Here is a 72,089-nt window from a genome sequence, read left to right as displayed (position 1 = left end):
CTTTTTATTTATTTGTTTTCATTTTTCAGATTTTTTAATGTGTATGTATATTTAATAAACATAAAGTTGTCATGTGGTGCTATATAAATAGCTATTAGATTTTTTTTTAACGTTGGTAAAAAATTAGACTATAAAATATATCGGGAGCATATTTTAGGTATCAAATTGAAAAATGATTGATACTAAAAAGTATCAAAATGAAATGAAAACGTGTTTTAGATGCTAAATTGGGAAAATGTGTGTACTTCAAAAATTAAGTCATGAATAAAGCTTTTTGTGTAAATAATGGATTTAGTACTGTTATACATTACTCATAAAAAAATCAGTTAAATCACGTTACTCAAAAATTAGTTAATAGATTTGAAAAATATAATTAAGAATGATTGAGTTGAAGAATATGAATGAAAATTTTAAATTTAATGATAAGATTAATAGCATAATTTAATGAAACAAATTTAATTATTATCATTTAGTCATAATTATTTTTTAAATTTAAAAAATATAAAAATTAGATTGATGAAAGTATATGTATTAAATTCATAATTTATACAAAGGTGTAAAGTACTTGTGAGCTTGACTTCGTACGGGTTGGACTTTTGAAGAAATCAAATGATTTATTATTGACTTATTGTATAAGAAACTTTTCAAAATTAATTAAAAATAGTTTTTAATCTAATTTAAATAATTAATTCTATCGTAAATTTAATTTAAGTAATTAAATTTTTGGCGCCGTTAATTTTGTCATGTGGTATAAAAGAAATTAGAATTTTTAAATTTATTAAATAACTAAAAATATTAAAAGAAAGACTAAATCTAGAAAATATTAAAACTGTAAATTAAGGTTGGAATTAAATCAAAGTTTAAAATGAATGGACCTAAATAAAAAATATCCCAAAATACAAAATAGTTGCTGCCCTTTCCACCCACATGAAAAGCAAAGCTCTGCATTGTTTGGGCGACACCAACCTTTTCGTTTCTTTTATTATTTGATAATATTAGGATAATGTCGCTCATGACATGTTGGATACTCAAAATTACTGTAGTTTTCATAAATAATTTATTTTAATTAAAAACCCTGAGTTTTAGATGAGCATCGTTTTTCCTTGTTTTTAATATTTCGCTTTTGTTGTTTATAGCATAATATTCCTATAAAAATCATACTATAATTTATGTATATAGAAAGACGGAGATTGTGGTTGGAACAGGAAAAAAATTTATGATACCATTGCTGAAATGGAATACATATGAAAAATTATGTTTTTAAAATTGAATCGATAGTCAAATCACTAAAATTATTGATTTTTGATCTGATTAATTTAATTGATTTAATATTAAAAAAATGAAAATAATAAAAATAAGGTTAATGATAATATAATTTGAAATATAAAAAAAACCCCATTTCTATCTGTTTGAGCTTGATGATAACTTCTTTCAAAAAAAAATTGATGATAAGGTTTTTTAACCTAATATAATATGGTTCACTTTAAATATACCAATTTTATTCGTATTTTCCCTGTGGTTGTTGTCACACAAGATCAAATCTTTTTTTCATTTGTGTGCTCTCTCATTCTTTCCCTAATCACTTTCATCTATCATTCTTTCACTCTTCACTTCTATTCGGTGGAGACGAAGACGATCGGCGGAAACAAAGGTTCACCTTCAGTCCCAATCTTTGAAAGTACTTTATATTATTTAAGGCATATTGATATTTAGACCTGATCATGGGTTAAATCATCTGTCTAGGTCTAAAGGCTCGTTCGAAAAGTGTTGATAAAAAATATAGGCCTAAAAATTGAACTGATATATGATGATAGTATGTTATTGTGGAATGTTTGAAATTAATTACTATATAGATTAGGAATTGACTCAAGTCAAGGATAACCAGGGAAAAGGGAAAATTGTTGATTAGTCTCTTATGTTTTGAATCTTATATATATGTTATAATGTGAATATCTATAAAATTAGTGAGCTTTTATTTATTTACAATTTAGTAAAAAAAAAGATGAGATTTGGGTTAAATTGAAAATAGATAACTATGAACTTGTACGATAGAAATTGCCCTGATGAAACTTCGTAAACGTATCTTGCACATGGTTACTGGTTGATTTTTTATTATACCAAGCTCCACCATTTGTTGCTCGAAGATACATGTGATACAAATTTAGTCTGGACTAATAACCTTACATGTATTTATAGCTCTAGCCAAGCTATTTGATGTGTCGATATAAGGTTTATCTTGGATGGGTAACCTAACACGATTGTATGCTTAGCTCATATGAGCCTCTGATGAAATTAATACCTGTGTAATTGAGTTGTTTACTAAGCTTCATCGGGTAATATAGTTAATATGAAAGGTGAAAACAAAATGTGTTGTGCAAAATGCTCAAAGATAATTTAATGAAGGATCCTAATGTCAAGTTTGAATATATGTATATCTATGAATGAAAATAGCTCACCTTGTTGTATTGTGCTTTGATGAATTAGGTAAACTTGATTATTCATGTTAGCTTTACATGTGTACTTGTTATTTGAGGTAAGTTAATTGTTAACTACATGTGAGCTCACTAAGCATTTCATAATCCTTACCCCTTCTTTTCTTTTCTTGTAGATTTTGACTTTTGGAACGTGTCAATTGAACCTTCGAGGAGCTCGCACTATTCATCTCCTGATTTGATAGATTTTTAATCGTTTGAACTCGATTATATGTGGCATGTACTTAGAAGTGTCGTATTATTTGTAATGTTAAGTATGCTTGAATCATAGTTGATTATGAGCATCTAAGAAAATGACACTTGATCTTATTAAGCTAGTGCTATATTATGTTAAAATACATATGGGATATCATGTTATATGGAATGGTTGAAATGGTATAACTTGATGGAATGATTTGCATATAATCTTGTTGTGAAATGGTGGCAAGTGATGGCCTATTGGTTAGTGAAATTTTAGGATCTTTTGATGATTGATTGTATTGTGTTAAATGGTTTTTGTGCAAGGCTTGATTGTGCGCCTAAGGCACCAATTTAGATAACATTTGGTTTGAGTATGAATAAGTAACAAAATGTGATGATTTTGACCTTTTTGGCATTAAGTATCAATACCTTGAATAAGAGTATCGGTACTTTACCAAATGAATAGTGTTTTAAAACGGCAGAATACAAATTTGGTATTGATACCAGTATAAAATATCGATCATTGAGTATGGGTATTGATAATTATATATTGGTATCAATACAAAGTGACTTCTTTTAGATTTTAAAAATTTGCAGAATGCCAAAACGGTATCGATACTGAATTTTGGTATCGATACCTAAACTCAAATTTTGAAAAGTTTTCAATATGGTCCTTTGTCATGTTCAGGTCTACTTTGGGGCTTTCTTGTAACACTCCTTACCCTTATCCGTTGCCGGAATAGGGTGCGAGGCATTACCATAACACATACACTTTGTAAACATATTTAACCGTATTATAAAATTTCATCTAAATTAAAACTTTCAAATTTTTAACATGCTTTTATAATTATTCACAATATATCCTCTAAATATTATATCCAGAATAAATAGGGCCTACGAGACCCGATTTATATTCATGCAATTCAAAAGTCTTAACAATTCAATGCTTCATTTTTATTTCATTCAATTCATAATTTCTCATGTTCACAATTCAAATCAATTTCTCAATCCAATATACATTTCAATATCACAATAATTATTTTAATTCAAATTATATCACTAGCAATAGAAATTTCCATTTACTTCTCATACAATTCAATATCATTAAGTTCAATACTGATACGTATTTACCATTTAACTCAACGTTTATTGATTATGCCATTCATTAACACATTTATGAAATTCTTAATTTTGCAATGAAAACATCGCTTTAGCTTTTAATTTAGCTAAAATCAGATCATCATCAATCTCATAGTAACTATTTGAAATAAAACATTACATCATTTCTAATTCAACATTTATCGATTATGATCGAATATATGACCGATTTATACACAATTCATTCATATATTTTCCAATTTTCCTCCTCCTCCTCTCCATTCCACATCCTTAATGTATATAACACACTTAAATAACATTAACTATATTTTCACTATTTACTTATAAGTAAATTCAAAGTTGTCTATCCGAGTCAGAGTCACTAAATTATTTATATCTTGAGCTACGAAACTCAAAATTAAGATCCGTTAATTTTCCTAGAAACTAGACTTATATATATTTTTACCATAAAAGTTTTAGGATTTTTGGCTTAGCCAATAAGTAGAGTTTATTCTTTAAAGTCTCCCATGTTTCACTGTTAGACAGTTCCGACCCTTTTTCACTAAAAATTAATTATTTCCTCATACGGGATTCGGATGATGTTTTCGTTTGTTTCTCTTGAAAATAGACTCATTTAGGATTTTAAATATCTAAATTTAAGCCCCTAATTATTTTTCTTCAATTTTTGATGATTTTCCAAAGTCAAAACAGGGGAACCCAAAATCATTCTGACCTTGTCTCACAAAATTTATTATATCTCATAATTTACAATTCCATTACTTACACCGTTTCTTCTATGAGAAATTAGACTCAATAAGTTTTAATTTCATATTTTATTCATTCTCTAATTCGATTCCCATTTTTGGTGATTTTTCAAAGTTAAACTACTGTTGTTGTCCAAAATTGTTTTAGTGCAAAATGTTGATTTCCATTTTGCCCCAAATTTCACAGTTCATACAATTCAGTCATTGCTCAATTAACCCCTCAATTAAGCTAATTTTTCTCAATTAGTACTTTACCTAGACATTATAAGTTATTCATAACTATTGAAATTTAGAATTTTCTCATAAAACCCTAACTTCAAACTCTTTTACTATTAGGTCTCAAACATTCACTTTCTATTCAATTCTTTCAATAAAATCAGCATATAAACAATTTAAAGCTCTAATTCCATGCTAAATCATCATATACTTCCAGCACATATTCATAGCAACTTTCAACTTCTTTCATAGAATCAAAAACTAATGAATTCAACAAGTGGGCCTAGTTGTAAAGGTCACAAAAACACAAAAATTTCAAGAAATAATCAAGAATTGTACTTACTTGCAGTACAAATATGAAAAACCAGCTTAAAGAAACCCTTCTATGGTGTTTTAGCTGATGAGAATGCAGAAAAATAAAGAGAAATCTAGATAATTCCACTTTGATCCTAGCTTTATTAAGTAATTTTGCAATATTCCAATTTTGCCCTTAATTCTCCTTACTTTCTTGCTGATTTCATGCCTTTGCCGTCCAGCCCAAATAGAAATTGGGTCTATTTTCCTTTTAATCCCTCTTCCTTTTGTCATTTAAGCTATTTAATCATTTCCCATAATTTTGCATTTGTTACAATTTAGTCCTTTTTGTTCAATTAATTATCGTAACTTTAAAATTTCTTAACGAAACTTTAATGCTAACTTTTTAACACTCCATAAATATTTATAAAAATATTTATGGCTCGGTTTAAAATCTCCAAGGTCTCGATACCTGATTTTTTATTCTAATTATTTTAATATTTATTTCTAGTGCACTATTCACTATTTCAAAAATTTTCTTAACTTCACATTTAACTTATACTCACTAAATTAATAATATTTTCTACTCATTTGTCAGATTTAGTGATCTAGAATCACCATTTTGACACCCCTAAAAATTCAGGCCATTACATTTTTCCTCTTCGGATTTGTGGTCTCGAAACCACTATTCTGATTAGACCCAAAATCGGGCTATTACATTTCTTAAGCTCAATTTAGACTTGGCTTGTTTGTTTTTCACATTATACATGATATTATGACATGAATTAGTATGTAACTGTATTTTGAATCATGATTTGAATGTGATTTGTTCTGGTAACTTTAGTAGCATCTTGTAACTCGGGTTCGACGACCGGACTGAGCAAGGGGTGTTACATGACCTGTCCAATCCGATTTCAAAAATTATGATGAGAAATGAGCCTAATATTGTGGCTAAAATGTTATGCTAACAAATGGGATTAGTTGTTGGATAATGCTTAAACATAGAAAGGGAGTGGAGACTAGTTAGATGGGAAGTAACATCTATAAGGTAGCTTAAAATCAATACTGATGGAGTATATAAGAGCACAGAGGAAATGGTTGTTGTAGGAGGTCATTCGAGAACATAATAGGAATTGGATCTTGGGGTTTGCATGGAGAATCAACAAGTGTTCTGTTAATGAAGTAGAACTATGGGAAATTTTTGATGGGATAACACTGGCCTGGTCTTATGGTGTTAAGAAAATCATTTTGGAATTAGATAGCCTTGAGACTTTAAAGTTGTTAAGTAGCAGTTTTAAGGATACAACATGCAACATAATCATCTGTCCCAGTAGAAGATTGATTCGACAAGATTGGGAGGTTATAATTCTACGCACGTATAAAGAGGGGAATAGAATAGCAAATTCTTTAACGAGCTTAACGATAAGCAAAAGTTTGGGATTGCATACTTTTTGAGGGCCACAAGATGAAGTTCTTTTAGTCATGCATGAAGATGACGAGTAAAGAACCATACAGAGATTTGCTATAGTTTAGCTGATGCAAGCATTAATGCCCAAAAAGAAGATCGTAGACATGATGGGCCTTCTTTACCTCAAGATCCAATAACAAGTTTAAAAGCAAAACAGATCAAAGGCAAGACTGAATGAGACTGTCAAAGACTTTATTACAAAGGCATTAGAAGCTCATATGAGGAGAAAAAAATCAATATTCACTTTTTTATTTTCAAGAAAATCAAGAAACCAAATCTTGGTCAAATATTGTTGTTTTGGATGATTTCAAGAATTAAGAAAATCATCATTTCAAATCTTGGAATTATTGGTCCAAGAAACCAATTCTTGAAGTCGGTGAGCAATGGATCACACATACGAGCTTGAACGAGCCAATTTCGAGAGCAAATGGAGCACAAGTCTAAGTTCTTGAAAATTGGTCCATTAGGATGTCCACAAGTCCAATATGAAGTTTGGAGAATGATGTAGTTGAATATTTTGCCAAATTGTCAAAATTGCCAAATTTGTAAATCTTTTAATTTTCCTATTCAAGTTTTATTCAATAAGTGTATCAATGTGTAAAAAATCGGCCCAAAGAGCCTATTATGAGCCTTGATTGAATTTCCCATCAATTCCACACTTACCATATTTTTTCACATGTTAATTAGTTAGTTATTTGAGGGGCTATATATAGGGTCCCCCTTGTTATTCATACATCTTTTGCTGAAATAAATGTTCTTTGAGTTTTATCTCTTTAATAATTCTACAAGAAGTTTTAACAATGTTTTAGATTGTGGGCATCATCTTCAAATTTCTTGGAGGGGAGATTAGATTCTGTTAAGTATGACTCTCATTTTTAGTCAAATTTGAAAAATAATCTTTTAGTTAAACTTTGTTTATTTATTTCAGTCAAACACTGATTAGTTTAGATTATTTTATTATTATTTGACATATGAATTTAGCCTATAATAGGCTCTTTTACAACCTTAGAATAAACACCCATTAGATTAGAACTCATAACACATTTAGAGAATTTTGTGTTTACATTTTGAGGGTTATTTGTTTTCGGGTTTTCGGGGTTTTAGTTTTTATCTCCATCTTTTGTACTCTTCATTCTTTTGCCATTATAGTAAAATTATCTTTGCCCGTGGTTTTTTATCCTCTTTGGAGGAGTTTTTTCACGTTAAATTTGTGTGTTCAATTTCTCAATTTATTCCGTTATTTTTGTTACTTGTTGCTTAATCGGGACGATCCTAACAAGTGGTATCAGAGCTAGTTCAAAGATCAGCCCATTCAGATATGGCAACAACAAGGTTTGAAATTGAGAAGTTCAATGGTGAGACAAATTTCAAGCTGTGGCAAGTTCGGATGATGGCAATTCTAGTTCAATCCGGTTTGAAAAATATTGTTACCGGGAAAAAAGCCTGAGAATCTAAATAAAACACAATGGGAAGAGCTTGATGAAAAGGCCTTATTTGTAATCCAGTTGTGTCTCGCGAATACGGTATTGCAGGAGGTATTGATGGAAAAGACCTCATCCGCCTTGTGGAAAAGGTTAGCAACTCTTTATGCGACTAAGTCTTTGGCTAACCGTTTAGTGTTGAAACAACGTCTATTTACATTTTGCATGAACGACTGTGAGCTTCTTAGAGATCACATCAGTCAATTCATTACTCTTTTAAATGGTTTAAATAACGTTGAGGTTCATATTGATGATGAAGATCAAACTATGCTATTATTGTGCTCTTTACCCCCTTCATACAAGTCTTTCAGGGAGACCCTGATTTATGGCAGAGACAAAATCTCGTTCAAAGATGTGAAGGGTCATTTGTTGAGTAGAGACAAACTCAACAATGAGTTTCATTTGGATAGCAAGGCAGATAGGCAAGCTTCCGTTTTGGTAGCATCAAAGAAATGAGACAAAAGGTGTCGCTATTGTAAAAAGTTAGGTCACGTCAAAGCAGATTGTTATAAACTGCGAAATAAAAGAGCTGTTGAGAGTAACGAGGAAGATGTAGGTGGTGCTAATTTGGCCGATGAAAGCGGTGATGATTTCTTGTTAGTGTCAACGAGCGATAACTCCAAGCTCACGTCCGAGTGGATCCTAGATTCGGGATGTTCTTTCCACATGTGTCCCAATAGATAATGGTTCTCCACATATAGTTCGATTGAAGGTGGAGTTGTGCACACGAGAAACATTCATCTAGTAAGGTAATTCGTATTGGTACTGTTAAAATTAGGATACACGATGGGACGATTAGGACACTCTCAGATGTCAGATATGTACCTAATTTACGAAAGAATCTCATCTCCTTGAGTATTTTAGACTTGAAAGGATATAGAATCCACATTGAGTCAAGCGGCATTAAAGTATCTCGTGGAGCTCTCGTTTTGTTAAAAGGTAAAAGAACAGGCAGTCTTTATATTCTGGAAGGTTCTATAGTGACCGGTGAAATCGAACGTCCCCCGTCCATTACAGAGTCGAAGTCAACTCGTTTGGAGCGGAGGCAACTTGGTCATAGGAGGAAAAATGTATGACCGTTTCGTTGAAGAGAGGTTCTCTTTTGGATGCAGGTTTTGAAAAGTTAGGGCACTGTGTTCGTGAAAATCAGACCCGAGTTAGTTTTGATTTGGCATTGTACAAGTCGAAGGCTAGAAGTCTTCCAGTTTCTAAGCACAGATTCGACTTAGTTAATTCCCTGCATAGTTCAAGATAGGCTCGTGGCGGGCTTTGGCAAAGATGGCGTTGTAGAAATATGAGTCAAGGTGGAGATTTGTTAAGTATGACTCCTATTTTTAGTCAAATTTGAAAAATAATCTTTTAGTTAAACTCTGTTTATTTATTTCAGTCAAACACTGATTAGTTTAGATTATTTTATTATTATTTGACATATGAATTTAGCCTATAAATAGACTCTTTTACAACCTTAGAATAAACACCCATTAGATTAGAACTCATAACATATTTAGAGAATTTTGTGTTTACGTTTTGAGGGTTCTTTGTTTTCGGGGTTTTAGTTTTTATCTCCATCTTTTGTACTCTTCATTCTTTTGTCATTATAGTAAAATTATCTTTGCCCGTGGTTTTTTATCCTCTTTGGAGGAGTTTTTCCACGTTAAATTTGTGTGTTCAATTTCTCAATTTATTTCGCTATTTTTGTTACTTATTACTTAATCGGGACGATTCTAACAGATTCATTTGAAGGGGGTTGTAGATTCTTTGATTCTAAGGCTCCTTAGGACACTTTTTGTTGTTGTTGTTGTTCTGTTCTTGCTATTATTATTCTAATTTTTTGTTTGATTCAATTTCAGATCATAAACAACCAAGAAGAGACTTTCTCTCATAATTAGTCATCAATTAGTCATCAAGAAACCTTCAAAAATAGGAGATCTCCTCTTCTTTCATTGTGTGAATTCTTTTGATACAAAACAATTTTGTTTTGACTTAAAATTCATTATAATAAACTATTTTGATTTTTTTTATTCCAGATCTATTTGGAGGCTTTCTTAGGGTTCAAGAATGATTTCTTTTCTTTTAAGAAAACCTATTCATCCCCTTGTTGGACTCTTCCTTGGCTACCCTTCCCTTTCATTGTGCTTTGATTTCTTATTTTTTTCATTCTTTTAGTTTAATAATTAATCTTTTTTTTCGTTGTTCAAATCTGAATTGTTTACCTATTTTCTCATCAAGATTGGTCACAATATGCTTCAATTTAGTTGATCTTCGTTATTCTTGGCTGGTTGCAACTTCCTTACTCATTTCTTGAATTGTCTTTCAAAATTTTGTACTTTCTTATAAGGATCTATTATTATTAATTTATTTTCTCATCTTGGTAACTTTATTTCAATTGGAATCCATCAAGAACAAGTTCTCTCATAAACCAACTTGGACTTCTCTAAGATCCCTTAATCTTTTTCGGTTTTCTTGTTCTCTGTGTCATAATTGCTTGAGTTTATTTGATGTCTTCTAAGTCTTATATCTTACTCGATTTTTTGCATTTCAAGATGTTTCAAACATCAAGTTTCGGTCGATTTATCTAGAGCTCTAAGTTAAATATGCAACTTGGACAACTTTCGATCTTGTTCCTCACGCGCTTATGTCATTAGCATTTTGTTTTCTTTTCCTTCTCTATAAAAAAAGGTAGGGATTTAGGTGTAAATTCAATGAGAATATTAGAAAAAGTAACATCATTTGGAAAAAAAAAAGTCACTAATGTTCTTTTTTTTTTTAAATTCGTTAGAAGTTGTTTCTTTTTGAAACTTTTTTATTTTATTTTAAAAGTTCAGTAAACTATAATAGAAGTCATTAAACTATAATCAAGTTTCTTTATAATGTATAAGTTTTTTCCATCACCAACTATGAAAAGTTATAAAATTATCACCAAATTAATCAATTTTGTTTATTTTAGTAACTGGTCATTAACTCCTTACTGAAAGATCCTACATGGCTATTAACTCAAATGTTAATTTGCCACCTAATTTCCACATCATGCCCACATAATTTCCTTGTAATTTTATCAAACAAAATTTTATAAAGCTAATTATAATAAAACCCTTAAAATCTTGGTTAACCCCAAATCAAACATTTTAATGTTTCAAAATTATCCTATTCATAATCAAATCAAAATTTTTCAAAAAAAAAAAAAGAAACTACACCCCAATTGCCCTTTATCTTTGTTCACATATCCCTTGTCATCGAACAAGCCTCTTACCACCACAGTATTCTAGTCTCCTCTTTCTCTTTACATCCAACCCCTTTATTGTACTCAAGTTTTTAACAGACTAACTTGCCATTGCCAAATAAGCCTCTTACCACCACTCTATCTAGCCTCATTCATGCCTCCTTTTGTCTTCAAGTTTCAAACAAACTAAGAAATCAAATAAGGTAATTTTTTATACCCTAAACTAAAATTGAATATTCTGACCACCATTTTACCATGGTTGTTGTTTCCCAAGAATTTTTCAAAGAAATTTTTAATGAATATTTTCAATTTTTTCAAAATTATTTTATGCATATATGCAATATTGTGATTTAAGATCCTGTTAGTTTAAAAAGTTAGTTGTTGGTTTGTCTCATTCTAATATTTATTTTGTTCCATTCTGATAATTTTTCTCCCTTAGGTTTGTAGATGATTTCATTTTCAATGGAGTTAAGAAGTGAAGATGTGGGACTATAAAAAGGGATTGATTTTTTTTAGCCTATTTTACTAAAAATAGTTTTTTACTTAACAAGTGGACAAATTTTCATATAGAGGCCCGACCGAAATGTGGGAGGGTTTGGGCAAAAATATAGGCCCAAAAAAATGGGTTTGGACAAAAAAAAGGCTTGTTTAAAAAACGGGTCCGGCCTCGAGTAAGGCATGTTTGGCTCAAGCCAGGCCGTGTGATTTACACGACCAAAAGATATTCCATAGCAAAACATACTAAGCATATCATACATACATATATATAACACATAACCAAAATCACTTAAACCTAAGTGCCTTTCTGGATATTCCTCAATGTCCCGGCTATTCACGGAACGTGAGAAGCGGATGAATAATCATCTGCTTCCGGAAGAAATCGAAGAATTTCTTGGGAATCCTACAAGATCCATTCGTTCTTTTTTCTCTGATAGATGGTCAGAACTTCATCTGGGTTCGAACCCTACTGAGAGGTCCACTAGAGATCAGAAATTGTTGAAGAAAGAACAAGATGTTTCTTTTGTCCCTTCCAGGCGATCGGAAAATAAAGAAATAGTTAATATATTCAAGATAATTACGTATAACATTATTTATCTTACTAAAATTCATCAAACATACCTCATCTACCTTATTGTCGAAACACATGAACAAAACATCACCATATATATATATGCCATACCATGTGATTACTATCTATATAAGATTAAACCATGACCAAAATAAAGCCATAATTAAACCAAAACCAAACACAAGCCAGGAAAATTATGCCATTTTCGGATGGCTTTTATACAAACACTTTCGAATTAAACTAACTCCAAAGCTAGCCTATACATGCCATAGTTTTCAACGAAAAATTTCAGCTTATAAAATACCGAGATTAGTCGATAGTGTGATAGACTATGCTGACGATTCTTGAGCTCGTAACTTGACTTATTAATATAAAATCTCTAAAACAGAGGTAAACAAGAACACACCCAATAAGCTATTTGAGCTTAGTAAGTCATAAGCAAAAGAATCATGAATTCATATACACAATTTATTCTCATATTTTTTTTATAATTTTAATATCGAATCATGTATACTTTGTACCAACTTTCTTTTGATCAAATACTCATTTATGTATATTAACATATTTTGTCTTCACCTTATGCAATATATTAACATCACAAGGCCGGATTTGTATATAATCACATAAACTTGCACATAATTCACATTAACATGTATCATTATATCAATAATTCAATCATTCAACTTACCTTACTTTCATAACTTAGTATATGTACATACCTGAACCTTTTTATTTCATTTCAAATTTGATCTTCACTTAACTTTGCTCGTTGAACCGTTCGGAATTAAAAAGGATACGCGGATAGTCGGAAGGCTCATACAATGCCAACGTCCCGGACGTGGTCTTACATGTAATCACATATCAATGTCATTGTCCCAGAAAAGGTCTTACATGTAAACACAAGTCGATGCCAACGTCCCAGATGTGGTCTTACATGAAAACACATATCGGAATCCTATGTCATGACATATGTATCCTAACTATTCCTAGGGTTCGTATGGGGCTTTCGGACAATGTATCTCGATCGAATCGAATACGAAATAAAACTTCTTGGCTTATCACACATTCGGCCAATACACATATATATCCACAAAATTCAATTCAACAAATAACATTTATACATTTGCAAATTTAACAATATTTATATGCTTATAGACTTACCTCAGATATCGATGGACGGAATAATTGACTATTCGTTTATTTTTATTTTTCCCTGATCCAGTTCCGTTTTCTTTGGTTCTTGATCTAAACATATTCAAATTCAACCCTTTTATTCATCAAATCATTCAATTTAATTCAAAAACATATAAATGGGAAAATTATCATTTTGCCCTTGACATTTTATACTTTTTACAATTTAGTCCCTATTACATAAAACTCAAAATACACAAAATTTTCATATATCATGCTAGGGACGAATATTCATAGGCTCTATACAAGTCCATATATTTCATTTTTCACATTTTAGTCCCTAAAATATTATTTTTACAATTTAACCCTAATTACTGAAATTCACCAAAAATCCAAAGACAAAACATATTAATCTAACACATATATTTCATAATTCATCAACTATCATCATAAAACTCATAAACTCATCAATGGCATATTTCAAAATCTTCATAAAAATAAAAAATTCAAACATGGGTCTTGAAGTATTCGAAGCAACGATTACAAAAACGTAAAAATTATCAAAAACCAAACAAAAACTAACCTTAAATCAAGCTTCAAAGATGGCCGAATAACTAGGTTTTTCTTCTTTTCGTTTCTTTTCTTTTCTTTAGTTTCGGTTAGTAGATAAAGAAATAAAAGATGATAATGGCTTTTATTTGTTTTATTATAACATTATAATATAATATATATTATAACATTTATAAATAATATAAAAACCATATATTATAAACATAATGCTGTCCACTATCTTTTCAATGGTCAAATTGCAACATAAAACCTCCATATTAAAGGAACAACCACTATTCGACCCTTTTAGAAATAACCACTAAATTTTCATTTTACGCGATTTAATCCTTTTATTTAATCGGACACTCAAATGATGAAATTAAAGCACGAAATTTTCACACAGGTAAATTCACACATAATAAACACAAAAACTAATTTTAAAATATTTTTTAACTTGAATTCGTGGTCCCGAAACCACCGTTTCGATTAGGGTCAAAATCGGGCTGTTACAGTGTCACCTGGTTGTGTGTTACACATGACCGTGTCACCTGGCTATGAGTCATACATGGTTGAGACACACTCCCGTGTCTCTGCCCGTGTGGATGAAAATAGGTCATTTCCCAAGCCACATTTCTCACCTAATTTGACACCAACCTAACTCAACATTTTTGCACATCAACAAGCCATAACAAGGCATTCAAAACAAGCCAAAATCAAGTCTTAAACATGAAATATCACCACATACAACCAATATGCCTTTAGGCACCTCAAATGACAAACTTAAAGACATGTCAACCAAGTATCTCAACTTACCTAAATGACCAAATTCATATTTGCATATTCAAACCATATTTTACTTTATTTCATTCTACCATATCAATCACACATCAAACATGATATGGTCACTTATATACACTTCAAAATATACCAAACACAAGCCATATAAATGGTTGATCTCAACAAAATATTTATATGCCAACATTAGCTAAAATAACCTATAGATGCCATTATAACCAGAATTAATTTACTCAAAGTACCAAAAAGACTGTTGGATAGTGTGAAATAGCTCCGACCAGCTTCCAACCCGAACAAGCTTCTGAATTACTATAAAATATATATAATAACACAGAGTAAGCATTTAAGCTTTGTAAGTTCGTATAACATGAAATTTAACTTACCATATATCCATAAAATAATTAAGTAAACATAGCATATCTCAACCAATTTGGCCAAAAGCCTAAACACATGATCACCCACATATTAGCCATGAAAATCACATATAAGATCCAACACAATGGTTGAATTCATCAAATAATCATATTTCATGTATTTCATGTAAACACCAGTAATAGTTCATATCAAACTCATATGATCTCATAATAGAACTGTGCCCGTTGAACTATTTAGAATATCGTTGGATACACGGGTAGTACACACGAAATGTACTGAACTGTAATTCGTCAATTCATGTACATGTATGTTCATACGAGCTATACACAGTAAGCTCCTCCGAGCTGAATAACAAGAAGCTCATGTGAGCTGAACAATGGAAAGCTCATGCGAGCTGAACAATGGGAAGCTCATGCGAGCTGAGTATCAGGAAGCTCATAAGAGTTGAAATTGGTGACCCTAATGAAATGTCATTTGTATCTATGGATTCTTAAGGTTCAAACAGGGTTGGTAATTGTCGAATATACAACCGGTATTTATTCATGGCAATTATACAATTCACAAACAATAATTAAATTTAACACATATAAATATACAATTTAATTACACGAACTTACCTCGATAAGGGTACGTAGATACGAAAGCAACTAATCTGATATTTTCTCTTTACCTTGATCTAACTCTGTACGAGGTTTGACAGGATCTATACGAATGAATTTAACTCATTTAAATATAATTCTCATTCAATTTAATCCAACATGGTATTTTGGCAAAATTACCATTTTGCCCTATACTTTTAATTCATTTGTAATTTAGTCCCTAGGCTCAAAAAATGAAATTCATACAATCTAATCCTTACTCAAGCCTAGCCGATTTTATACATATTAATAGCATCCCATATATTTCACAAAATTCATAAATTGTACTATAAATTTATCATCTTTTTCAATTAAATCCCTAATTGATAATTTCATCAAAATTCTCTTTACAAAAGTTGTTTACCTAACAACAACCATTCATTTTCTATCATCAAACTTTAAAATTCAAGCATATTCATCAATGGAAAAACCCTAATACTTTAACAATTTTGCAAATTAATCCCTGAACTAACTAGATTAAGCTACTACGATCCTATAAATATAGAAATCATAAAAAACTGGACAAAGATTCATACCTACTTGTGAAAAATAAGCTTGCCTAAATTTTTAAGCTTCCATGGCTAGTTTTTTTTTTTTGGTGGATGATGGTGAGAATAGATGATAATAGTTTATTTAATTAATTTATTATAACTTCAATCACAAATTTTTAAAATTAACCTTAATATTTCAATAAATTTTTAATGATGACTATTCATACTTATCCACTAACCACTTTAATGGCCTATTTACTATATAAGGACCTAAAATTTAAAATTCTATAGTTATTTAATACTTTTAGCTATTAGAACTCAACATTTGCACTTAATGCAATTTAGTCCTTTTTATCAAATTAGGCATGTAAGCGGTAAAATTTCTTAACAAAATTTTTATACGATATCTCCAACATATTGTAGACCATAAAATAATATTAAACTAATTTTTTTAACTTCAGATTTGTGGTCCTAAAACCACTATTCTGATTTCACTGAAAACGAGCTGTTACAACTGCTGGTATGCGCGATTCATAGTGTTAATCGGGAGCTTAGGTTTAACCTAAACCCCTATCTTAAGTTTGGAGAATAAGTCTTTCCTATACTTTTTGCCTTGACGAAAATTCATGCCTAAGATGTGTTGTGATATAAGATGCTAATGCAACAATTATTATGTAAAAATACATTAGTATGATATGTGATTTGTTGATATTATATGCACACATATGAAGTCTAATATATGATCTCTCAATGAGCACTATTGTGGCACTTGAAGTGCAATGAAATCTGTATATGTTAAGCATGCATTGTGAATGAGATTATGTGCATTAAAACATTAAGTAAATATGTGCAATTATGGATATTTTGGCCTTGTAATATCTTGAAACCATTGAATATAGTTGGCATGCCATAGGATTGTGAGTACTGTAAACTTTAATTTATATAGAGTTTTTATAGTTGTTTTTGGCACCTTTTTACTTAAAAATAATATTAATTCCAAGTAATTGATCACTAATTGAGAGAATTTTGTTTATATTTCAATAATAGGAATGATTTAATGAAGAATGTTATTTTATGTTATTTTGCATTAAATTTGTGCATAATTTAATTATTTTATGCTACATATTAATCTTGATATTATTTAATGAAATTGGACCAAGGAAATTATGCATGATTTGTTTATAAAATAAAGTTACATGGACATGCCCAAAATCACTCTATGTGGACGAAAAACACATGCAAAATGAGTCATGAAGAAGTTGATTTGATCCAATTAAAGATGGATCAATTGATGGACAAGTATGGTAAATAATTGGTTCACCAAACCATCCAAACAAGGGAGAACAAGTCCAATTCGGCAAAGCATTGTGAGCATCCCAAAAATCAATTTTGGTGGATTTATTGGAGGTTCCTACACTAGCAAATAAATAAAAAAATAGCCCACAAGATTTGCCTTTGATACCGTCCACACCCTTGCTTAATTCAAGCATGATTTCATTCTTGAATCCAGTAACCAACAAACCACTTCCTTCCGCAATGTGTGGATGACCAAGAAAGTGAGTAAATTGGGGGATTCTACACGCCATTTTTAGTAAACTCACCTACCAACCTTCACTATAAATACCCACTCCTATGCCTCATATCCATCATCTTCCATCTCTCAAACATCATTCATCCCTCATTCAACATTCATTCTTCATTTCTCATTCTTTCCTCTCATCATATTTTATCTCCCTTTCATGCATAGCCATCCCTATTTTCCCTCACCATTAGCTATCAAATATTTGATAAAATACTCTCTTGGTCGGCCACCTTGAGGAGCACTTTGCTAAGAGGCAAACAAGAGGATTGGATTAAGCCACTACAATTGATTCCCAGAGAACTGTCGAACCATTTAGAGTTTATTCTTCCCTATCTTTATTTTATTTTGGATATTAATCATGTTCGTAATTTGTTTTGTTATTTTTTCATCAACAATGGTAACTTAATTTTGTTTAGCTAGAATAATCGCATCAATTAAATAAAGTTCATTTAAATCATGTTTATGATGTTCTATGCCTCAGTTGTTCATGCTTTCAATTAAAATCATGCATGTATTTCATTCATGAAAATGTGATTGAATGCATTATAATTAGTTGATCAATCCTAACCAGATGGCGATTAGTGGACGCAGTAATTGAAAGGTGCATGTTTAATTTAGATCCTAACCCGATTAAATTAAAGGTTCGTAATAACTCGAAAGAGCTCTATTACATTGCATAGCTTTTAGATTTATGTGATTAAACTATTTCAAACCTAACTCGTCCCTGTTACTTCACATGAATTCTAATAAACCCTTTGTTAAATATAATCATGGTAGTATGCATGTTTTTCTAAGTGAAAAATTCTGAAAGGACATAAAATTGGTTTCAAGCTCATGAAAGATCAAGTTGCCATGGAATATTTTCCAAAACATTATTAAGCATGATATAAATGAATTAAGTTGAATGATGTGATTATTCTAGCCTATTCATGTTATTGATTGTTGAAGCTTGTGAATTTGCTGTTAAACTCAACCCATTCATTCCATTGCATACATTGCATTTAGGTTAATTTGCATTAGGGATCACTTTGTATCTAGCTTATTTAATTTAATTTCATCATCAATCACCTCAAAAAGATTGTGTTTTTCTTACCAAATTGTTAATATTAATTTTTTAATTAATTGATTAAAATACATAATCCCTATAGAGACGATAACTCTTTTACTTACTTATTACTTGATAACGATTGTGTACACTTGCACAAACCACGCATTACAAGTACTCATCTTTGTGTTTTGTGATTTAGGCGTTGAGGCCATGAGACAAGTTAGAGAGATAAGAGAATATCAAACTAAGCTCCATTCATTGGGACATGCTAGTGTGTTGGAAAGTGTTTAGCTTAATGCTACACTTTTGGGACATGTTAGACTCTTTGAGTCATTGGTGTGATGGAGATCCGTTTATCTAGTTTGTGGTGATTAAGACCATTTATATGTTTCATATTCCAAAGTTGTCAAATTTATCATTATTTGAAATATATATAAGTTTTCTTGCATGAGAATATATCAATACTCAGGATCAAAATATCGATACCTTGTCAAATGGAAAGTTTTTAAAAATCGACAGTAACCAAGTTTGGTATCAATACCCAAACACTAGTATCGATACTCGTGATAAAAATATTGATACCTCTACAAGGAATAGATAAAACATTTTGAACCAAATTTGGCAAAGAGCTAAAATGGTATCTATACGTACTTTAGTATCAATACCTAACACATAAATAACCATACCTACTTGTTTAGTATCGATACTTACGCTGGGTTTCAATTTTTTTTTCTGAATGGTTCTTATTTCTCGAATAAATCTATTTCTATTATCACTTAAAAGTTTAATTAGTCATGATTTCATCTTTAACAGTATAGTTGTGATAAATGCATCTGTATAAGTTTCAAAATTTGTTGTAGCATCCTATAACTCGAGTCCATCAACCGAACCGGGTGAGAGGTGTTACATAAAAGTCTAGTAAGCACTTATAATTAAACCCAATACATGAAGGGCCCAATTTGCCTCACATAAAAATGTGGGGGGTGACAACCTTAAGAGAAATGAGAGGGTGTGCCCCCTTTCTAGTTAGACTAAAAGATTTTTTTATTAAATAAATATTATTTGTGTTATTCTTATTTAACTAAGATTCTCTTATCTCTTCCTAAAAATATATAGCATTGGTTGAACTATTAACATAAGTTTTTTTTATACATAAGTTTCATATATTTCTATTTTCTAGGAATTACAATTTCTATCGATTTCTATGTGAGAGAATTACTTTCAGTATTAAATCGTTTCTTGTTCTGTGTTTGGTTTGTGTTGTTTGAGCACACACTTGACACAATTCAGGATACAAGGATAACAAAAAAAGTCGTTCTATTAAAAACAGGAACAATACGTATCCTCTTCGCACAAAGTAGAAGTACTTTTCAGGAAAAAAGTTTATTACTATAAATATTACAAACTAGTTCAATTTTCAAAATTTTAAATTTCAGCCATGATTGGAAATCGTTTTTTAAACCGGATTTTTCCAACATAAACATATTCAAGTTAAATAAAAAATCAAAGCTCAATTTATAACACTAACATGGGTTCAAAATACAAATAAATTTTACAAATTCCAAATTCAATCTAAGTATTTATATACATGTCAAGATTTTAATACCAATGGCAACCAAGACAAATGAATCACAACCTCAAGACTTGAATGGTGATGCAATGCTCCCAAGCTAGAATCCAAAACTTCTTGGGAAGTTCTTAACCTACTCATTTAAGCAACTAGTACTTGAGCTCAGTAAGTACACATAGATAAACCTACTTTTTTTATTCCTTATTAGTGTTAAGCCTTTCAGAAGTGATTATTATGGAGTTCACTAGTATCACATTTTAGTGTTACTAATAAATTCATTTCTTGTTACCAAATTATAGGGCTCAACTTATATATTAATAGTTTATTAGTCGAACACATTATGAAGTACAGATAAATGACTCTTATGTAGTGCTAGAATGGTTTTTTTTAATCAAGCATATGTCCACTTTTTATTAGAGTTCGTTTAACATATTTACACATAAGTTCTTTCCTTTTATAGCCAAATGTTTATAGGCTTCATTTAGGAGTTATACATTACACTTTTATTTCCTTTATTAGGAGAATAAGTACTTAGTCTTGTGTGGTTAAGTATTGTGTGATTGGGATTTTATAAATGCGGCTTGTAGATTTTGTATTCATTTTTTGTATTTTTGATCAGTTCTTCGGGTAATGTTTTGAGAGCATTCTGGTTTGTTTCTTCATCTTTTGCTTCTTACGTTTAGTTTCAGACTCACACTGAGCTCGTGTAGCTCATCCCCTTAGTTTTCCCTTTCAAGTACTCTCGTAATCTAAAGTTGGACTCGGCATACTGGAGGTCTTGGACAGTCGCATTTAAAAGTAAGTTAATTAGTCTTCTTTCAGTTCCTATTTTGATAAACTATTTTGAATTGTGTGAACTGTGGTTTAAGTTTGATTTCGAACTTTATAAATTTAAACCTTGGACTATTTTTGTAAAGTACCATTTTGACTAAACTTGGGAAACTATAGAATTATAACTCTGAACGTATTTGTCATAATCTGAAGTTTTCTATTTAATCCGACAATAATTGAATGGTTTAGCTTGAATCCAGCTAAACCATGTTAAAATAAGACTTTGGTAATGTGTTTTTGTAAAAAAATTTCCAGATCATTTCGGTGATCAATTTAACCTCTAAGATTCGGTCAAAACTTTTGGGTCGGGTTTTGGTGTGTTACATTTAGTGGTATCAAAGCCAAGTTTGCAAAAACTCAACCTGTGTTTTTACGTATCTGTGTGCGCACGTGGTTGTTTTGGAAAAAATTTTGAGAAACTTTACCACAGTAGTTTGAAATGATTTGTGTTTAGGAAATGTTTTATGAAAATAAAATGCCTGAGACTCCGATGTTGGTCCAGGTGAAAATTCAAAACTGTAGGATTAAAAATGTAGAATTTTTTATTTATTTTGTGTTTGTTTTCTGAAAATAGAGATATTCTAAGTTAGCCACAAGATGGATATGGATTTTGAAGGTAAGCGAGATCGTGAGGGTCAGTCTAGTGAGACTTTCGAGGAGTCATCTACTTTTCCGGGACGTCTGCCTATTCAAAAGTCGGAAGTCAATGCGGTTCTGCCAGCTTCGGGTAGTTATAACCTGGAGGTTGGTACCAATGCGTTGACTCAAGTAGTGAGAGAGGTTCTAGAGAAAGTATTTGAGGGTAGCATAGAAAGATATAGAAAAATGGTTCAAGGTTGGAGCCTCGATCTATGAAGAAAAGAGATAGTAGTCCTTTGAGGTTGGAGCCTCGATCTATGAAGCGTCTGAGATTGCATTTGAGTTTTAGTAAAGGTATTGTCGAAGGTTCTAGTTGTAGTGGGAACGTGTCAGTTTGTGAGCATTGTAAGAAGCGCCATCTGGGCAAATGTTGGAAAAAGTTAGGAGCATGTCTCAAATGTGGGTCCATAAAGCATCAGATTAGGGAGTGCCCTCATCGACATTGAGTTAGGTGTGATTGTAAAATATTTTGACTTGGTGTGCTATTGTTTGTGAATAAATTGAATTTCTGAATATGACATAGTATTTATGTGTGTTAGACAAATGATTTGATCTGCTTCAGTGGTTAACTGTTCTAAGTAGGTGTATGAGATTCTAAGGTTAAGTATGGTATGGTAGTACGCTAAGGTTAGAGTGAACAGTGGGAGCGTAGTGGTGAGTTTTGTGATTAGACGTCTATTCTATTAGTGGAAATTTCGGGGATGAAATTTCTATAAGGAAGGGTGGGTTGTAACACCCCAAAATTTAGAGTTAGAAGTTTTGAGATTTGTGTTTAAGGTCAGTGAGTAGGTTGAGCAATTGAGTTGATTTTCGTGTTTTATTGTCAAAATGAGCCTGCTGGTTCAGTGGTTAGATGTGTGTTAGTTTACCTTTGGGTTCTGGGTTCAAATCATCATCTGTGTTTGAGGAATTAATGTTATTTGAGTTTTGTTTTTAATTTTATATATATTTATTTATGTTATTTATTTTATTGTATTTTTATTTTTGGAAAAAGAAGAAGTTGTTTCTAAAATTCTTTTGCGCGTTCTCTTTCTTCATAACTTTTTGTTTCCTCTCTTTTTCCATGTTCTTGCCATTCTTTTTGGTTCTTCTCCTTTTCTCACTTTCATTGTTGGCGAATTAATTACCGCTGTATTTTTGTTCTCCAAATGAATTATGGGTTTTAGTATCAACATTGTTGGCTGATTGTCCTTGTGTGTTATGTTTGATTGGGTGCGAAATTAGGTAAGTTTTGTCTTTGGAGTTAAAGGAAGAATTACTTTTTTCTGAACGTTGGGGAGCATGTACTGTTTTGTATCCACTAAATTACTTAGTCTTGTGTGGTTAAGTATTGTGTGGTTGGGATTTTATAAATGCGGCTTGTAGATTTTGTATCTGTATTTTGTATTTCTGATCGGTTGGTCGGGTAATGTTTTGAGAGCATTCTGGTTTGTTTCTTCATCTTTTGCTTCTTACGTTTAGTTTTGGACTCACATTGAGCTCGTGTAGCTCACCCCCTTAGTTTTTCCTTTCAGGTACTCTCGTAATCTGAAGCTGGACTCGACATACCAGAGGTCCTGGACAGTCTCGTTTAAAGCAAGTTAATTAGTCTTCTTTCAGTTTCTATTTTGATAAATTGTTTTGAACTGTATGAACTGTGGTTTAAGTTTAAATTCGAACTTTGTAAATTTAAACCTTGGACTATTTTTGTAAAGTACTATTTTGACTAAACTTTGGAAACTATAGAATTATAACTCTGAATGTATTTCTCGTAATTTGAATTTTTTTGTTTAATTCGAAAATAATTGAACGGTTTAGCTTGAATCAAGCTAAACCATGTTGAAATGAGACTTCAGCAACGTGTTTTGTAAAAAAAATTTCCAAATCACTTTGATGATCAATGTAACCTTCGAGATTCGATCAAAACTTTTGAGCTAGGTTTTGGTATGTTACATATTTATTATCTTATATGTAGTCAAGTTTTGAAAAGGGTCATTGTGACCTCATATACATGGTCATACCTTTATTGTATGCCATACACACATTATCACATATCAATTCTATCTAGTCTACAAGATGGTTATATTAAAAAAATAATCATTAGAGTGATCATGGTGATATATTAAGACATTGATTTCATTAATACCACACTTCAAGCTTGTTCACATATACCAAGTCACATTTATTGACCATTCCATGGCAATAATGTTTTCATATCACTTTATTAGTTAATATGGCATATATGGCTAACGCTTACTAAGCCACAATTTTTCAAGCCATTTATTTCTAATACTTTAAGCTATGGAACTTACACATATTTATTTCATAATCAGTTTCATATTTAACACACAATTTTATCATTTTCCTAAACATATTAGTATAGGAGAAGTTAGAGTCTCCAAGGGTATTTACCTCTTAAATGCACTTATAATCAAAACCAATCCTCCAATCACTTGAACCCGTCCTCATCCTAACTTGAAATCCCATTTCTCATTTTTTTTCAAACACAAAAATATAACCAAAATTTAGCATATAAGCTTTTCAAGCTTTCTCATAGTAAACAAACTCAAATATCAAACTAGGAGTGATGGAAAACACCATTACTTACCTTAGTGAAGCTTTCTCTCTCTAGCTTCAACTCTCTTACTAAACACATCCAAAACCTAGGTTTAAAATGGAGAGATTGATGGTGGAAATGAGTTTAGGAGATAATTTTCCAAGTGATTTTAGCAAGAACTCAAGGTTGGGATGTGGCAAAGAAAAGAAAAGAGAAAATTTTCTCTCTTCTTCCATGGGGTTCAGCTAAGCAAGGTAGAAGATAACGTTTCTCCTTTTTTCCTTTCTTTTTATCCATTTAAAAAGAATCCTAAGTCAAAGTCCAACTTAAACTTGTGGTCCACATTTAATCTCTTCATTTTATTCTCATCCAATGGTCCAAATTCATTCCATATATCAAATATCTTATCAAAATAATATTTCCAATACAAAACTCTTGAGAAATGACCAAAATGCCCCTAGGTGGTAAAATTACGATTACCCCTTTTTGGCTTTTAGCACAATTTCTTGACATCTAATACGCACTTAACAAATAAAATTATCATAATTCAAATTCCATGTGTGGTGAAAACTACACTCACACCCTTTTCTCATTAAAAATGAGAAATTTATAATTTAGTCTCCGTACTTTCAAATCTTCTCCAATGTGGTCCAAAAGTGATTTTCATCACACCAATACCCATTCCAAATTATTCTCATACCAAATAATTGATAATAACTCACATTTTCTCTTTTTGGTCAAATTGTATTTTAGTCTTCCAACTTTCAAAACTATATAATTTGATAATTTATTCACATTTCTTTTCACTAATTTTCATCTCCAATATCAATTTAATTTGGTGAGAACTCTCTATCTAGCTCATTATTTGAATTCTCTCAAAATTTCATTGTGTATGATCTTGGAATAGTACCATGTGTCATACTAGAAATTTTAGAGAGTCACAAATTGGATTATTGACCCGTTTGTTTTAGAGAAGCAAGAACCAATAATATCAATTAGACGAAATATTGATCTATTGATCATAAAGAATTAGAAGAAACTATTCTTGGATTATTATAATTTGTCTAAGATGAAAAATATTAAATTCTCTAAATTCTATGTTCATAATTCAAAGTTGTTCTTAAAAAAAGGTGGGCAATGCCTATTTGAAAGAAACTAAAGTTTTGATTGAAAAACCTACAAGCCTAGCTTAGTAAACATAAGCCCAATTAAAAGTTTTAATTAAAAAGAACAATGTAATTTAAATTTTTGACATCAGTAGAGCAGAGAAAATAGTTAAGTAGAACATGTACAAAAATCAACAAGGATTCTAGTGATGCAAAAGGACAAAATATGTAAAAATGTCAGTGGAACTAAAAAACTAGTTTGGTTTAGCAAGCAACCAAGTTCGTAGATAAAATCTTTATGGCATTATCTTCCTTTTTGACCACATTGGTTTTATAACTTGATTCATCTAAGTGGGTTCATCTCCAAGAATCCGTAACATCAAGCTAGAGCATGATTCTTGTATCTTCCTATCTCATTCTTCCATATTTGAACCCATTGGTACGTGCAAGTATTTATCATTATCACTAAGCTTTGCTACAACTTGAAGCCTAATTGTATCGAACTTTTAATCCTCTAGTAGGATCATATCATCGATTATGTCAAACTTTTGATCTGTTATCAGGATTGTATTATATCAAAATCAATTTAGGAATTTAATGATGATCTTATTGAATTGAATAAGTTCGTTTAGAATTATTCTCTCATATGCTATGATTTCTTAGTTCCCACTTATAATGATTTAAAACATAAGGTTGCATGATTTTTATTTGGGATTTAAGACTCCAACGAAGGAAAAAAAAATCTAACTTTACAATATAAAATAAGAAGTAAGAACCCAACTCTTCAAAATGAAAAAAAAAGTAGATCCTAATTTATAAATAATAAATTCTCCTCTTCAATATACAAAAGCTTAATGATTTGTTATGTCACATCTCAAAAATCGAGGTTAATAGAATCGGATTTGTGAGCCGAGAGAGAGGTCACGCCCTGATTTTTGAGATTATCTTTACATTTTTAAAAAATAAATGTTATAATATTTTTAATAAGAATGAGTAATTGGCCTAATGGTTAATAATTAGAGTGGTATATTTGAGACTCGAGTTTAATTCCCTTTGCTTAAAATTTTTTTGAGGTCATCTTTTCTCTTCGTTTTTTCCCCTTGTGTCATCTCTCTCTTCTCTTCCTTCTCTTGCTTTCTATTTTCTTTTCTTTCTTTTTGCCTCCTCCATTGTTGCCACCCAAGTCTAGCTTTCTTCTTATTTTTGTGTTATTCTTCCTCTCTCTTCTTTTAGTTATCATGGCTGCCATTTTTCATCATTGGTTTCTCTTCTCCTGATCTGATTTTGTTATTACCAATATCAACAAACTACCACCCATTATTGATTTCCTTTTCTCCACCTTTTGTCGTACTTTGAGTTGGATGTGGCCATCTTTTTTCCCTTGCATTTGTTTCCCCTCTAAGCCTCCTTTCTATCGACTTTTTTCTTCTAATTTCACTGCTGGTTTTTGTGTTTTCTTACCCTAGCCCAAAACTCCTTGGCCCTCGTGGTGGTTATTCAGGTCATTACTTGTCTACCATTCATTATAGAATTGAAACAAGTAAAGTGTAAGTGTTGATTCTAGCAAGATCTAAAGTAGTGTCCCTTCTTTTATTTTTTTTTGTTTTGACCGGTTGTGTTTAATGATTTAGTCGATCTTCTTATACTGATTTGTGACAAAAGAAGTTGTCTGTATCTCCATTGTTAGCCGAAACAAAGTAAGCAGGAATCCCAAATACGAATCTAAGTGGTCACTATATTTTACCTATTATGGTCGAACCCTATAGGGTTATTTTGGGCTAGTTATAACTTGTGTTATTCTTGGCAATGTACAGATCTAAATGAAATTTAGTCAGATCTAAGTCCTAGGAGTTGTGGCGTTAAGTTAGGGCTTCATATTCACGTTAATCAGGTGCAGGTCTTCCCTGAAACTAAATAAATTAAATTTAAATTAATATATTTAAATATTATTGTTTGCTTGGTGACTGTGGTTTGACCGAATGACCTAAATGTTAATAAGTGGGGTACTGAATCAGGTACACAAATATTTCAAATCTTAAACATTCTTTTTGGGTGACGAATGTGTGAACTAAATGCAAATATAGCATGCTAGATTATGTATCCTTCTTTATGTGTGTGTATATTGCCATGACTGAAATTGTGATATGTATGAAATTATGTTACATGCCATATTTAATTTTGACCGTATTGAAAACATGTACACATGCCACTGATTTTGATTATTGAAAGTATGTTAGAGGTATATTGTTATTATTTACTAAAAAGCATTATAAGCATGCCACGTATCGAGATGTTATGTTAGTGTGACATCCACACCAACAAGTTAATGGTACTTTTAACTTTTCATGTAGTTTTAACCAGTTTGACAAAAATAAAAATAAAAGTCGAAGGACTACGCAGGAGGTACACAAGGGTTCAATTGTTTTTTTTGTATGATTTAAGGGTCAAAAAAAATTATTTTGTCAAGAATTTTGATAAATTCAAATGATATGGTAAAGTGTACAAGAAATTAGACTGTGATTTTGATACCTTTATTATGCTAAAATTGAGATTGATTTCTTATGATTTAATTTGATATAATTTGATCTTCTACTTTAGTAATATCATCACTCCAAATTGTTAATGGTTTTTATTAAGGTTTTGGTGTGGAATTCTTCTATAAAAATTTATGTCAATCAAACGTTTAAAGATATTTTTGAAAAAAAAATTCAATCAAATAATTTAATCCAATAAAAAATTTACATATTAATAAAATGTTTAAAGGTATTTTTTTTTAAAGTCGTTTGAATCTTAACTCAGTTGGCACATTAATGTTGCAACAACCAATAAGATACGGACTCAAGCGTGTTTAAGTGCATATTTTCTCATTTTTAGAAGAATATGCATATTATCCTTGACTTAAGGTTGGGGGTTAATCGGTTGATCAAGAATTATATAAAAAAATATATATGTTTTAAAAAGTTCATATTAACACTCTAACGAGAATAGTCAATGAGTCACTGATGTAGTGGTAAATGATATGCATTACGTAAGTCATTATTGACATTAGACTCTACAATCAGAGTTAGACAACTACATCATGTTACCCCTTTGATTAAATTTTTTTTTAGTGGGAACAATAATCGTATTAAAATTTTTTTGGTAGAGTAGTAACATACAAAAGACTTAGCTACATGAAAATTCTATGGGAAATGTTGTCCTTTGTTTGAAACATAGAGAAAAGTGCTAGCACCTGCCTCAGTATCTCGTTGAAAATCTTCAGACCTTGGTTCGAAGCAAAGGCCATTTCGCCAAGCAGATATTTAGGGGTGAGCAAAACTCGATTCGACTCGAAAAAATCGAAAAAAATTCAAATTTCGAGTTAAACGAATCAAGTTATTCGAGTTAATCGAGTTATTCGAATCAACTCGAATTTTTTTTCGAATTTCAAGTTCGAATCGAGTTGATTTTTTGAATTCGAATAACTCGAATAATTCGAATATCAAACTATAATATTTTACATTTTTACCTTAAACTCCCAAACATTTTTACTTCTCCCTCAAAACTTTTACTCCTTCCCACTTTCCCCCAAAACTTTTACTCTCCTCCCTTCCCAAACCCCCAATCTACCCAAAATCCATTTCCCACCAAAATTTTACTCTCAAAAACCCTCAAAACCTTTTATTTTCCCCTAAAAATTTTACTCCCTCCCACTTTTTCCCTAAAACTTTTATTCTCTTCCCATCACACCTCCCATCTACCCCAAACCCTCCCCCCTCCAATTTTTTTTTTAAATATTTTCCCTCCAAAATTTTACTCCCCCTATTTACTTTCCCTCAAACTTTTATTTCCCAAAACTTTTTATTTTCCTCCTAAACTTTTACTTCTCTCCCTTTACTCTCAAATAAAAAATCAAAATTATCCAAAAAAAATCACTAAACATAAATAGTAATAATTTTATTTATATCTACTATTTATATTATTAAATTAAATTTCACATTTTATATTATTTATATTATTGAATTGTTTAGTCATATTGAACATTTATATTAAAATTGAATTATTAATTATGCCATAAAATATTCGTGTTAAAATTTTATACTAGAATCAATTTCACATTTTATTTTTAAAATAACTTTTATTAAAAAAATCATATTTTTACATTTAATATATTTTTTAATTCCAAAATACATAGTGACAAGAATCTGAAGATAATTGAAACAACTTAGCAAACAAAGAAGCTAACCAGTATATAAAAAATTAATAAATAAATAATGAGGTGATAAAAGTTAATAAAAATTTGATTAAGGTAGACAAATTTTATTACGATGGGTGACAATGGTTACAAGGACCCAAAATTATTTTTTAAAATTTAACTCGAACAAATATATTCGATTCGATTCGATTTGAATTTCATCTCACTCGACTCGATTCGAGAAAACTTCAAATAAAGTTAGGATGATAAAATGAGATTCGAAAACTCGATTAACTCGAAAATTTTCGATTCAATTCGATTCGATCGAATGCTCACCCCTACAGACAGCAACTTTATTACAGTCTCTAGGAAACTATTGAATGGCTCACGAACCTCATTCAGCAGCAAGTGATGAATACGTCTAATGAGGGTAGAATTCGAGTTTGAGAAAGTGGAATCCTGAATCAGTTTGTATCAATACGCCATCATAGCTCCCTTTGTAAATGAGAACTAATCCATCAAGAACTCCAACAATTCAACATTGAAGACTGAACATTTTCCCATAATTCTGTTGTATCCCAAAATCCACTCACCTTTTCCATTTCTTATGACTCCCCTCGCTGCAGCATTATCCGAGGTAATTTGGACCACCTCATCAGTGTAAAGACTGATCCAACTTTTCGGCGTCTCAATTGCTAACCTTTGTTTCTTCTGCCTAGAAACGTCTTCCCTGTGAAAAGAAACAAATTGTTTTGCCCAAATATATGAAATCTTAATAATCTCACTTGTGCTCCAAGAGACGCCCTGAAAAAAAAGTTTCGATTTTTCCAAAAACGCTAGATTAGTAAACCAAATAAACATGACAAATTTTCCTCACCAACAACTGGACCCGTAGGACTCTGCAAATTATACTTAATCCACTGAAAAAGGTCTTTTGTAAAAAGAACTCCCACAAGATTCATCTGGAATAATTTTCCTCCATATTTATTTGGCAGTCGAACAATCACGAAGAATATGCAAAGCATCTTCAGAATGATAACCGCTTATTCCATAACAGCTATCATTCCTTATTCCCTGCTTAACGCGTTCCACGTTAGTCATTAGCTTTTGTTTTAGAACAAGCCATATAAAGAATCTGACCCTTTAGGGTCCCTAAAATTTCCAAGATATATTCCACTGCGGATCCTTCGATATCCACGACCTTTCCTAAATATGCTAATAAGCAATTTTAAGGAGAAAAAAAACCTTTTGAAGTCTGAGTCCAAATAATCCTGTCAAAACTTGCAGATGGGCCGGGTGGTGGGATACCCATAATACGTTTCATAACTATCTCCGAAAACCAAAGACAAAAGAGTTTCAAATTCCAGGAACCCTTCTCATAACCATGTCACTAAGCATACAATCTAAGTTCAAATTAACATGGGCTGGGATATGATCAATCAAAGGCCCCACCTCCAGGATCCATGGATCTCTCCAACATCTAACACTTGTCCCATTACCTACAGACCAATACAAATATTCTCGAATTAAGGGCTACGCCTTTGGAATAGCTCTCCAAAGTGAAGCGCGTTTCCCTCATGATATATTATTAGGTAAGGTATCCTTCATACCGTATTTGGACCGAAAGACTTGAACGCATAAGGTATCCTGTTTAGAAATTAAGTTGGATCCCAACTTCATCATGATAAGGTATTTTGTTCTCATAGGTGTGTAATGCCAGTACCTCCACAAATTTGAGGTTGGCACACAAACTCTCAGTTAACTAAGGACGCCTTCTGATAGCCATCAGATGAACCCCATATAAATTTCCTAACAATGCGCTCAATCTCGTCACAAATTCCTATAAGAATCAACATAGACTACATCAAATAGTTAGGAACAAATAGAAGAACTGACTGCGCCAAGGTAGCTCTACCAACTATAGAAAGTTTCTTGGCATCCCATCTATTAAGTTTACTGCAAATCTTGTCAACAACAAAGCGCAGGGTGCTATTCGAAATTCTTTCATGACGAATGGGGACCTCCAAATACATGCTAAGACTATGAACCCAGTGAAAACCAAGAATTTCACTCAGCTATAAGCTAATAGTATCATCCATACCTTTGGAAAAATAAATATCAGTCTTTCTAGTATTGATGAGGTGCTTAGAATACCCACAAAACTTCTCTAAAATATCTTTAAGAGACGAAATTTGTTGAAAATTAGCATAACCAAAGATGATAAGATCATTTGTAAAGAAGGGATCTGAGAGATTCGGACTAGGTCTCGACAATCTAATAGGCCGCTAGCATCCATTCTCAATGGCATGATAGAAGCTATGGCCAAGCCATTTCATACATAGAACAAAGAGGTATGACGAAGCGAACATCCTTGACGAATTCCTCTCGCGAGCCTAAACTTCTATGTTGAAGCTCTATTCCATAATACCTGCATAGTGAAACTCGTAATAGCAGACATTATAACATTAATAAGCATATCGGGGATACATGTTATCTGAAGAGAAGCCCCAATGAACTCCCATCGTACTTTATCATAGGTTTTTTCTAGGTCAATTTTAACCACCATCCAATTCTTATTCTTATGCTTGCTTTTCATTGAGTGGATGACCTCCTGGGCAATCAGGATATTATCTGTAATATTACGACCTGCAATGAAACATGTTGGTTCCTGTCTAATGATCTTAGGAAAAACCAATTTAAAATGATTAGCAATAACTTTCATCACCAATTTATACATCACTGAGCACAAACTAATCAAATGAAATTGAAAAAAAAAAGTTCTCTGGATTAGGAACTTTAAGAATAAGGACTAGCAGAGTGTTGTTCAACTCAGGCTCAATAATCTTACCAGCAAAAACCACTTTAATCCACTCACAAATCCCAGAATCAATTAAATCCCACTGTTTCTAGAAGAAAAGTGCCTAAAAACCATCACTTCATAGTGCCTTCAATGGGGACATATAAAAAATGGCAGCTTTGATCTCATCACTAGACACCTCTTTTCCTAGAAATTGAATATCACAATTATCAATGTTAGAGAAAGAGATAGGAGTTAAAGTACTTATGGCCATGTTGCTCGCCATATAACTTTTGGAAGAAATTGATAGCTTTGAGTTGAAGGGCTTCATCATCATAAATCCATTAACCATTATCCCTTTTTAAAGTTGTGATACGATTTTGCTTCCTTCTTTACAGAGTATGGCAATAAAAAAATTTAGTATTGCGATCCCCTACATTTAACCCCTCATATATGGATTCCTGCTTCCAGAGAAGCTTCTCATGATGAAGAACATTATCCAATTCTTCACGAGTTTCCATATCTATTTGAATGAGCGCATTAGAATCAGATCTCTTCATTATCCTTTGGATATTTGAAAGCTTGTTCATCAAATGTCTTTTTCGAATACCTAAATGCCCATAAACGGTACGATTCCACTTCTTAAGATCAACGCAAAGATTAGAAAGGGAATTAACCAGATTACCATTAAAATCCCATTGTTCCTTAACATAGTCATGAAATCTTTGATGCTCCAGCCAACCAACAAGAAATCTAAAAGGCCTCTCCTTGGGAATCCTAAGTCCTAGTCTCACAAAAAGCAAAAACGATCTGTGATCAGATTTAAGTATTGGGAGATGAGTGACTAAAGTGTCTGAAAACTCATTAAGCCAGACATCATTACCAATAGCTCTGTCTAACCTATCAAAAATCCCCTCTTTACACCAAGTATAAAATGTACCTTGAAACCTCAAATTGTGTAAAGTTATAAAATTCATAAAGCTCCCGAAAAGAGGACACCTTATACCTCGAACTCGTCCACCTTTTTTTCTCACTATCATACAAGATGGCATTAAAGTCACCAATAGCAAGCCAGGGGACATTTCCAAAAGAAATAGTAATATTTAGGCCCTACCATAGAATTTTACGTTTTTGTCTATCAAGTCTGCCGTAAACAAAAGCAATAAGGATAGGAACCTGTTGAGAACACCCAAGCACGCTGATCAAGATAAATTGTGGATGACTATGCATTACCTCTTGAACCAAGTTTTTCCAACCAACCCAAATCCCTTATGAGAAACCAACAGCCTCCACTTGATGACAAAACTGAAATCCTAGCTTGGCAATGATGTTATCTGCTTTTGCACCACTAACCCTAGTTTCTAATAGATTGATAATATTTGGCTTATACTCCAAATTATACTTACGAAAGATACGCGAAAATTTTCCATTAGCACAACCTTTACAATTCCACGAAAAAATAGATAAATCTATATCAAAATCAAAAAGCGTGTTTAGATTCGACTAAACAAAAATTAAAAAGCAAGTTTAGATTCAACATAATAGGGAGATTAAAATCATAATTTAACTAAACACAAAAATGATACAACTATTGATACGGTATTAAATACCATCAACCACTAATCCCATGTTTAGATTCGACTAAAAATAATGAAAGAATAGGAAAGTAAGGGAAAACAACAACTCTTCCCTTATTTGGATAATTTTTTTTTTAAATTTAAGCAAACGTCCATGAAGTTAAATATCCTTCATTTTATCTTGAATTGTTTAGTTTTTAGTTACCTCAATTTGTGTGAAAAGCTAAAGTAAGAAAAGTAATACCTTTTTTAAAGACCATTTTACCAATAAAGGCCCATTTTCAACTTTATTTACGGAAATGGGCTAATTTTTTCATTATTTATTGGAAAAGGCCGAAATATGGAAAACGCATCCACGTAGGAGTGTTTTAGGGGAAAATTTTAGCAAATCGCATCCCTGATGGAGCGATTTTGCCATGTCAGCACAAAACGCGCTGATGTGGATGCACTTTGTTGAAGTGGCAAAATCGCTCCCTCAGGGACGCGATTTAGCCCGTATTTTTTTCCCAACGGTCATTTAAAAATTGGACCATTAGGGGGTTCAATGGTAAAAAAAACTATAAAACCCCCTCCTATTTTCTTCAAACAACATTTCTTCCAAATTTCTCAAAAAATCTCTCAAATTTCTCCCTAAATTTCTCAAAATTCTCTTTAATTAAATTATTTCCTTTATTTTTTTAAATTATTATTATTTTTTTATAATTTCAAAAATATTTGATCATGTTAGCAATGGACGGGGAATTAATTCATCTCGATCATAAACATATCTCTATCGAACAAATGAAAATGGTAAGGGTTAATTTTAATTTTTGAATATTATTTAATATTTTTTTCATTTATGTAATTTTAATTAATTTTTATTTTATATTTTTTTATAACAATCTATAGATCAGGTGTTACCATATTATATTCATAATATGTTTGGTCCTCCATCACCGTTGATAGAAAATTACTAGAGGGAAGCGAGTTTTTGGCACGTGGCCAATATAGGTGGGGGTGCAAGTTGGACCCGAAACTCATCAACGCGTTAATAGAGAGGTGGAGACCCGAGACGTGCACATCCTATTTTCCATGCGGAGAGTGTACCATACTTTGGAGGACGTGCAGTTACAATTGGGATTATCGATGGAAGGGTCTATACTCACTAGGTCTGTTCAATCTGCTGATTGGGGAGCCATATGCTATGATCTTTTAGGTGCGATTCTGAATAATATTTACGGAGGTCGGATCGAGATGAGCTGGTTATGAGATATATTCCTGGAGCCGGGGAATGATTCGACTAAAGTAGAAAGAATACGATATGCTTGGGCATACATCCTTGAGATGATTAGAGGTTATCTGATGTCAGACTTGTCACGAAACCTCGTACATCTGAGGTGGCTATTGAAATTCGTTGATTTTAGAGCAGTTGGCGAACTTAGTTGGGGGTCTGCTTGTTGGCAACATTGTATCGGGAGATTTGCAGGGCGAAGCCACCAAATAAAGCCAAAATCAGAAGTTGCCTATCACTACTACAATCATGGGCTCAGTTTCGCTTTTCATTTTTACGTCATCGAGTGAACCACCCATATACATTCCCACTCATAACGAGGTAAAATTTATATTAGATTTTACAATTGTTACATAGATTTAAAATATAATTTTATGCTAAAAATTTATTTAATTAGGTGGAACTATTCGGCGAGTTATGTTGGAATACCTACCGCTCTTGAAGATATATGACTTCTATTACACCAACGGTCGAAAGTGCATGTAAGTATTAAATAATATATATAACATAGTCGTTTCATATTTAGCATTTAGTATTATGTATATAACTAATTATTTTATCACATTCATATAGTTTCAATGGACACCATACGAGGATCCGACAATTCAGGCAGTAATTCCAGATGAATTCTTTCAAAATCTGAACATTTGGCATGTTAAGGTCCCATTGGTCAACTATGCTACTGTTGAGATGCACCAGACGGATAGAATGTTGCTATAATTTAGATTTCGACAACCAATTCCCGTGGCACCTGAGGTGCTCAATGATGAGCATAAAATTGACTTAGGGCAATCGAATACGAATTGGCCAGTATTCTTCTGGAATATATCAAAATTTGGGAAAATTGGTATGATCATATACCTACTCGCGAACCGATTATCGTTCTAGAGTTAGTGTGCGTGCCGAATTACATGCCATGGTTTAAGATCAATGGCAAGTCATATTTACTGTCGGAAGAGTAGATGCGTCGACAAATTAGTGTCGAAAGGGAACGACGGGGCCCTTTAAATCCAAGGAGAAGGGATGACGGCACGGGCCCATCAACAACGCCCACATAATCACTTGGCCTAACGCCTCAAGCGACGACACCCACACCACAACCCCTTCAGATTATGCCAGGTGCATATCCTAGCCCTTATATGTATCCTAACCCTTATATGTTCCTTTTCCCAATCCTATGCCAGGTTGAAATGCATGGCCTGGTGCATCTCCTTTCCTGATGACTTCGACTCAACCAACGATATATAGGCCATCGTCATAGGAGGGATCGCACGAGGATCCGTCGGGGAGCTCATCTCATTACCAATCCCCATCGTCTTATGGAACACCTCTGCTGTGGGTGATACAAATACCTTCGCATTCTTTATTCTATCAATGTGGGTCATCTTCTCAACACCCACAACCAGAACAACCACAACCCCCGTCGGAGCAACCACAACCCCCACCGGAAGCTGAACCAAGGAGGAATCCAGCGCGTAACCGTCAACCACCCCATGTGGCACTGATTCCAACTGGCACATACATTGAATTTTTTAATATATTTGTACAAAATATTTTTATATTATTTCATTTAATAAAATAAAAGTTGTTTTGAATATTTTAATAGTAAATTATTTTTATATTTTGTCCTATTTAATAAAATATAAGTTCTTTTGAATAAAGCAATAGAAATAATGCAACATAGTTTCATTTAAGCAATTATCATTTAAGCAATTATCAACTATTTCGATTTGGACATGTTTCAATTGTATGACCTAGGTCTCTACACCATCCGCACAACTTCTGTTGGTTCGTTCTTTCCCAAATATCCATATTATTACGTATTCTACTAGAGCAAGGTCGACCTTTTGGTTTGCGATGCAATTCTCTATCCGGTAACAACTTAAATGAGCAAGCGATACAGACGGCTACTTACGTTCATCTCGGACCGGTGAAATATCAATTTTATACTATTAATATTTTGCATATATTATTTTTATAAAAATGATATATTTGAATAAAAAATATTATAATTAATCATTTCCTTTATTGTTTATAATTTAACCAAAAAAATTGTGAAAATTCCTTTACTATCATAATTTGTATATAATAAAAGGTTTTCATAATTTTTAAAATATTTATATATTTTAATTTTAATTTCATAATTTTTTTATTTTTTGAAATTATTTTGATATAAATAATGATGAGATAGTGCTTATATAATTTTTATGCCACACATCACCATGTGATTCAACTACATCAATATTGACCATCTTTGACAAATGGCTCGCGAAGATGTTATAAATTAAGCCTAATTTTTTACCTAAATAGTGTAAAAAAGAAAAAGAAAAAAAAAACGGAAGTTAAAACTAAATCCGGAAAAGTGAAAAGAATACTGGACACAGTAAAAAGCCCTCGAGTCTCTCGGCCCCGTTTATTAGAACAGATCAAGCCGACTAGCTTATCTCACTCTCCAAAGAGCTGTTCTTCTTCAAACCCTAGCCTCTATCCGGGAGCCCTTTCCAATGGCTTCGCGTCGACTCCTCTCCTCTCTCCTCCGCTCCACTTCTCGCCGATCTCTCTCCAAATCTCCCAGCCCTACCCCTCGCCTCCCGTCACCTTCCCCCACGCGCCGCCCTTTTCCTTGCCCCTACTTTCTCTCACGCGATGCTGAGTACTCTACATCTGCGGCTGCTGCCGCTTCTGCTCCATCGCAGCCTCCTCCCGCTAAGAAGGGCGGAAAAGGTAAGATCACTGATGAGTTCACTGGTGCTGGAGCCATCGGTCAGGTCTGTCAAGTGATCGGTGCCGTCGTCGATGTTAGATTCGATGAAGGTTTGCCTCCGATTTTGACGGCGCTTGAAGTGATGGACCACTCGATCCGGCTTGTGTTGGAAGTGGCTCAGCACTTGGGTGAAAACATGGTTAGGACCATTGCTATGGATGGAACGGAGGGACTCGTCAGAGGGCAGCCGGTTCTCAACACCGGATCTCCTATCACTGTAAAGTCTCTTCTCTCTTATTGTTTTCCTTTTTATCGGAGATGAAAATCTTTTTGGATTTCTTGTGTTTTGGTATTGTTTGGTGTTTGAAACTAGAAGCTTGGATATGAATAGAAATTCAGGTGAACATCTTATTCATTTTATGGATCTGAATTATGTTTTATCGGAATCTGGTCTGGAATAAGTGAAAAATTTATTATCAAAATGTTTCTCTTTTCTTAGTCCAATTTCAGTGGAATTTCTTTCGAAACGATTGTGCAGCTAATTAAAACCCATTACTTGTTCATCTGTTGGTCAACTACATACAGCTGATGTTGCCCTCTGAATTGAGAATGGTAACAAATAAATGAAGGCTCTTGTTTTGACGTATCTTACCCGTTATTTGGGTATTTTGATCAGGAACACAACGTATCTCCCTTGTTTATTGAGCTTAAAAATTTCCTCTCTGTCTTTTGGTTCTTCTTTTCATTTAGTCTTTGTTCTTTTATGGGCTTTTAACCTTTCGAAGTTGTCTAGTGATAACACTTGTTTGAATGTTGTGAACCTCTTAATCATGTTTGTTTGTTCTTGTTAGGTGCCTGTCGGTAGAGCTACTCTTGGTCGTATCATAAATGTCATTGGAGAGCCTATTGACGAGAAAGGCGAACTCAGTAAGAGACTTTCCAACTTTGTAATTTTTTGAAATGTTTACTTTATAGTGTAGAGGCGACAAAGTCTAACTGAGTTAATGCTTGACAGAAACCGACCACTTCTTGCCCATTCACAGAGAAGCACCAGCCTTTGTCGAACAAGCTACTGAACAACAGATCCTTGTCACTGGTATTAAGGTACTATTTATTGCTTGCGATTATGTATGCCTTTGATGCTGTGCTGTTTGTTTTCCCTTTGTGTGGAAAGATGCAATGCTGTTCCAGGATGAACTTGTATTCGCATATCGTGTTGTTTGAATCCAGATGAGACTTTTAGGTTCAAAACTTTATTCTCTTGCTTTATTTTACAGGTTGTTGATCTCCTTGCACCATATCAAAGAGGAGGGAAGATTGGACTTTTTGGTGGTGCTGGTGTAGGGAAGACAGTGCTTATTATGGAACTTATCAACAATGTTGCTAAAGCTCACGGTTGGTTTTACATTATATTTGTGGCTGCTTCATACTTTGTTTATTAATCTTATATTTTTCTTGCTTTGGTACATAGGTGGTTTCTCAGTGTTTGCCGGTGTTGGAGAACGTACTAGAGAGGGTAATGACTTGTATAGGGAAATGATTGAGAGTGGTGTTATTAAGCTAGGTGAAAAGCAGGTAAATGCTAAGCATACATTCATCTTGCCCCTGTTAATGTAGTTTTTACCTTACCACCATGATTTTTTATTGTCATCATTACAGGCTGATAGCAAGTGTGCTCTTGTTTATGGTCAAATGAATGAGCCCCCTGGTGCTCGTGCTCGTGTTGGCCTTACTGGTCTGACTGTTGCTGAACATTTCCGTGATGCAGAAGGGCAGGATGTGCTTCTCTTCATTGACAACATTTTCCGTTTTACTCAAGTAAGATGGTGTATTTTATAAGCTTTTGAAGCACTTAACAGTACATGTTGCGTGTTCCTGATGGTTTGGATTGTGTTTTTCCCCTCCAGGCAAACTCTGAAGTGTCTGCCTTGCTTGGTCGTATTCCATCTGCTGTCGGTTACCAACCAACCTTGGCTACTGATCTTGGAGGTCTTCAGGAACGTATTACCACCACCAAGAAAGGTTCTATCACTTCTGTTCAAGCCATATATGTGCCTGCTGATGACTTGACAGATCCAGCTCCTGCAACAACCTTTGCTCACTTGGATGCCACAACTGTGTTGTCCCGACAGGTATTGTGCACATTTGTTTTTAGCTGTTGATGAGATGATCCATCTGGTTTTACATTTTCATTGGTTGGTGCTTTTAGACTATGACACTTGCTTCCTTTTTTCTGGTTATTGTCAGATCTCTGAGCTTGGTATTTATCCTGCTGTGGATCCTTTGGATTCTACATCTCGTATGCTCTCTCCTCATATTTTGGGTGAGGAACACTACAACACTGCTCGTGGTGTCCAGAAGGTTCTCCAAAACTACAAGAACTTGCAAGATATTATTGCTATTTTGGGGATGGACGAGCTTAGTGAAGATGATAAATTAACTGTTGCACGTGCTCGTAAGATCCAAAGGTTCTTGAGCCAGCCTTTCCACGTGGCAGAAGTGTTCACTGGTGCCCCTGGCAAGTATGTGGAGTTGAAGGAGAGCATCACCAGCTTCCAGGTACAATTATATCTCTGCCCAGCTTGCTTCTATCATAGCATAGTGTGTTTAGGGCATCTAAGAGCAAGTGATTAATTTCTAATAATAGGTGGATCCATGGATTGATATCCTTTATTATTAAAATTAGTGGTGTAGCATTTAAAAGTTTTTAAATACTTCAGCTGGTGCCCTAGTATTCTGATGAGGTGTGCGTTAAATGAATAATAATCTTAAAAGTGAGCAAAATAGTGCAATGTGCTCCATGTAGTGAGTTAGGAGACAATGCTAATTTCTTGGGTTAGGTTGTAACAAGTCCACTTGTGGTTTGGATAGATATAAAGAGAGTGAATTGTCTTTAGATGTGGGATATTCTGACCCTCTTCCTTTTTTTGAGAATTCATTGGCAAGTATGTGGAGTTGACCTGATTGTAATAGGTCATATTAATGTTAATTTCTGATTACCATACATGAGTAGGCAATTAAATTGTCAGGTGTCGGTAGATGGCATTCTTCATACATAATCTTTGAATTGTATGCAGGGTGTGTTGGATGGAAAGTATGATGACCTGCCCGAGCAGTCGTTTTACATGGTTGGAGGAATCGAGGAAGTGATTGCGAAGGCAGATAAGATTGCCAAGGAATCCGCAGCCTAATCAAATCCACATACCTTAATTTCTGCCGAGTAATTTCGAAAATAATCTAGGTGGTGTTGGCAATGCCAGCAACAGACCTGTTCATTTATTTTGGGGGTTTTGTTTATGTTTAATGATGTTATTCAAGAGTGTAAAAGAGCACTTCGGCCCCGCTTTTTTCTTTGTTTAAATAAGGGAAATAGAAGGCGGATGTGTACATTTTTTTTTTGTTCGAAAACGCTGGCTGCTAAAGCCTTATCCTTTCTGACTGCCGTTTATTCGAAACTACTTCTGTTTTGAAATGCATTCGAGACTAATGTTTCCTGAACCCTTGGGGTTTCAATTTTATTGTTCTTAATGAACAAATTGGCGAATTTTATTCTCAATTTCATTGTAATTTGGCGTAATACTTTTTCATTTAGGTATGTGAACTCCGGATTTTGCAATTTGCTGATTGGCGTATAAGTAGATGGTGTAAATAAACAAGCGATCATCAAAGGAAATGGTAGCTATATATTGATACCTAAAAAAACATTTACACTTACATTTTAGAAACCAGTGAGCAAATTTTATAAAGTTTGGACAAGCATGGAACAGTGATTGGAGTGAATGGCCTGATCCAAATATCGATGCAAAAGAATGGACCGGTAGACGGAAACTCCCTTGCCCTTTGACTTTTGCCTCAGTACTCTGAGTTCCATTACTGACAGGATGATTGAAAAAGCTGCAGAAATTTTTGCTGTAGCTGCCTATGAAATTAAGACCAATGTTCCTAACAGCATACCCACCCGATGGAGGAAACTGAAGCCAGGTTTCGTCAAAATCAACACAGAAGGTTCAGCCTTGGGAAACCCGGGGTGAGCGGGAGCAGGGACGGCCGGCGTTGTGGGACGGTATTAACCTGGCACTTAAACAATTACTCAAAGTCGAAAAAGAGATGGATGCAACTGCTGTTTCCAGCAGTGGACCCTGAAGCATATATTTAGAGAAGCTGATGCCATGGCAAGGAAAGGAAGCAGTTTACAACTATCGACTTACTTGGATAATTCCCCTTTTGTGAACTCTTGTTTTATCTGTAATGAAGCTCTGAATTAGCTTCTATTTTGTTGGCTGATGCCATGCCACTGCTGCAATTATGTATCGTAACTCAGTTTGAGATATTTTAATGTAAGTACTTATTTATGGATCCAAAAAGAAAACATGAAGGTATTATTGTCACGTGTCTAAGAGTTAGGTATCGACACCTATACATTGGAGGAAGCTGTGAACTAGAACAGTATTATTGCACTTGATGATGTAGCGGTAATTTGAAATACGTTATAGCGGCTAGATGAGCTAATATTCACCTTCTTCTAATTCTATTGGGACCTCCTGTTGAAGTTGCTTTGTTTTACAAGTCAGAGAATTAGAATTTAGGGTTTAAGGTTAAAAATAGGTTAAAAATGCAATTTAGATGAGTTAGATTGTATTTTATCTTCTTTACTTAAAAAATAGATAAACTAGTCTTTTTACATTAGATCAAAAGCAATTTGATCTTTCATATTAAAAATTTTATTCATTTTTATTATTAAAAACTGACATTACGGAAAAATTAAACATTTATACGTGATGTGTTACATGTACCTCATGCTAATGTCAATGGACCAGGTTAGTGGCAAGTTTGAGGGCTGAAAATTCTAACCTTAGACATGGAGATCTATTAAAGGTTATAAATGGTTGAGTAACAGAAATAGTGGTGGAGGTTTCTTTAGGATGACTAAGGTCAACAAATAAAGATGACGTAGGATGGGATGTAGGCTGATTAGTGAGGTTTACAAATGGGGATTTTGCCATTTTCATATTACTAAATTATTTATTTTTTAAAATAAATTTAATTTCTTTAATATTTTTTATTCTCATTTTTTTTTCATAAAACTACAAAAACTTATGAAAACAATTTTATGTGTTTGATTGATTTTTTTTTCAAACAATTGAACCCAACGATTTATTTATATGATATATTTATTATTTGTCTTGAAGAATTTTATAGTTCTTTTATTTATAATACGATATTATGAGTATAGGATAGGAGCACATAATTTGAATCTATATCAAATGAGTGTCAGACAATAATTTTAATAATTATTAATAAATTTTAATAGAATTACCTCTATATTACGATTTGCAACGTACTTTAATAAATACTAATAAATTTTTAATAGAATTACATCAACTTTTGCAAAGGAATTAATTATCCGATGCAAAGAATTACACAAGCTCATTTACTTACATTAAAGAGAAAAAAAATATTATTTTAATTAAACTTATATTTTATTTCCATTAAAAAGATGAAATTTATTAAAATAATAAGAGAGCGAAAATAAAATTGCTCAAATTTTCATATTCTGTTCAAAATAAGGAAAAAGTGACATTGAGATCACTTCTATATTTCAAAATCTTAACACAAACTAGTAATGTGAATTTACCATCTCAAAGAAATGTTTGAAATCTATTCATGATAAACATATTCCGAAATTTTACATTACAACTAATAATGTAAGGCTACGCTAACCAAACAATCTCAATATTTAATTATACAAAGGAGGTTAATTAAAAGTAGGAAAAAATCGGGTAAATTATTCAAAAATGCTAAAAATTTAGAAACATTACCAGATTAGGTCGATTTTTTCAAAATTTACCGGATTAAGTCGATTTTGGAGAGAGAGAAGAAAACGCGTTCCATTGGAAGCGTTTCCCCTAACGGCTACCCCTAACGGTCGAATTCCAACAACTCCCCCCCTAAGTTTTTTCTCTATTTAAACCCCAAATTCCCACTTTTTCAATTCACTCACAACTCTCTCTCAATTCATTCTCAATCCTCTCTCAATTCTTACTCAATTCTCTCAGTTCAATCTCATTTTTTATTAAAATAGTATTAAGGTTTTTTTAATTAATTTTGTATTACGATTTTTTTTCATATTTATTGAAAGTAGTAATGACAAATTCTCTTATTCGTTATGATGACAAGAACATTTCGGCCGTTCAATTGCAAATGGTAAGAATTATTATTTTTAATTTAATTTAATTATTTTGTTGTTATATTGAAATTTAAGATTTTGTATTTTTTTATAATTAGCTGAAGATCAAATTTTGGAGATATATATTCACATTCTATCCGCTCCTCCATCGTCTTTAATCAAACCATACTTGAGAGATGCAGGATTTTTGCACGTGGCTCGTATGGGTAGGGTTATAAATTGGATCCCACACTTATAAGCACATTGGTGCAAAAATGGATACCCGAGACACATACATTCCATCTTTTATGCGGTGAGTGTACTATCACAATAGAGGACATGCAATTACAGTTCGGGTTATCAATGGATGAGTCGGTAGTGACTAGGTTAGTTGTCGCTGTCGATTAGAGAGATGTATGCAAGCAACTTTTAGGAAAGGTTCCAAACACAATATTTGGAGCCCGGATGGATATGAATTGGTTGAAAATAAATTTTGTTGGGGCTCGATGCGAAATAGAGTGAATTTGAAAGAGAACAACATGCTCAAACGTACATCATTAGGATCATTGGGGTCTCCTAATGCCCAATAAATCACGAAATCTTGTCCATTTAAGGTGGCTACTAAAACTCATGGACCTTAAAGAAGTGGGTCGACTCAGTTGGGGGTCATTCGTGTTGGCAACGTTGTACCGAGATATTTGTCGAGCGACACAACCATAGAAAATTAAAATCGGTAGTTGCATGCTCCTACTGCAATAATGGGTGTGATACCAGCTACCATTTTTACGTCATCGAGTGAACCACCCTTAAATATACCCACTTATAACAAAGTAAAATTCATTAGATAATATATTTACCATAATAAAAGTATTAAAATTTTAAATTATTGTATTAACATATTGTTTCAATAGGTGGAATTGTGGGCCGAGTTATGTGGGACCACCGGAAGAGCTTCAAGTTATACGGCTCTTGTTAGATCAACGATCAAAAGCGGAGGTATATATTTTTAAAATTTTAATTATATAATATTAACGTAGTTGATTTAAAAATTAATAGTAAATATATAATTAAGATTATTATTTTACTATAGTTTGAATGGATGTCATACTCCGATCCGAGACTTCAAGCATGTATCCCTTCCGAATTCTTAGTGAATCCTAACATCTGGCACGTGAAGGTGCCATTGGTAGTGTACACTACTGTGAAGATGCACGAATTTGATAGAGTTATGCGGTGGTTCGAGTTTAGGCAAACGATTTTATCGGTACCCCAAGGCATCAAAGATCTGTACAATATCGACTTGCAGGAAATAACCGATAAAAATTGGGTTACATTCCACGCGCAACATATCAACATTTGGAACCATAGGTACGACTTTATACCTAATCGTGAACCCAATATCGCTCGAGAATCAGCTTACAATTTAGAGTAAATGTCATGATTTAGACACCATGGCAAGTCATATATGCTATTGAAGGAGGCGAGGGGTAGGCAACGTCGTACGAGGAGGCCACGATGAGTGCTTAGGAATCCAAGGTTTGGAGCAGCTGCTGAGGCGGGTACATCATCTACACCAACGCAAGAAGAGGAACCAATGGTCACACCAGCCCCCGATCAGTATGGCTCGTTTTATTCTGCTGCTTTCACTAACCCTGTCATTTTTACACAAGCACTACATCTTGCACCACATTTTTATCTTTCTACACTATCTCCAGGTATTATTTTTGGACCACTACATCTGTCCCCACATTATTACATGCTAATTTCATTGACGTATTAGATGATGACGATTCCGACGACCATGTATATGTCAACTATGTTTGAGGCATCGACAAGAATTTCGTATTTTTTTGTCATCAGTGTATGGGACACAATATACTTATATGTCTACGCCGATAGTGTCACAAACACCCCCGAGATCATTATTCTACCAAGGTGAACCATCTTCACAACCACCTATCTGTAGAACGGATGAGACACGATGGCAACTGAGGAGCACAATGCAATCAACCATGGATAAAGGCGAAGAAGATGAGGGGCTAAAACCACAACATGTACCTGAAGGTAGAGGTGACAAAGAAGAGGAGCAACTAGGTTTACAGCTTGAACGAAGAAGAAATCCGTCTCACAACCGAAGACCACCCCGTTGTGCACACATTCTGCTCGATGACATAGATGATTTTCTTTTTGTACTTTTCATGTAAATCTTAATTGTTTAGCTAAGCTTTAGTTGATAAAATTGTACGGATATTGGATATGAATTTTTTAAAATAAATATTATTTTTGAATTGAAATTGATTGTCGTTGTCATTTTATATTGTTAAGCCAAGTTTTAGGGAGTACATCATCATTTCTTGTATAATTGTCGGAACAACCAAAATCGCCTGCGGATTGCCTACCAGTGGAACTTGCTGACATACCCCTATAAGTGTTCCCGACGCCAAACATCGGCTGGCGGAAGTTAAAATCAAAACCACTAAATGAGTGTTGTGTCAGGGCTCAGTATTCTTGGTTATCTCCAAACTTCGACTGCTGAACTTTCTGTCTACTGCGGTTGAAATCTAGGGCTGGAACCAATAAGTGTCTTCCCATTGATGATTCTAGGATACAATAACGGGAATTTCCAAACAAAGCCATGAACCCACCGCACAACTATGTCATTGGACTCTCAGCTTGCTCTTCCGTTCCAGCCTCTCGAACTAGAACATATGTCGACCTCAGACCGCATTCATCTGTGTTTGCAAACTCTGCATATAACTCGAGTATTTGTGATCCACTAGCAATACGTGCCTGGACCATTACCTTCACCCCCATTGCACCTCTGATATCGAAAGCCTCATATTTGATGGATATTTCAATGACGATACTCTCATCTGGATGGATCCAATAATTTTTTGCCTAATTCTTGCACTAAGATTCGTCAATTGTATGTTCAGGTTGAAAGCCAATCACGTTGTATTCTCTGGTGAAAAATGACCCCAATGTTGATGTCACGGATTTCACCGTCGTAATAAACAACAACATTAATTCATCCACTCATTTCAACAAAATAACTTGTTTCACATATTGAAAACAAAAACATTATGCAGAAAAATAGAGTTGTAATTATATATGAACAAAAAAAATCGAACCTTACTTGATGCAATTACGTGTTTGCTCGAAATTATGCCTTACGAAACGTCTTGCGAACTTCCTCTTCATGGGATTCAGTATGCTTGAAATTGGTTTATGGAACTGAATGCTAAAAATGATCCATTTATACAATAGGGGTGAGTGGCAAAATGGTTCACAAAATATTATCCCGGGATATTTGATGGGTGAGTGGAAACTTTGCATGGGTTGAAATTTGGAGAGTGAAAATGCTCCCTACAGGGTGCATTTTCAATGGCATGTAAAAAAATGCACTGAAAGCGCGCCCAGCTGGAGGCGTTTTCAGTGCCACGTCAGCTAAAAATGCTTCCAACTAGGCACACTTTTAGTGCATTTTTTTATATGTCACTAAAAACACGCCGTGTAGGGAGCATTTTCGCTCTCCCAATTTCAACCCTCGCAAAGTTCCCACTCACCCGTCAGATATCTCTGGAATCCCAGGATAATATTTTTTGAACATTTCGATTCAACCTCCACCTATCGTAAACTACAGGTGACCAAAACTCGATTCGATTTAAAAATTTTGAAAAATACGAACTTTGAGTTAATAGAATCAAGTAATTCGAAATTCGATTTCGAATTGAGTTAAATTTTACAATTTGAATAACAGATTGGTGTAAATATCCTTTTGGTACCTGTCAATTTTGAAAATTACCAAATTGGTCTCAAAATAATGACAAAAATTTAGAATAATTTCAAATTTTTAAAAATAATATTTTTTTTAAAACTCAATATTTATAAAAATCCTAAAATTTATATTTTCCACCAAATATAAATATTATAAAAAATTTCTAAAGAATATATAAAAATGTTAAAAATTAAAAATACCCTAAAATAATATTTTTGAGACCTAAACCCTAAACTCCCAAATCTTTACAAACCCTAAACAAAAACCCTTAAAAGTCTAAAACCCTAAACGAACCGTGGACGCGCTTTATTGACCGAGCAGGAAAGCGTGTCCAATTGGAAGCATTTTCCTACCAAATCCGCTGAAAACGCATCTAGCTGGACGCATTTTCCTTCTCTCTCCAAAATCGGCCTAATCCAATAAATTTTTTTAAAAAAATCGACTTAGTCTGATAATTTTTTAAAAAAATTTCAGCATTTTTAAGTATTTCATCCAAAAAAAAAAAACTCACCTTACTATAAAATTTTTCTATGACTGGGGCTCCAAACTCCAATTGCACCAAAATAAATAAATAAATAAAAGCTCACTTCATAGGTTAATAATAGAAAATATAAGAGCTTGCAAATTATTCTAGTTATAGAGAAAATATTTTGGTGCAATTTTATTATAATAGAAAATAATAAATAAATTAATCACTTCAATTGACATCTAAATGGAGTATAAGTTAATAATAGAAAATATTAGAGCTTGCAAATATATATATATAAGTAAATTATAATTATGATATCATTATGCATTAATGCTATATTTCTAAAAATATTTCTGCCCAAGCATTGTCAAGATAGGGTACAGGCAGATAGAGACCATTACGTGTTAAGTCTTTTTTACAAGTAAGCAATCCATATCATATGTTGAAGTATGGGGTTCTTTGGTATAATATGTAGGAGTTTGTTTGAGGAACAGATTCTCTTAGCATGAGAAGTTCACTTGGTAGAGTCACTCAAAAATGTCTTTAGAATGTATTATCATGTAATAATCGTGTAATCCCTTTTTTGGTTTAAGATATAGAAATTGTTTTTTAATTGAAGTTCTTCTTAAATTAAGATGTTTTACGTATAACTTGGATCATATTTAAAGTGAATGAAAGATAAATAAAATATTTATTACCAAATAGCTTCATAGACATATCTCATTTGATATTGGTTGTGATTAATTGAAAAATATTCTAGTTATAGAGAAAAACGAATCAAAAGAAATAACTTCTCTAAATATAAAAATTAACCATGAGTTGTAAAATTTAAAATGAGAATATGCATAATCCGAGATACATGGATAAATAGTGGAAGTATCGTATCACAGTCATAGAAAGCTTTCTTTGATGTCACCTACACTAGTAAAAGGGGGGGGGGGGTTACGCAGCAAGAACAAAGACTTTGCTTGGTATTATCAGAGGTAGTTTAATCTCTTCACTGACAAGTTTAGTTAATTTAATGATTAATGATTTTGGCGGTGAGATTAATTCCAGTGAGATAAAAAACTGTAGTGGTGATGAGCTTAGTTATTGTAGTTGTGAAATTAAACAATCTCTAATGATACACAACATAAAAACTTCTCATCAGAATTGAATTTTAGCTATCCCACCTACAAATTACAAAATTGTGGAGTTAATGATGTCAACAAATTTCCATGAAATTAAGAAATTAAAAGTAGAATAAATACTTAGAATTATATTAAAAACAATTTAATCTCCCTCAAAATAAACGAAGCAATTTACTCTGTGCTATTAGAAAGTAAGAATAAAATTATAATTGATGACAACATTTAACTATTGCCGTTATTAAATTATTAGGGTATCAGCAACTTTGTCCCTCAAAAATTAAATGAAAAAAATTTAATCTATCCACTATTTAAAAAAAAAAACAATTGAATACAACATTAAAGTGGATGTTCAATTAGGGAAGAGAGAAATTGCAGACTAGCAAAACAAAGTGGATGAGGGAAACAATATCAAATGGACTATCTTTAGGGATCTTAGAAATGACGATGCTATCCTTGTTGGTAAAAGACTAAATGCATAATCGATGTTCCAAGCAAAAATCTACCTTGTGCGATTGGTTTTAGTGTACATGAGGGAACAAAGAAATAGGAGATGCAAGCTTTTAAACAAAGAAAAAAGGTGGAACAACTTCATTTCTAGAAGATCGAAAACAAATAGGAAGCTGATCCCAACTCTAAGCACAGACCTTGGAAAGGGAGAAATATTTAGAGGGTACAATCGCAAGAAAAGCGACTAACATAGAACTCTCCTTCACTTGGCTTTGACGTACAACTTGAAAATGAGTGAGATCATTACAGGGGGCAACCAAATACAAAAGGAAATCAAAGGAAGGGCAAGAAGAGCGGCTGGCGTACAACTATCTTTCAGTTTACCTTAATCCCTTCACTTTTTAGCCTGTGGAAATTGTTGACATATAATAAAAAGTTGAATTTTTTTTTACTAATGTTTTAAAGACAACTTTTAGATATGTTTTTTAATAAAATTTTGAGATTTTTATGTTTTTATTTATATTAATTTTAAAATTTTAACAAATACAATCACTCTATTATCCTTGTTCAATTTCAAATATTATAAGAACTAAAATGCCTCAATGTGATAATAGACTAATAATAAACAGCCATCAACTAGAGCTGCATTTGTTTAACTGAAAACAGAGAAAAGTTTAGCATCCGTAGTTCTCCAACCAAAAATGTACATATCCGGTTTTTATTTCCCTTATTAAACAAGTAAAAAGGGGCCCAAGTTCTATTCCTCTTTCTCACTCTTGAATAACATCATTAAAACTTGAATAGGAAAAATATCCCAAAAAATGAACAGTCCTGTTGTTGTTGGCAACGCCAACACCGCCTCTAATTATTTTCAACATTATCGGGGAGTAAACAAAGGCATCAACATTGAAATTAATTAAGCTGCAGACTCCTTGGCAATCTTATCTGCCTTGGCAATCACTTCCTCAATACCTCCAACCATGTAAAATGACTGCTCTGGCAGGTCATCATACTTTCCATCCAACACTCCCTGCACACAGTTCAAAGATTTATATGTAAAGATTACCATCTACCAATTAACACAGACACTAAAAATGCATACTTTTCAACGCTATACTAATTTTAATAATAAAGAATATCAATCCACGGATCCACCTATCATAAGAAATTAATCACTTGCTCTTAAGATGCCATAAACACACTAATATGATGCAATAGAAGCAAGCTAGGAAGAGATATAATTGTACCTGGAAGCTGGTGATACTCTCCTTCAACTCCACATACTTGCCAGGGGCACCAGTGAACACTTCTGCCACGTGGAAAGGCTGGCTCAAGAACCTTTGGATCTTACGAGCACGAGCAACAGTTAACTTATCATCTTCACTAAGCTCGTCCATCCCCAAAATAGCAATAATATCTTGCAAGTTCTTGTAGTTTTGGAGAACCTTCTGGACACCACGAGCAGTGTTGTAGTGTTCCTCACCCAAAATATGAGGAGAGAGCATACGAGATGTAGAATCCAAAGGATCCACAGCAGGATAAATACCAAGCTCAGAGATCTGACAATAACCATAAAAAAGGAAGAAAGTGTCATAGTCTAAAAGCACCAACCAATGAAAATGTAAAACCAGATGGATCATCTCATCAACAGCTAAAAACAAATGTGCACAATACCTGTCGGGACAACACAGTTGTGGCATCCAAGTGAGCAAAGGTTGTTGCAGGAGCTGGATCTGTCAAGTCATCAGCAGGCACATATATGGCTTGAACAGAAGTGATAGAACCTTTCTTGGTGGTGGTAATACGTTCCTGAAGACCTCCAAGATCAGTAGCCAAGGTTGGTTGGTAACCGACAGCAGATGGAATACGACCTAGCAAGGCAGACACTTCAGAGTTTGCCTGAAGGGGAAAAAACAATCCAAACCATCAGGAACACGCAACATGTACTCTTTGAGTGCTTCAAAAGCTTATACAATACACCATCTTACTTGAGTAAAACGGAAAATGTTGTCAATGAAGAGAAGCACATCCTGCCCTTCTGCATCACGGAAATGTTCAGCAACAGTCAGACCAGTAAGGCCAACACGAGCACGAGCACCAGGGGGCTCATTCATTTGACCATAAACAAGAGCGCACTTGCTATCAGCCTGTAATGATGACAATAAAAATCATGGTGGTAAGGTAAAAACTACATTAACAGGGGCAAGATGAATGTATGTTTAGCATTTACCTGCTTTTCACCTAGCTTAATAACACCACTCTCAATCATTTCCCTATACAAGTCATTACCCTCTCTAGTACGTTCTCCAACACCGGCAAACACTGAGAAACCACCTATGTACCAAAGCAAGAAAAATATAAGATTAATAAACAAAGTAAGAAGCAGCCACAAATATAATGTAAAACCAACCGTGAGCTTTAGCAACATTGTTGATAAGTTCCATAATAAGCACTGTCTTCCCTACACCAGCACCACCAAAAAGTCCAATCTTCCCTCCTCTTTGATATGGTGCAAGGAGATCAACAACCTGTAAAATAAAGCAAGAGAATAAAGTTTCGAACCTAAAAGTCTCATCTGGATTCAAACAACACGATATGCGAATACAAGTTCATCCTGGAACAGCATTGCATCTTTCCACACAAAGGGAAAACAAACAGCACAGCATCAAAGGCATACATAATCGCAAGCAATAAATAGTACCTTAATACCAGTGACAAGGATCTGTTGTTCAGTAGCTTGTTCGACAAAGGCTGGTGCTTCTCTGTGAATGGGCAAGAAGTGGTCGGTTTCTGTCAAGCATTAACTCAGTTAGACTTTGTCGCCTCTACACTATAAAGTAAACATTTCAAAAAATTACAAAGTTGGAAAGTCTCTTACTGAGTTCGCCTTTCTCGTCAATAGGCTCTCCAATGACATTTATGATACGACCAAGAGTAGCTCTACCAACAGGCACCTAACAAGAACAAACATGATTAAGAGGTTCATGAAATTAAAAAAAGTGTTATCGCTAGACAACTTCTAAAGGTTAAAAAAAGCCCATAAAAGAACAATGACTAGATGAAAAGAAGAAAACCAAAAGGCCAAGAGAGAAAATTGTTAAGCTCTATAAACAAGGGAGAAACGTTAAGATCCTGATCAAAACGCCCGAGTCATGGGTAACACAAAAAAGAAAGCTTTTATTTATTACTATTATCAATTCAAAGGGCAATATCAGCAGTATGTAGTTGACCAACAGATAAATAAGTAATGAGTTCTAATTAGACGCCCAATAGGTCCGAAAGAAAATTCACTGAACTCTAGAAAGAGACATATTTGAATAAGAAATTTCTCACTTATTCCAGATCAGATTCCGATAAAATGTAATTCAGATCCATAATAAAACGAATAAGATGTTCCCCTTAATTCCAAAAATACCAAAACACAAGAAATCTTCAAAAAGATTATCAGCTCCTATAAAAATGAAAACAATAAGAATAAAAACTTTACAGTGATAGGAGATCCAGTGTTGAGAACCGGCTGCCCTCGGACCAGTCCCTCCGTTCCATCCATAGCAATGGTCCTAACCATGTTTTCACCCAAGTGCTGAGCCACTTCCAGCACAAGCCGGATCGAGTGGTCCATCACTTCAAGCGCCGTCAAAATCGGAGGCAAACCTTCATCGAATCTAACATCGACGACGGCACCGATCACTTGACAAACCTGACCGATGGCTCCAGCACCAGTGAACTCATCAGTGATCTTACCTTTTCCGCCCTTCTTAGCGGGAGGAGGCTGCGATGGAGCAGAAGCGGCAGCAGCCGCAGATGTAGAGTACTCAGCATCGCGTGAGAGAAAGTAAGGGCAAGGAAAAGGGCGGCGCGTGGGGGAAGGGGAAGGGAGGCGAGGGGTAGGGCTGGGAGATTTGGAGAGAGATCGGCGAGAAGTGGAGCGGAGGAGAGAAGAGAGGAGTCGACGCGAAGCCATTGGAAAGGGCTCCCAGATACAGGCTAGGGTTTGAAAAGTGGAGCTTTTTTGAGAGTGAGCGATCAGCTATTCCGCTTGTTTAATAGGAGAGGCTGAAAAACTTCGATACCGTATTTGTAGTGGTATATTGGTACCAATACGTATCTATACTATTAATGTATTTTGACCAACTATATTGAATTTATCAATTTTTTTAATTATTTTTTTATAATATTAAATTTAGTTCTTAATATTTATATATTTTATCAATTTGGCTCTTTTTTAATTAAATTTGACTCTTGACTTGTTAAAAATTTTTAAATTTGAACATCAAGCATTCAAAAAGAGTCGAGTTGTTGTATATTTAATGGAAATACAAATTAAAACGTTAAATTTTTAAGCATGGTAATTTACGTGTACTTCAGGCTATTTTTTTATTTTTATGAACTTTTTATACATTTTTTATATTTTTAATTTTTTTGAATATTTTTTATAATTTTTAAATTATTTGTTAGCATGACATATAAAACAAATAATGACATATCCGTAAAAATTACACATTAACTGCCACGCTGGTTGCCACACCAACATTGTTAAAAAAATTAATGTTTTAGTCCATATTTTCACTAAAACAAAAGCAATTTGACTTTTGTGAGGCACCCAAATCCTCAATTATGAGCAATTTAACTCTTTTTAAAAGATTAAATGCTAAATTTAACTCAAAAAAATAATAAAGAACAAATTAATGAAATATATAAACTTTAAGGGCTAAAATTATTATTATGCTAATATTTTTTTACATATATTAGAATTTTTCTTTAGTTTTTAATAAAATATTAGGCTATGGTGGAAAATTTTATGTAATAAATATATTATTAAAAGTTTATATAAAAAATGAAATTTTGATTAAAATGATAAAATTTATATGTGAATTTTATTTGATTTTATATAAAGACAACAACTATTCTTATAATAATATAATTTATTTTGATTTTTCAATTGAGTTTTTGTCAAATTGATTTATGAGTTTTAATATGATATAGATAGATATATCTTATTTATCAACATTCTTTAACTTCCTCAAAGATCAAAATTTAAATAAGAACATATCATATTATTTCAAATAAATTATAATAAAAAAAACAAGCATTACAAAAACATAATCGAATTAAATATTAAACTTCATCTAAAGTCAAATTAAAATAGTCTCAAAAAGTGAGATTTAAATTATAATAAATTTGAAGAAAACTCACGTATAATTTGCATATGATGCAAGTACTTAATGTCCTAATATTGAGTAGGACTCCACTTGAATTTATAGATAATGATAATTTATTATGATTTTAATTATAAGTATAAAATAAATATTATTTGTCCAAAAAAATATATACATATTTTATTTTTCAAACCTTAGCATTGTAGCTAAAAATGCTTTAAGAAGTTAAAAAGTTGATTTTAAACATGAATTTGTGAAGTAAAAAATAATAATTTTAGGTTAAAAATATATTTAAAAGATATTCAAATTCGTTAATACAATCAATCATCTCTATAATAATTAACTTTTATAACAACATTTCACTATAATAATTAAGTTCGTTGTAGGACCAATTTTTTATATTTTACTTTTACTATCTATAACAACTTTCCATTTATAATAACAATTGTCATCAACTATAAAGTATGTTATTTATTAAATTTGCGCTTTATAATAATCATAATCTGTTGTCTAAAAATTTAGTGAAATCAATTATATTTTTAAGTGAAATAAAAATCATAAAGTTTAGTTAAGATGTTATTTTAATAAAATTGTTTGAATTTTACATAAAAACTTATTAATCATAATTAATTAAATAAATTATACCATTTATATTGATGGAGTAACATAATTGAGTGTATATTTGCATGAATTATTTGTTACTTCTGTAAGTTTTTGAACTAGGTAGATTTACTTTGAAAGTGCATAAGTTAGTTAAACATCAATCTTAAGTTGCATATAACAAATGTCTTGTACCAATTCAATACTCGATTGTCATGCATCTTATTACTTAACAAAGTTTAAGGGACGTCTTGTGTATCTTTCGTGTGTTTGCTCGAGGACAAGCAAAGACTTAAGTAGGAGGAATTTGATATGTCGTATTTCGATATGACAAATTAAGCTCTTTTCACACCTAAAGAGCTTGTTTTCAGGCATTGTTTCGAGTTTTTTATCGTTTTTTCATATGTTGGTTAGAATTTGTGATTAATGCATTTTTTGTTGGAAAAAATTCCGGTTTGAAAATGGTTTTCTTACACAGTGAAAATTTAAAAATTTGAAAATCGAGTCGGTTTGTGATATTTATAGCAATAGACTTTTCATGAAATCACACATGTGTTTTAGGCTATTCTTGTACCACGAACTGTTTCAAGTGTGGGCTCGAAAGAATTCAAATCAAACACATAACCATAAATTATTTACTTTACTTTTAGTGGGAAAGTAAAACTCTCTCTCTAACAGAAACCGGTAGAACTATTATTCTCGAAAAGTAGAATTTATACTTAGAAATAAATTCTCACTATTTTCTAGCAAAATGAGAATATCTCAAAGTTATGTAAAAGTTCTTGTATATTTTTAGCCTTACCGATGTCATCTATTTATAAAGAGAAAAAGTGAAACCTTTGTTGAATTAGTAGAAGCTTATTTAATATAAAATCGATCTCCTAGTTAAACTAGGAGAGAGTAGGGAGGCAACCCTAGATAAACATACTAGGGCATGTCGTCCATTGTATTCAATAAGAGAGGCTTTTGGGCCTCTCCTATACCGGGTCCAATTATAAGTGCTCCCTGAACTTTTAACCCAACACTTTATAATAATCCAACCCAATACATGTTTTTCTATTTTCCAAAATAAACATTATAAATTAATTTTAATTAATTAATTAATTTTCCAATTAATTAATTTTCTTAACTCGATTCTTATTCTATTAAAATCATGGCAACTTTACCGTAAAAGAATCTATGAGAAAATTATATTTAATTTTCTACATTCATTGGATTCAAAATGACCAATTAATTTAATTTAATTTTCGAACTTCAATTAATTAATTAATTCCCAAAAAAACTATAAATTAATTCTCGGGTCATTTCCATACTTAGTGAGAAAATCACATTCATTTTCGAATGTTTGTCATTTCTCTAACTTTACCATTTCTATTCATTCAATTCAACATGCAATTCATTTTTTGTTTCAACGAGCTAGCGAAGGGACCGGTTCGACATATGTGATTAAGGCTCAAATGATTTATAATTAAGTTTCAGGTTTTCGCCTATTAATTATAAGCCCATTTAGTTTCGCTATAGTATTGTGGTTGAGCTCTCTCTAATGACATATCATTACGAAAGCTACTTGATCATTGCCCGTCCAATGACCTTGTTATAAGTGTGTTACCCTTATAGGATATCTTTAATCTATTTGGGATAAATTTACTCTTCCGATGTAATCCTATTTTATCTCATGATAACTATTACATCTTCCTTCATGAAGAGTTAATTCCTATAAAATAGTAATTAAGTCATTCATCACAAAGACGAACAACCCATGACCACGTTTACTTTTCATCTATCATGTAATGCCAATGGAGAGGATATTATTTACCTATGTCATGGGCTATAAATTTCACTACTATGAATGATGCTATATACTACAGAAATCGTATACCCAACACACCAACCTTTGGTTCCTTATCTATTTAAATTCAAGCTTTTACTACATCAAAGTATACGAGTCATGCATACATAGTGTAACACCCCTAACCCATATCCGTCGCCGAAATAGGGTTTCAGAGTATTACCGAAGTTTTCCGATCAAACAGACATAAATTTCAAACATTTCATATAATCAAAACAAGCCATCAAAGTATCATTTTAATCCAAATTATAAACATACCAAATACAAATCAATTTGCCTAGTTCATGAGAACTTAAACATCAATTTAACATGCCATAATAAAGCTTCAAAAACAAACATGTGTTTATATGTATATACCAAACAAATATTAAACTTATAACCTCATTTACAATCAAACCATAGAATAACTATTATTTAAACACCCTAGGTACATGTCGACACAAAGGATAAACATCACCACGTTTGAGTTCGGGAGCGTTGTTGGATGCTGAATCGACGATCAAAATTGAATTACCTAATCTGCGCACGGAAAACAAAATCGTACGCTGAGTAAAACTCAATAGTATTTCTATAATCTGAATATTTAAAGACAAAATAATATAATATGCATATTTTAATTATAAGCACATTTGAATATTTAAGACCACATTTTTTCATACAATGACATTAGCCATTCAATATTCAATTCATAAATACATCATTTCATACCATTCTCAAATATCATCACTTGCTATATAATAGCTTTTCACAATTTAATATATATATATTTAAACAATAATATTATTCAATCCATATCCAATTCATGAATACGTAATTCATGTGTCTCATTTTCATGTTTCAATTCACTATCCCATTTTCATTTCACATACAATATCATCCAATATCAATCATAGTACTAATTTATTTAATTATCCCTATTAACACGACTCGAACTCGGAGGGATACACAGATCTAACCAACACACCAGTTTGGCACCCAATGTCTCATTGGTTAAATCGAAGTAAATTGGCACCCAGTGCCTCATTGACTCAAAGTCGAAGAAATCCTTAAACTCTTCCAATCCTATGGCATGCCATTTATATCCGACTCAGCCCAATACAGTTAATAGGGTTTAATTTCACTTTCCAATTACAACCAATATTCAATTATCATATTTGCACATATATATTCATTTCAATTCAAATAATCAATATATTCATAATATATATCAATTCAATCCATTCAATCAACTTTTAATTCAATTCAATGTCAAAGTGTCAAATACTCACCTCAACACTTATCATATGCATTAAATTAAAAATATAACAATTAATAACTAGTTTCGGATTATAGAAATACAAACCAGGAATTCCGAGCTATTCCACGTCAACTTTATCTTTCCCCTTTTTAGTTGAGGATTCTGGTGTGACATTAGCTACGGAATTAAAACAATTAAAATTCACCAATACAACACAATTCAATTTCATATTGAATTTTTCAATTTTTATTCAATATTTGCCTAAATTCCAGTTTAGTCCCTAAACCGAGACTAATTTTTATTCTTCACAATTAATTTTATATTTTCATACAATTTCTATTTTAAACTAAATTTAACTCCCTATTTTCACTTAAATCTCTAAAATTTGAATTTATCACAATTTAGTCCCTATTACTCAAAACTTACAATTCATTTTACAATTTAATCCTTTTTTCATTTCTAACTTAAAAATCTATCAATTTAATCCCTACTACTAAAATTATTCAACATTAAAAACACTTAAAACTCAATAATTGCTAAAATTTCGACATGGGTCGGGTAGTACTTAACGCCGAGATTCCAAAAACATAAAAATTATAAGAAAAATGGACTAAATTAACTAACCAATTGAACTTGGAACTTTAAAACCCCTAAGCCGTGGGTTCTTCTTTCTTTCTATTTTCTTTTTATTTCTTTCTGTTTCGTTTTGCTTTTGTCTTTCTTTATTTCTTCTATTATTATAATATATATGTACTTAAATATTAAGTAAAACATATTATAATATATATTAACTTTAATTTATTAATAATTTATATATAATAATTTTATACCTTATGCCGCCTCATTAAAAATTAATGGCATAATTGTTTTTTTAGTCTCTTTAATTATTCTTTAATCTATAATTGAACTTTCACTCTATATGCAATTTAGTCCTTATACCTAATTACTCTTAATTCATGCAAATTCACTTAACCAAAACCTAATTAACTACACAACTAACTTCGTAAATATTTTTAATAAATATTTACGAGTCCAATTTACGAAAACAGAGTCCCAAAAAATGCACTTTCCGACACCCTTGACTATCAGGTCATTACAATTCTCCCCTAATTAAATTTCGTCCCCAAAATTTACCTGAAAAGAGATGGGGGTACTGAGATCTCATAGTCTCTTCCGATTCCCAAGTCGCTTCTTCAACACTATGACTACGCCACAACACTTTCACTAACGGAACTCGCTTATTACGCAACTCTTTCACCTTACATGCCAAAATCTCAATCGGTTCTTCTTCGTATGATAAATCAGGTTGAATTTCAATATCTTCTGTCGAAATAACATGAGATGGATCCGATCGATATCTTCTAAGCATTGAAACGTGAAAAACATCATAAATTTTCTGTAATTCCACAGACAAAGCAAAACGTTATGCAACTGGTCTCACTCTTTCCGTGATCACATACGGTCCAATAAAACAAGGACTCAGTTTCCCTTTTCGACCAAATCTCAAAATTTTCTTCCAATGCTAAACTTTAAGAAATACTTTATCGCCAATAGAATATTCAATATCTTGATGTTTCAAATCTGCATATGATTTCTGTCTATCAAAAGCTATCTTCAATCTATCTCAAATTTTCTTAACAATGTCTTCTGTTTCAATCTATCAAAAGTTGTCTTCAATCTATCGCTAGGTGGCCCGGCCCATGATCAGGTCTACTTGTAATTTCGTTTTTAGAATTAATTAGTTATGAAATTAAGTGTAATAAATTGATCTTTTAATGTTGTTTTTGACCTGTTAAGTCGATCAGGGACTAAGGAAGAACTAACAAGTTGATTAAGTGTGCACAATAATATTTTTGGCTAAGGAGTTAGTGGACTGCCCAGATGTCGCAACATTCCAAGAGAATGTCACGACACAGAAGCAAGCATTAATACTTAGCTGAATTTTGAACACAAGTCCAAGAGGTGAGCTACGAGAGGTGATGTCATGATACCAATAAACCAAAGTCGCGACATTCCATCCAAATTTCAAAAGGGAGTATACTGCCAGCGATGTCATGACAGTAGGAAACCAATGTTGCAACATTCCATCCAGTCTAGAAAGACCAATTAGTCTTCCATCAAAGTTGTAACACTGACTATAGGGTCTCATGACACTGGTTTGGCAAGGCCCATATAACTGTCAGGGGTGTTTTTATCCGTACAATCTTAATTAACTTGTTACATATCTTGTAATTGACCTAATTTGGTCATATAACACAAACACTATAAATATTAGCTCTTAACACTTGATTAGGGGAGTTTAGAATTTAGATTTATGTTCTTAATTTTAGTTCTTAGAATTAATTAGGGTTTTAATTTGTTTTCAATTTTTTTTCTTTTTAGTTGTTAAAACATTTATTTTCAGTTTCAATATCAAGTTTTTTATTATTTTCTTTTTATTACTTTTCTGTTATTTTCTTCTCCACCAAATCAAAGATCAACATCACTTAAGGGTTTAACGATCCAAGGTACAATTCAAGATATTTCGATATTGAGCATTATTTTTCCCTTCTCTTTGTTTTTACATTTATTTGAGGGTTTAATAATCGGGTAGGAGAGTTTGCATTTAGAATGGCCAGGAGCTAAAACACTAAGAAGGTTGGCAATCTGAAGTGGGATTGATTGGCTTGGGTTAAGGGTTTCACAACTAATTAGCTAGAGTTGGTTAATTAGATTAAACCCTAAAATTGATGACTCTAGGAAGTCACTTTGGTAGATGAGGCCAAAAGGATAGTTTGCTTGGCACCAACTTAATGTAACCTGGTCTAATCTATCAGGTCGAAAGATAAGTAAATTAAGTTGATAAATTAATCTAGTTATAGGCTAAAAGGTATTAATTATGTTAGTTGTTAGCTAATTAGTAAAAAACCCCAGATCTAAGTTAATCATGAACATGGAAGTAAGTCACCCTTCTATTTGCTTTTATTGATTGAGATTTTGGTATTTAGTTTTTATTTTATTTCGTGAACTATATTTTTATTATTCTGTCATAATATAATCTATACGTGAGTAGTATTTATACCTAGTTGGTGTGTTATTTATTACTTGTAATTTAGTTTAAATAAACCTTCCTTGGGTATGATCCTCGGAATACTTCCAAAGTGTTTCATTGTAAAACTAAACTATATTAAAAATTGACCTGTACACTTGCAGATACCGCACTTAATTCTTTATTCAATTGTATTTTCCTAAGCCTTGGTGCAAACACGCTGGGGCACGTTCAGTAAGCTTAATGATTAAATTAGGGAAGATAAGGGGACAATATCTTGTGCTTGACATAATTCAAGGGTCATTTTGTTGTATGTTTTCTTGAGGATAGGTAACAACTTAAATGTAAGGGAATTTGATGCATTGTAATTTGTCATGAAAAATCGAGCTCTTTTTACACCTAATGAGCTTGTTTTCAAGTAATGTTTTCTTTTTATTACTTTTTTTTGTTTAAAATAGAATTTACTTTAAATGTGTTTTTAAGTCATTTTTGCACAAGTTTTAATAAAAATATCAACTACTTGAGAGATTGAGCTTAATATATGGCTAAGGCATTTGTAAGAGCTCAAAAGGAGAAGAAGAGGGAAGGAAACAAGAGACTAGTTTCAGCGTTGCAACTTCAAGAAGCTAATATTGCAACATTGATGCAGCATCGCAACCTCCACCTTTCAACATCGCAACACCAAGCCTTTTGACTTGTAGTGTCACGAGCTTCATCTCCCAATGTTGCGGCATTGACCCTTGAACTGAACAAAGGAAACCATGCAACGTTGCGACACCAAGCCTTTTAAGTACCAACATCATGACCTCCAAACTAGTGTCACAACCTTGGACTCGTAATTGCCAAAATCTATCGAAATAATGAAGGGCAACCAAGGGGAAAAGCTGGTCAAACTTGTCGTAGTTGAATTTATTAGTAGGGTAAATTGAGTAATTAAATGTTTTAATTATTTTCTACTATAAGTATTACTCTTTCATCGGTGAAAAAGAAGAATTTAGGTTAGGAGGTTGTAGATTAGTATGGTAAACTTCTAGTTTTCTTAATAGATATTTTATTTTTTCTTTTTTCTTTTCTTTTTAATATTTTCTATAGTGTAGATTTTATTTCATGATTGTTAAAGACTATATGGATGATTATCAATCGCGTTTCAACATTCAATTGGATCGTTCTCCATAAATGAGCATTTTTAACCCTTACACTTATTAGCTACCTTTTACATGTTTGTTAAAATACGTGTATGGATTTTGATTATTATGATGTATTAGATTGTATTGATGGTTGATGGTAATATTAATTATTAGTTTAGATTAATATTCGTGATGTTGGTTTATTGGTTGTTCAATTATATTAAAATGCTTAATACACTAGAATTGAAGCCTCTAGTGGAAAATCTAGATAAATGAGACCGAGAGGAGAGTTTATCATGTAGAATTTTAATATGATTGTGCTGAGTAGTGAGACCGAGAGGAGATTCTAGGTGGTAACTTCTATTTAGGATGAGACTGAGAGGAGATTTCTAGATAGTAGTGACAAGCAATATAACTGAGTGTTGGATATTGTGCCCTAATTGTAGTATATTTGTTTGTATACTTGTAATTTTTTCGAACAAATTGGTTAATAAAATTATTCATGTATTGCAATAATATTATTTATATAATGTCCTTATGTGGTTTTTTCATGTAAATCAAAATAGAAACAAATATTAGCTCACTGGTTGTCTAATGTTTAACTAATACTAAGCAGTATTATGTGATTGGATCATAATATGGAAAGACAACTTGTATTAGTAGACAGGCCTAAACATGTCCTTAGTTAAATCGGAAATGAGAAAACTGATTGAAATACTAATATTTCATTTATCAAGTCCAATTGGAGAGATGTTTGTATTGGGCATCAGAAATGATGACTTCTAAAAAATGGTGACTGTTTGGACTAACAGTACATCGGATTGGACTCAAGCGGAATAGATCTTGAATCCATTTATGGATTCATTCGCTTGTGATGTTCATAGTGTGACATACCTTAATCCTAAGTGGATGATGGACTATGTATGCGTGATTGACTGTCGCCCAATATGTGTGCGTTAGGGATTAAAAATGTGCAATTAAATATGGAAGTGAAAGGTATCTGTAAGCGAACAAGTCAAATTATAATATAGTTATGTGTTACAATGGAACACCAGAAGTATTCTGAGGATCGTTGACTGCTATCGTGCGTGTGCATTAAAACAAATGATTTTGGAATGACTATTTTTGAAAAGTGGTTTTAACTGCAAGTGTAACATCCCAAATTTTGGGCCTAGAAGAAATAGGTTTTGAACAAGGAAACACTTAGGAGACTGCACATAAATATTTAGTTGTGCAAGGAAGTGACACAAATTGCTTGTTTGCTTTAATGGCTAAGTGATCTGGGTCTGTATGGGAGTGTTTGAGAAGCCTGGGTTCAAGTCTTGGCTTTTGCAAAATTTTTAGTTTTGCTCTTAAATGAATTTGGACAATGGCATATAGGCCTTATAAATAATAGTGTTTGTTTTATGACACAAGAAAAGAGCTTGTGGTTTGATGGCAAGGTGGCGTGTTGTGTGCCTGTGAGGTCTAAAGTTCAAGTCTTGGGTTGCACAATGGAGTATTTATTTTGCTGCTTGAGCTGGGTAGGTGGTGGAGTTAGACTAGAATACTGTTGAAAGGAGTTTGAACTGGTCATAGAATGAGTTGAGGAGAAATTGGTGGAGGGATAAGGGGAGAGATTTTAGGAGGAAAGTAAGGAGTTTGAGAGTGAGGGAGAGTTGTGCTGTTTGGGGGTATGCTTGTGCCGAATTTGGTCTTTAGGCATTGAAGGAATTGGTTTTGGGGTTGTTTCTCTCTCCGTTTGCTTCGGCTTTGGTCAGTTTTTCTTTCACCTTTTGCTTGTGCCGAATTTTGCTAAAGATTTTGGGTACCTTTCGGGTTTGCTATTTTGTTTTCTTGTTTTTCCCTTTTATTTTTTTTCTCTTATGTTGTTTTGACCGAATAGTTCTTTAGTCCCCTCTACTGAATCTCCTTTCTCCTTCCTCTTCTCCGTGTTGCCGAATTCTTGTCCCTTCTCCACTATAGATTCTTCTAAAAGGGAGTATTGGTGTTGGTTCTTCTCTGTTTTCGTGGTTAAATGTTGATAGGTGAGTTCTGCGACACCCTTTGTCTAGTTCGGTTTGCGCTTTTCTATCCATTGATCTCTTTTTTGTTTTTTCCTTATTTGCCTCTTTTCAGTTTTCAGATCCCCTTTTTTGATTTGCTCCTTCTTGTGTTTCAAGTTACACTCCACCCTGTAAACAGTTTGGTAGGTGAGTAAGTGTTTGTTATTCGTTGTATGGGATGTGGTTTGAAAGGATGTATGTACATTATTGGGTTTAATTGGATTGTGAAGCGAAATGCGACCTAAGGGTTGGAAGTAAAGGGTTTTCTGGCTTTTGTACTAGGTGGAGTTTAAGAATTAGTTGGTGCTTCTCCAAGGAGCTGAGGGTGCGGTGCGGTTGATTCCGGTAAGGGGCTTCGAGTACTAATTTTTCCTTAGCATTGTTTGGCTTTGTTTGATTAACGAATCTTGGTAGTTAATGAAATGACGCTTTGGTTGAATCTAGGTTGGTGTACGTGGAGATTTGCGCTCTTCGGTCGAATTCAGGTGTGTAATCACCCACTACAATCGTAGATCAGCGAAAAGCTGAAAAGTCGTAAACACGGTGTTTGAGACCACACGGGCGTGCAATCGCTCGAGTGGTAAGCCCAACTTGCGAGTTATGGGCAAATGATCGAAATACCCCGTAGGGTAAAATAACTGAAATACCCCCGATAGGGTAAAATGATCGAAATACCCTCAAAAGGTAAAATAACTGAAATACCCCCGAAAGGTAAAATGATCGAAATACCCTCAAAGGGTAAAATAACCAAAATACCCTCGAAGGATAAAATGATCGAAATACACTCGAAGGGTAAAATGATCGAAATACCCTCGAAGAGTAAAATAATCGAAATACCAATACCCTCGAAGGGTAAAATTACCGAAATACTCTCGGGTAAATTTACCAAAATACCTTCGAAGGGTAAAATTATCGAAATACCCCTGAAAGGTAAAATTATCGAAATACCCCCAAAGGGTAAAATTACCGAAATACCTTCGAATGGTAAAATTACTAAAATACCCCCGAAGGATAAAATTACCGAAATACCCCCGAATGGTAAAATAACTGTTATACCCCTAGGAGTTGAAATAAGTGTATGACTGATTTGCTTTATGTTATATGTATGACTGTTACTGAGTATGACATACTGCATACACGTATGATTTATGACATGACATACTGCATGGGGTTGGGATTCTGATATAGGAGAAGTATACTGTACTGGTGGTTTTGCCATATATACTGTTATTGGCAGCCTTGCTGCGCTACTGTTACTGCAGCTTCGCTGCGTCAATATTACTGGCAGCTCTGCTGCGGTATTAGTGTGTTGGCTGGATGGGTCGATTTTATCCCTATACGGTGTGTTGGTGGTACGGAGTGGTGTGTTGGCTGGATTGGGATGGGTTGCATAACTGTATTGTACTGATTACTGTATTGGGATAGGGCCCACTCATTGTTATTGTACTAGGCTTAGACCCACACCATACTGTTACTGAATAGGGCTCAGGCCTAGACTGATACTGCATGTTGTATGTGGACTATTTGGTAGGGGATTACACACTAAGTTTCGAAAACTCACTCTTTCCTTTTAACTGTGCAGGTAATCCTCAGCCATAGGCGATTCGGGGTTGCGAATGACTCAGAGGTGGCCACACAACTACTGCTGATGTTTACATTTGCTTTTTTTAAAAATTTTATTAATTTGTTGGGTTTTGTTTTTGTAATAAGGCATTTGATTTTTTTTTTTACTTTAATTGGGTTTTGCTTACATATTTTATACTGCTAGTTAGGTGAAAACGAATTTTTAAAATAATTATGGTTTTTCAAAGACACTGACTTTAAACGTTAGAGTTTTCAAATGCTTTCGCATTTTAAATGAACTTAATATATTAATAGCAGTTAATAAGGCAAACATTTGGTTAAGTGTTCCGTTAAACATTACTAAAGAGGTTTCCAAAATTAAGAAACGAGTTTTATCAACAAGAAACGAGTTTTATCAACAAGTGTAAGTTTTGGGAGACACTTCAATGTGACACACCAGATACGGCCATAACGTCTAGGCCGGGTTTGAAGTGTTACAGGAAGTGTACAGTGCCATATGTAATATTTATAGTTTTGATGGATCACGAAGTATTCCAAGAGGTTGAACCCAAAGGAGGCAATGATTAAGCAATTCCTAACTAAGAACATGCAAAGAAGGAGTCTATACAACTACTTGCTAAAAGCTATATTACGACAAATCATAAAACGAAGGGTGATTATGTAACACCCCTTACCCGTCCCCTCACTAGACCCGAGTAATAAGATGCTACAACATAAATCTACAATTCAATAAGTACCTTACTTAAAGAAAATTCAATTATTTATCAATAAATTGTGAATATAACTAAATATATTAAATAATTAGAATTCTACGAGGACTTAATTATAAAATACAAGCAATAGTAAGATTGGATTGTAAAATTATGAAGTTAAAAGTCAATATTGGAAATTCACAGATGGTATCGATACCAAATCGATACCTTTTGAAAATCGATACCAAAATTCAATTATGTTTACCTGAAAATCAATGGTACCGTTATTTATTTTATGGTATTAATATTTTATAAAAAAGTATCGATACTTAAATAAAAATCGATACCATTTTGGCATTTTGTTTTTTTTAAAACTGTTTATATGGTCAAGTATCTATACCAATGCCAAAATATCGATACCTAACATCAAAATGATAAAATTTCATCTTTTAAGAGTTTATACCATGCCAAATTTGCCTAGCAATCAAAAGACAACAATATCATCTATTCAAACACTTAAAATCTAACCAATGTGCCCTCATTAACACCACAATTCAATATTTGAAACAATATCACATTCCACACCAACTAACAACATTCAAATTCATATATTCATACATAAAGCATACATATAAAATTTCCATATTTCAAATGCCATAATAAAACCTTTCCAAATGACCAAAAACAAGCTCACATGGGCATATACATATTAAAACTAAAATTATATATTTTTATGCAATTACTTATCTACTTTGTACTAATTAAAGTTATACCACATGAAACCATTACTCAATTTATGCACCTAACATAGTTATTAAATTCATACTAACCTGTATAAACACATTAATTATATATTTTCAACCAAAATACAAAATGTCCATTAACATACAAAATAGGCTTATAACCTAAAAGACTTCTTAGGTACATGCCAAGAAATAAAATAGGAACATCACCAAATGTTGAGTCCGGGGATTATCTTTGGATGCTGAGTCAACGTACAAACCAAAAAGTACCTAACCTGCACAGCAAGTTAAAATGTATGCTGAGTATAACTCAGTTGCATTTCTATATCCAAACATTTTTAGCAAAATACAAATACATTTACATGCTCAACTAAAACTAAATAATGCTATGCTAGAATCAAGTCAAATGTGAAATATCATACAAACATTACTTTATCTTAAACATTTTACTAATAACATTACATGGCAAACTCAATTCATACATTTCCATTTCTCTTTTGACTTATAATACATATTTCATTTCATGCTATTTGCTATTTCAATAGCATTTCCACTTCAACATCATTTGCCATTTCAATTTCAATAATGCAAGTTTACCATTTACTTTCCCTATTAATACGATTCAAACTTAGACGGATACACAAATCCAACCAACACATCAGTTTGGCACCCAGTGCCTCATCAGATAAATCCAAAGCAAATAATTGCGCCCAACATTAAAATAGGTTGACACCTAATGTCTCATTGGTTAAACGAAGAAAATTAAGTATCACCATAACTCAACTTATTATTTATTTTTCCTTTTAATTTCATTGTTAGGTAAATTTTGCAAAACGAAGGAAGTTGCGCATGAGTGTTTGACTAGAAATACAATATTGAGATTGGTTATTGTGATAAAGAGTTAAATTGTATAAAAATTTGAAATAGTATAATTTAGTAAAGTTGCGCATTTGGCTTGAACATGAGACAAATCATGCCATATTTTATATGAAATGACATTCAACAGAAGAGTTTTTCTTGAGATCAATAGAATGGAAACTGAACTGAGAATGAAATTAGACTATGGGTTGTTGTAGTAATTGTTGGGCAAAGTTGAGAATAATTATTGAGTTATAGAATCGAGCAAAATAATAGTAATAATAATTTCTTTGACTATAAGTCAATGAGATCTAGGCACATTTTCCTTCGAACGTCCCAACTGTGGCTTTCACAATTACTACTTTGGCTGAGCCGATGAACGCAAGGCGCAAATTGTTTATGTCGGATGTACCGATATAAAATTACTTCGATTATAGGTCAATGAGCGCCTGGTGCACTAACCATCAGACATATCGCCGAGTGCTGGGCACGATTATTGCTTTGGATTAATTGATGAGTACTGGGCACAATTTGTTTAGTTCGGGATGTATTGATGAGGCACTGGCTAACGAATTATAGTATTAATAGGATTTGCAAATTAGTTCGGATCCGAGCTATGTATTAGCGAACATCAATATTGAACAGAAAGAATGGTTTGATATAAATTGGTAATGTAATGTAATATGACAAAATGAGACAAAATCTAATAAGGTTGCATATGTCGTTAGCAAAAAGTGTTAATAAGTTTGTTAAAATAGATTGGTTAGTTAAAATATCGCACTTGGTTTGTTTGGGATACATGTGTATATTAATGTTTTGGATAAACTTTGAAATGAAACATACTTGAATTGATCTAAAGAAGAAATAAATCAACTGAGTCCAATTATTTAAATTTCATGCTATATTGAGTAAGGTATAGTAATACCATTTGAAATTAATACTCACCAAATGGTCTTGTTTTCATATGCAGGCTAAGTGTATTTTGAGATTTTGTACTCAGAGTCATCAACATCTAACCGACAAATCCTAGGCTCAACAAAGTTCGTATATTTTGTTTTGTTTCAAGTTGGCATGTACTTGGTTTTTAGTAAAGTCGTCTGGCTATAAATATGTATTTGTGACATAAAAAAAATAACTTCTGGTTGCTATAACCATAATATTATTAGTTAATTAAATGGTTTTAATGTGATATGCTTAGTTTGCGGTATGTTTAGGAATATCGATGTGTTATTGATTTGGGAGATGATTTGAATATGAATATATTGTGACATTTAAATTTTCTAGGGGTTTTTACTTAAAATAAGCAGACATGCTGCTGAAATTTAAATTTTTTTTACCACTACACTACCATTCCAATAAAGTGAAATAGTAAAATAAGTTGTTTCCGCATTTGAATGTGACATTTTATATTCAGATCCTCTAACTGGGTCGGATATAAGGTGTCATATATGGACTACGGTTTGGGATTTTTAAGGTCCCCAACGAATCAAGCAGTTCCTATGGCTGGTTCTTAAAGGCAAATTACTTACAAATGAGGAAAGACGGAAGCATGGTTTCACGGATGATCCATCATGTTGTGTTTGTGTTACGATTGAGGAAAATGTTCTGCATATCCTACGGAACTATCATAAGCTTGGAGGGTGTGGCTATAGGTTCTTTCCTCTCAGGTACCATCTTCGTTTTTCAATACATCTCTCTCTTAATGGATCTGTATGAATTTACAAAACGGTTTCGACTTTCATTTTCACAATGCCTACTGGCCAACGCTCTTTGGAATGGTTATTTGGAGACTATGGAAGCAAATGAATTCATTGATTTTTAATGGGCTGCATCTTGAACTCTTTTCTTTTCTGAGAACCTGTTGGTTTTGGACTTTAAATATCAGTGAAGGGGAAGTTCCAATTCCAAATGGTAGGACTTGTCAAAACAGATGGCAAGCTCCACTAGTGAATTGGGTCAAGCTAAATATCGATGATAGTTGTTGGTCCAATTTGAATCTTGCTTCAGCAGTGGAGGTGGTTAGAGATCAGCATGGTAAATGGGTTATAGGCTATGGAAGGAACATCGACAGTTGTATTGCGGTTGTGACGGAATTGTGGACGATTTTTGATGGTTTGCAGCTACTTTGGTCCAAAGGTGCCAACCATGTTCTTCTCGAAAGTGATAGCAAAGTAGTTGTCCACGCTTGTACCAATGAAGATGACAGTTATGGGAACTACGCGTTGACCTCGTGCGTCAAGGAAATTCAACATAGGAATTGGACAGTCCATGTTACTCACATTTATAGAGAGTCTAACATTGCTACACATACATTGACAATTCTTACAAGATCCTAGTGTCACGAGCCGCAGTTCAATCTAGCCCCATGACACTAGGATCGAGGATTGCAGGTTCATACAGCTCCAACAACTGTGCTCGTTACTTTGTTAGGCACTGATTCTAGGCCTACATATGCTAAGTAGTTAGCTTTCCTTCTATTTCAACCAAAAAAATTATAATTAATATGAGTAAAGGACAAACTTGTCCAGATTAGTTTTTGAAAACCCAATTAAATTGAGCTCAAACCACCCAGGGTAAAAGTTAAAATGGAGTACGAAAATAAACGGATTGTTTTCATCGAGCTTAGCCGGTGCCGTTTTGGAGCGAATCACTAGAGAATTGATGAGTCCTGCACGAGGCTTAATCAGAAATGAAACTGTTTGGAGCCCAGGGCTGGAATTAGAGGGGTTCGGGCTTTGTTTTCATTTTGCCAATTTCCTCCCTTTCCCTTTGCCGGCGAAGTAACATGGCAGCAGAAGAAAAGGATGTATGGGCAAAAGCCACAAAAGTAGCTGATGATTTGTACGAGATTAGAGACACTTTTTTCCCTCAAAACGCCGATGATAAAACCTCTAAACTGCAACACGAATCCGATCTCGCTCTCAATCTCCTCGATTCCATTCCTGCTGGTATTTTCCCTAATCATACTGTTCATTTTTTTTTCTTCTTGCTTGCAACCAAATGGTTTGGGTTCTACTTTTTATTTATGCTATCAAATTTGTTGCTTTATTAATTTGTCGCTGCCATCCCTCTGCGATTACAA

At 33.0% G+C, this 72,089-nt stretch overlaps 2 protein-coding genes, 1 long non-coding RNA gene and 1 pseudogene across 3 annotated transcripts; 2 read left to right on the top strand and 2 right to left on the bottom strand.

The window, feature by feature from the left end:
• Positions 1-37,704: 37,704 nt before the first annotated feature.
• Positions 37,705-41,593, top strand: LOC121215917 (ATP synthase subunit beta, mitochondrial). Its single transcript, XM_041090787.1, has 9 exons — positions 37,705-38,372; positions 38,947-39,022; positions 39,111-39,199; positions 39,373-39,490; positions 39,567-39,670; positions 39,755-39,913; positions 40,003-40,227; positions 40,343-40,654; positions 41,173-41,593. The coding sequence occupies exons 1-9, from the start codon at positions 37,896-37,898 to the stop codon at positions 41,284-41,286; spliced, it is 1,674 nt and encodes a 557-aa protein (XP_040946721.1). The 5' UTR covers positions 37,705-37,895; the 3' UTR covers positions 41,287-41,593.
• Positions 41,594-41,758: 165 nt separating this feature from the next.
• On the bottom strand, positions 41,759-42,514 carry LOC107899004 (uncharacterized). Its single transcript, XR_001684553.2, has 2 exons — positions 42,304-42,514; positions 41,759-42,166 (listed from the first exon to the last, which is right to left on the bottom strand). It is a non-coding gene; the product is annotated as an uncharacterized lncRNA (long non-coding RNA).
• An 8,187-nt stretch (positions 42,515-50,701) lies between these two features.
• LOC107899005 (ATP synthase subunit beta, mitochondrial) lies at positions 50,702-54,173 on the bottom strand. Its single transcript, XM_016824592.2, has 9 exons — positions 53,573-54,173; positions 52,964-53,039; positions 52,787-52,875; positions 52,496-52,613; positions 52,316-52,419; positions 52,074-52,232; positions 51,760-51,984; positions 51,333-51,644; positions 50,702-51,115 (listed from the first exon to the last, which is right to left on the bottom strand). The coding sequence occupies exons 1-9, from the start codon at positions 54,047-54,049 to the stop codon at positions 51,002-51,004; spliced, it is 1,674 nt and encodes a 557-aa protein (XP_016680081.2). The 5' UTR covers positions 54,050-54,173; the 3' UTR covers positions 50,702-51,001.
• Positions 54,174-71,582: 17,409 nt separating this feature from the next.
• LOC121215916 (tetratricopeptide repeat protein 5-like) overlaps positions 71,583-72,089 on the top strand; it is a 7,122-nt pseudogene continuing 6,615 nt past the window's right edge.

Source organism: Gossypium hirsutum, chromosome D04 (assembly GCF_007990345.1).
Source record: "Gossypium hirsutum isolate 1008001.06 chromosome D04, Gossypium_hirsutum_v2.1, whole genome shotgun sequence".
In the NCBI taxonomy this organism is placed as follows: domain Eukaryota; kingdom Viridiplantae; phylum Streptophyta; class Magnoliopsida; order Malvales; family Malvaceae; genus Gossypium; species Gossypium hirsutum.
Note: the sequence above shows the minus strand (reverse complement) of the source record. Positions and strands in the feature narration are given on the sequence as shown.

Coding starts and splice junctions, on each gene's coding strand:
- LOC121215917 (XM_041090787.1), top strand. CDS start 37,896: ATGGCTTCGCGTCGACTCCTCTCCTCTCTCCTCCGCTCCACTTCTCGC. Junction 39,023..39,110: donor TGACGAGAAAGGCGAACTCA/GTAAGAGACTTT, acceptor AATGCTTGACAG/AAACCGACCACTTCTTGCCC. Junction 39,914..40,002: donor ACATTTTCCGTTTTACTCAA/GTAAGATGGTGT, acceptor TTTCCCCTCCAG/GCAAACTCTGAAGTGTCTGC.
- LOC107899005 (XM_016824592.2), bottom strand. CDS start 54,049: ATGGCTTCGCGTCGACTCCTCTCTTCTCTCCTCCGCTCCACTTCTCGC. Junction 52,420..52,495: donor CAATGTTGCTAAAGCTCACG/GTTGGTTTTACA, acceptor TTTGGTACATAG/GTGGTTTCTCAGTGTTTGCC. Junction 52,233..52,315: donor TTAAGCTAGGTGAAAAGCAG/GTAAATGCTAAA, acceptor TCATCATTACAG/GCTGATAGCAAGTGCGCTCT.